Here is a 72089-nt window from a genome sequence, read left to right on the forward strand (position 1 = left end):
AACGTTATTGTTCATATTTTGGCACAATGTTTAGTATGTGAATTGACCCAGCCATATTTTCTTTGTGAATAATTCAGTGAGTAATACAGTTCAGTTGCTTTAATTTAGGCTTGTGAAGCAGTTTTAATGTTATTGTAACCTGGCCAAGAAAAAGCAAAGGCTGAGTTGACTTGATATCACTAGCTATGTTTGTGTCAGGGCTGGCAGAGCGCTGAGGCAGGAACAGGATTTCTGGACCCAAAATGCAAGACACCACGACAAGCAGGTTCAGGTGTATGATTTATTTAAACAGAAAATCTAGTCTTACGCGTGGATGATGTGCAAAACACCAAATGAGAGTGGCAAACCAAATAAAGATAAATCTAAAGCGACTGGAAGAGTCCAAAATCCAACACGTGAAGAAGTAAACAAGAAACATGCTAACACACTCGAAAATAGACGATGACATGACAAGGACTGAACAGAACAGAGGACATTAAATACTATACTATATATCGAAATCAAGAGCAGGATCGGTGATTCCCCCAGTATTGTTTCTCTCTCTACTACTTGCACACATTTAAAGAAGAAGAAAAAACACAGCATAGCTTATTGGCTGGGAACATGCAGCTAAAGACACAGGGTTCCGTTAGCTAATGGGCTGGTAGCGTGCAGCTAAAGACACAGGGTAACGTTAGCTTACTGGGTGGTAGCATGCAGCTAAATACACAGGCTAACGTTAGCTTACTGGCTGGTAGCATGCAGCTAAAGACACAGGCTGTGTCTCAAACTGCCTACTTACACACTTTAAACACTTAGTTTTAAGTATATATGTAGATAATGCAAAAAGTCAGTGCACTGAAAGTACCCGGATGACCCCCTAAAAATGGTCAAAAAGTTCAGTGTGGAACGATGGACCCTACTCGCACTAAACGGGCGCCATCTTGAGGGACCAGGGATGTCGGCAAGTTTTTAATCTGTTGAGTCCAGGCTACTTTATGCAAATAATATGCAAATGCAGTCGGCTCGTTAAAAAAACAGACAGATTCAGCAACTGTATGGCCTATTTCTTGCTTAAAATGTTTTCATAAACACGTTTCAGTAAACTATTTTCGTAAAATACGAGCTCGTATTCTGAACAAGCCGCCAGTCGGTTTTGAAATTCGGGAGCAGCCAGACCCATGTGACACGTTCGTCCAATCAGCTGCCATGTGTTGCGTTCGTCGTGTTTGTCACGCTCATCCCACTCGTCATTTCTGGTAAGTGTTTTAACATAAGTGTTCCTTTTGGGACCATACTAACCATCGAAAGTGGGCACTACGGCAGTAAGTAGTCAGTGCACATTAGCAGTGTACTGACGGAAGTATGCAGAATGAGACACAGCCACAGGGTAATGTTAGCTTAGCGGTAGCCTGCAGCTGCTCTTTTCCAAACACCATGGCCATGAGTTGGAGATGACAGAGAAACAACAGAACTGGAAAATCCACCTGCTTCCCTTCAGACACTGTGTGGCAATATTTGAACTTCCCTGTGAGGGAGTTATGGAAACAAATAAAGATAAAGCTGTGGGCTGTGATTGGACTCCATAGTGTATTCATGTGCACATCTGTAAACTAATGGTGCATTCAATTGTACCTCGTAAACTCTGAGAAACTCAAACTGTTGCTGCAAAGTACCCTTTTGCCATCTGACCTAGTGGCTCTTATTGTGACATTGCCGTCGCTGTTTGAAAATTGAATCGAATCGTGGACACCCCTAATAATGATATACTTCTCTACTTCTCTGCAGTGCTCAAACCTGTCACATTAATAAGAATTGACATCAGTATGCGTTTCCTTACCCGTTCTCCATAATCAAGCTTTGTTAAACATGTAATAAAATAGATTTAGTCCATTTGAAAGCCAAAACAGGGATATGCATTTTCACATGCATCTGGACATGGTATTAAGTATCTGCTTGCAATATAACATAACAACATGTGTCTTCTCACAACTTAAGGAAGTCCACTTTCAACATGATTCATGTTGGAAATGGAGAGAAAAAAGGAACATGACAGTGCAGGTCAAAAGCCAACACAGCACTTTCTTTCTTGTCCCTTGTGACACACAAAGTAAAATAGGTTAGAAATGAACAATTTTACCCCTGACTTTTAAGTCTTTTTGCCTTAAAATGATGACAGCGGCCCCAGAAAAAGAAATTGTCAATAACGTGCACTGAATGGAGGATACATGCAGTAGAAAGCCCTGTGTTTAGTTTCAGCAATGCTGAATCTCTCGACTCCTCCTCTGACTGGTGGTAGAGGGCCACTGATAAACAAAATTGTGTTCAATAGATCAGTAAAGTCTCACTTCCCTGCTTCTGATTGTTGTTTCACAATCTCATTGGATTCTCAAACCCTTATGTGCAGATGATGTTTTTCACTGTTGGGGGTGTAGACATATGTGGGATTCTTTCTTTTCTGACTGCAGCTGTTTTACAACTTATACATCAGACGATTTTAATGTTACTTCTATTTTCTGCAATTAACCATTATTTTTACTATCACATAATCCAATAAGTCCTCCAAACCATACGCCCACATAGATTTGTTTATTCCTACCCCTCTGATACGACCCACAGGAGCGTTTTCCATCCTATCTATATACTATATCTAAGTTTAGAAAAAATATTTTTTGGTTTCATTAAAAAGGCACTATATAAATCTAAGTTATTATTATTAGGGCCCACACCGACAGTGGCGAAGGCCCTATTGGAACTGAAGGAATTATTATTTTCCCGGCTAATGAATTGCCTTTTTGAGGGGCTTATTATATTCAAAAACTCACCAAATTTGGCGGTCGCATCAAGACTGGTGAAAAGTTACGTATTTTAAGGGTTTCGGGAATAGGCGCACAAACATGGCTCGCTAGCGCCCCCTACAATATTTTAAAAATTGAGCCCCTGCAGGACGTTTAACCTAGACTCATGGAACTTGGTAGACATATCTACCATTTCAAGACGCACAGAAAACGTCATTGGAGCCATACCCTAAACCCAACAGGAAGTCTGAATTTGAATTAAAAGTTCGAAATTAGTGCGATTTTGGCCATTTCCACGTCGTACTCCAAACTCCTCCTAGAGATTTCATCCGATCAACTTTAAATTTGGTCTGTTCCATCTTAAGACATTAAAGATCAAAAGTTGTTAAAAGAAAAAAATTTCGTCATAGGGCGTGGCCGTGGCGGGGTGGCCATTTTGTGCGTTTCGCCATCGAAACAGGAAGTGGGTGTAACTCAAGTGTACATTGTCCAATTGCCTCGAAACTTTTCATGATTCATACTCTGAGGACATTTACCCGACAAAATTTACTCAACGTCATAGCGCCCCCTAGTGGCAACAGGAAGTAGGCCTAAAAGTCAAGGTGCTATACTTTAACGAACTCCTCCTAGAGATTTCATCCGATGGACTTCAAATTTGGTGTGTATCATCTCAACACCTTACAGATGAAAAGTTATTAAAAGAAAAACTTTTCGTCTAACGCTGTGGGCGTGGCGGCCATTTTGAGTGTTTAGCTTTGAACAATGAAGTTGTTGTAACTTGAGTGTACGTTGTCGTATCTGCCCGAAATTTCTCACGATTGAGAAGGTCCAGGCCTGAGGACATCTACAGGCCAAAATTGACTTTTGGTCATAGCGCCCCCCGCTGGCAACAGGAAATGCGCCTTATATGACAAACAATCTACAACGACATCAGATTTACATGAAACTTACAATGTGTGGTCTACATGTGATACTGAGCCGCCCCCCCCTATACTTTAACCACACCCACTTAATCAGGCCACGCCCCCTTTCATAACATTTGAACAGTTTAAGGTAGAGTATTGTGTGAGGTAACATTGAACTCAGCATAGAGTTCCCTTTTCATTGGTCATGGTTTTGCCCACCCCCTATGCGTTAGCCACGCCCCCATTCATAACATTTTAACCGTTTAAGGTAGAGTCTTGTGTGAGGTATCATTGAACTCAGCTGATAGTTCCTGCTTTATTGGTGATAGTTTGGCCCGCCCCCTATGCTTAAGCCACAGCCCTTTTCATAACTGGTGACCCGTTTAAGGTAGAGTCTTGTGTGAGGTATCATTGAACAGCAGGGAGTTCCCTTTTTATTGGTGACGATTTGCAGTGTCTGAGTGCCGCGCAAATGCACGGTCGCAAGGAGCGGCGTCCGCCAGTAACCCTGATGCGGGCAGAGGAGCGAGGGCCCGTCCAACGCTGCTTGCAGCTTTAATTATTATTATTATTATTATTATTATTATTATAATACAACAAACTCTTGCTAAAGCTTTGGCTCGTGACACAGTGACAGTGATACCTGGTTTATCTCACAGTACATCCAAAGGAGGCTAGGTTACCGTTAGCAACACTTATAATGCACCGATGCATTGGTAACGTATTCTCTTATTGTAAATGAATGATTTTTTGGTATACAAATACTAATACAATTCTTTTTTTATTGTACTCAAGTAGAATTTTCACATCTGGAAACTTTTACTCCACTACATTTCCTAAATAAAATGTTTTTGTACGTTGGAGTGAAAGATTCTTCCTCAGAAAAAAAAAAAATTAACATTCTGTTTTGTTTAAATTTGATGTTTAAACAGTGTGGAAACCCTGATTATTATGCTTTACTATAAGGAAACCAAAAGAAAGTTCATAATTACAGTACTTTTTTAACTATTACTTCTAATAATTAAGTACGTTTAATATCAGAAAATGATACTTACGTACTTCTCCGGGAACCATCACCTTATCGTGGTGGAGAGGTTTGTGTGTCCCTATGAACCTGAGGGCTGTGTTGTCTGGAGCTTTGTGCTCCTGGTAGGGTCTCCCAAGGCAAAGTGGTCTCAGGTGAGGGGCCAGACAAAGAATGGTTCAAAAATCCTATGAAAAATCGAGGAAGGGATGAAGTGACCCTGCCCGGAGGAAGCCCGGGGCCCCCGTCTGGAGCCAGGCCCAGATGGAGGGCTCGTCAGCGAGCGTCTGGTGGCCGGGTTTGCCACGGAGCCCGGTCGGGCACAGCCCGAAAAAGCTACGTGGCGGACATCCCTCCATCCCATGGGCCCACCACCTGTGGGAGGAACCGCTGGGGTCGGGTGCGCTGCCACATGGGTGGTGGGGGGGGAAAACTCTGACTGTTGTTTGTGCATATGCACCAAACAAGAGTTCAGAGTATTCGGCCTTCTTGGAGACCTTGAGTGGAGTCCTGCATGGGGCTCCAGTCGGGGACTCCATAGTTCTGCTGGGGGGGGACTTCAACGCGCACGTGGGTAATGATGGAGACACATGGAGAGCGTGATTGGGAGGAACGGCCTCCCTGATCTAAACCAGAGTGGTTGTTTGTTGTTGGACTTCTGTGCTAGTCATGGATTGTCTATAACGAACACCATGTTCGAACATAGGGATGCTCATAAGTGTACTTGGTACCAGAGCACCCTAGGCCAAAGGTCAATGATCGATTTTATAATCGTTTCATCTGATCTGAGGCCATATGTTTTGGACACTCGGGTGAAGAGAGGGGCGGAGCTGTCAACCGATCACCATCTGGTGGTGAGTTGGGTCAGGGGTGGGGGAAGACTCTGGACAGACCTGGTAAGCCCAAGCGGGTAGTGCGGGTAAATTGGGAACGTCTGGAGGAGGCCCCTGTCCGACAGACTTTCAACTCACACCTCCGGCGGAGCTTTTCGTGCATCCCTGTGGAGGCTGGGGGGCATTGAACCTGAGTGGACAATGTTCAAAGTTTCCATTGCTGAAGCTGCGGTGAGGAGCTGTGGTCTTAGGGTCTTAGGTGCCTCAAGGGGCGGTAACCCACGAACACCGTGGTGGACACCGGTGGTCAGGGAAGCCGTCCGACTGAAGAAGGAGTCTTTCCGGGATATGTTATCCCAGGCGACTCCGGAGGCAGTTGCAAGGTACCGAAGGGCCCGAAGGGCTGCAGCCTCTGCCGTGAAAGAGGCAAAGCAGCGTGTGTGGGAGAAGTTCGGAGAAGACATGGAGAAGGACTTTCGGTCGGCACCAAGGTACTTCTGGAAAACCGTTCACCACCTCAGGAGGGGAAGCGGGGAACCATCCAAGCTGTGTACAGTAAGGATGGGGACGCTGTTGACCTCAACTGAGGAGGTAATAGGGGCGGTGGAAGGAGCACTTTGAGGAACTCCTAAATCCGACTAATACGCCCTCTATGGTAGAGGCAGAGCTGGAGGATGAGGGGGGGATTGGCATCAATTTCCCTGGTGGAGGTTGCTGAGGTAGTTAAACAACTCCACAGTGGCAAAGCCCCAGGAATTGATGAGATCCGTCCAGAAATGCTTAAAGCTCTGGGTGTGGAGGGGTTGTCTTGGTTGACACGCCTCTTCAACATTGCGTGGAAGTCTGGGACGGTGCCTAAGGAGTGGCAGACCGGGGTGGTGGTTCCCCCTTTTTAAAAGGGGGACCAGAGGGTGTGTGCCAATTACAGGGTATCACACTTCTCAGCCTCCCGGTAAAGTCTACTCCAAGGTGCTGGAAAGGAGGGTTCGGTCGATAGTCGAATCTCAGGTTGAAGAGGAACAATGCGGATTCCGTCCTGGTCGTGGAACAACGGACCAGATCTTTACTCTCGCAAGGATCCTGGAGGGAGCCTGGGAGTATGCCCAACCAGTCTACATGTGTTTTGTGGATCTGGAGAAGGCGTATGACCGGGTGCCCGGGAGATACTGTGGGAGGTGCTGCGGGAGTACAGGGTGAGGGTCCCTTCTCAGGGCCATCCAATCTCTGTACGACCAAAGCGAGAGCTGTGTCGGGTTCTCGGCAGTAAGTCGGACTCGTTTCAGGTGAGAGTTGGCCTCCGCCAGGGCTGCGCTTTGTCACCAATCCTGTTTGTAGTATTTATGGGACAGGATATCGAGGCGTAGTCGGGGTGGAGAGGGGTTGCAGTTCGGTGGGCTGGGGATCTCATCGCTGCTTTTTGCAGATGATGTGGTCCTGATGGCATCATCGGCCTGTGACCTTCAGCACTCACTGGATCGGTTCGCAGCCGAGTGTGAAGCGGCTGGGATGAGGATCAGCACCTCTAAATCGGAGGCCATGGTTCTCAGCAGGAAACCGATGGAGTGCCTTCTCCAGGTAGGGAATGAGTCCTTACCCCAAGTGAAGGAGTTCAAGTACCTTGGGGTCTTGTTCGCGAGTGAGGGGACAATGGAGCGGGAGATTGGTCGGAGAATCGGCACAGCAGGTGCGGTATTACATTCAATTTATCGCACCGTTGTGACGAAAAGAGAGCTGAGCCAGAAGGCAAAGCTCTCAATCTACCGGTCAGTTTTGTTCCTACCCTCACCTATGGTCATGAAGGCTGGGTCATGACCGAAAGAACAAGATCCAGGGTACAAGCGGCCGAAATGGGTTTCCTCAGGAGGGTAGCTGGCGTCTCCCTTAGAGATAGGGTGAGAAGCTCAGTTATCCGTGAGGAGCTCGGAGTAGAGCCGCTGCTCCTTTGCGTCGAAAGGAGCCAGTTGAGGTGGTTCGGGCATCTGGTAAGGATGCCCCCTGGGCGCCTCCCTAGGGAGGTGTTCCAGGCACGTCCAGCTGGGAGGAGGCCTCGGGGGAGACCCAGGACTAGGTGGAGGGATTATATCTCTAACCTGGCCTGGGAACGCCTCGGGATCCCCCAGTCGGAGCTGGTTAATGTGGCCCGGGAAAGGGAAGTTTGGGGTCCCCTGCTGGAGCTGCTACCCCCGCGACCCGACCCCGGATAAGCGGATGAAGATGGATGGATGGATGGATGGATACTTACGTACTGTATCAGATACTTTAAGACTTTTACTCAAGTAATATTCTAAAAGGTGACTTCTAAGACGTAACTTCTACCAAAGTCATTTTCTGGTACGATACTTGTACTTTACGCTAACTCTAAAAGATCTTTATGACAGTAGGTGTGGTCAAAACACTACCGCTTTTATCCAAAGCAGAGGCTAGAATCAACACAAACTAAAAGTTACATATAGCCACTTAAAAAAAAAATAAAGAAAATTGGTTCCAAATGTTGTGCTCGGGCCCTAATAAGATTTCATCCAACAGTCCAAAACCCAGATATTCAATTTACACTGATACAAAATAGAGAAAAGCAACAAATCCTCATATACTGTAGAAGAAGCTGGAACTGGAAAATATATGGTATATTTTCTTTATGAATTAATTAAACGGTTATTAAAAAAAAAAAGTCAGAGGTGCTTCTCTTGTTTCCAGAGTATTTAGTGTAACTGTGTTCACTTCAAAATGAGGTTTAAATGAAATGGGTTTACACTATCAGTTTAGCTGTTTAAAGAATAAGTCTGCTGATAAGTCTAGATTTCACTCAACAAAACCCAGGAAAAGCTGCAGCCACAATTGGTTGTAACTAGCTCCTGCCATGTTGCCTCATTACTCTCTGCTGTTTGCTTTGTGTCAGTCCCATGCACACCCTCCTGCTGCTGAAACATCTCACTACAGGACCAAATGAGTATTAATCTGCAGCTGAAAATAGTCCCCAACAAATGCACTTTATACTTGTGGAGCAATATGTTTAACTGGGATCTATCTACATTTCTACATAGGGAGCTGCTCGTCTTCCACGGAGTCTGCCATGTTTCTAGAACAGACAAACCAAAACACTGGCTTTTTTTTAAACATTACCTGAAGGCCACCATAGGTGGTAGATGCTAGAATGTAGTCATCGAAAGTCAACACGGGCATATTCTATATCAACGTTTCATTTCGGGGATTGCTCCGGTGCCACCAGAAAGCACGTCCTTTTTTTCGGCCGGATGTCCGTTACCTTCCTCTTTCTTTGTGTTGGCGTTCTAAACTCCAGTGGATTTATGAGGACTATGGTTAACTGCTCCTCAGATCTCTGCAGGGTAAATCCAGACAGCTAGCTAGACTTTCTGTCCAATCTGAGTTTTCTGTTGCACGACTAAAACAACTTTTGAACGTACACGTTCCACCAAAACAAGTTTCTTCCCAAGGCTATTTTGCAAAGGCGCCGTGGCTCTGTCTGGCGCTTAGCACCGCCCAAGACGATTGTGATGGGTTTAAAGAAATGCCAATAAACCTGAGCAGGTTTTTTTCCCATCCAGGAATGCTGTGTGGACTAGCCTGACCCTCATCCGTAGGCACTTTGAGAGAGTAACACGGGCATACTGCGCAGGCGTTAACACACAGAACGTTATTTGAACCCAAATGCCGCAATAATCTAATCTGATACTCTAAGACGTGACTCACAAATACTGGTCATGAGATGTAACCAGTTTCGTTCGGTGACTACAGTCTAGCATCTACTCTCACGCTTGGAAAGGGAGGGGTGAGTGCATCAGCAACCTTACCGTTACATGACACTAAATCCTAATCACCGCTCAGTCCCGGCTGTTTTAGGGAATTATTGCAAAAATTAAGCTATATATTAAGTATAACTATACATCTATATGCTCAATATCATCTCTGTGGACAAGAACAGACAGTAAGTTTTTCAGACTCCATCTAATTCATGTTTTTATTGTGTAGGTGACAAGTTGCAGACAATTGGCATGAAGTAGACACAACTGTGTGGAATGATTTGTAACAAAAAACAGTCTATGGCTTACCGAGCACAACATTGATCTATTTACAAACTCAAATCAACTCACTGACAGTTTGAAAATGGGAGCAAAAAGCTTTTTTTCCTTTTATAAATATAAAAAGGGGAAAGGAAAAAAGGCCACTATGGGCCTAAAGGGGGGATAAAGTCTCTTTCACCGAGACAGCTTAACACTCAACAGAGTTATACATATCCCATTTTCTGTTATGGCACCAGTATCAAAGCATGCCCTGGACTCACTAGTTTCCATTGCGGATGCTTTATCTCAAGCAGGTTGATCAGAGCTAGTAGGCACTGAACCAACAAGTACAATAGAATAAGAACTAAACAAATAAAAAGCCTACAAATTTGAGATAGATCTTGACTGTCACATGAGGTATTGTGGATCAAAGCATTTCTGTACACTCATTTTTCCTTGTTTTTTTTTTTTTTGGAATAGTTCGGAAAATCATATTACGTAATTATATACAAAAAAAAAAACAGATCACATAGAATCTACATAAAAACAAACGAGGATGTCAATAAAACAATTTTCTATGAGAAAATTCAAACCTATAATGGCAGTATATTGACATTTATATGTATTAAAAAAAAAAACACCAAAAATGTAGCAGCAAACAACAGGAGAAAAGCATCATTTTTAATCCATTACGTTTTTGTCATCTGTTTTGCTTTAGTTTTGTTTTTAAAACACGTAGCTGGGATTCATTTTCTATAGCAGCGGAATACAAGGAGTGTTTCTCTCCTACTCTCTATCATTAATGTACAATCAGAAACCTAACGTATAGGGTTCCTACACAGTTGACATAGTTAGAAATCAATACTTTTCCCAGAATTGGATTTGGAGAAAAGCCTCCTTTTCGTACTAATCTGTCCATCGTCATATATAAAGCGTACATCAACCTGGTCATGACAAGTCTGCCCTCCTGTGTAGGAACCGTGACTTATATTCTACAGCGTTAAGACACCCCTCCCTGTTAAGCCTTCACCCTTTTTTTTGCCACTGTTGCTGCCTTTTCATCCCTCAGTATGCTTGCCAGCTTTGCTCTCCACAATTTATTTTCCCGGCAAGTCCCCAAGAAACGCAGCCCATGTCTTTTAGGTTTGTGCAAAATAATAGGCTCAACACATTTCTTTTAGCTTCATCCCCCTTCCCAGAATCCATGAGCAGTGTTTGAACTGAGGCGCGACGACAGAGGAGACGCTGTCCTGGCGATTTCGAGGCAGGAGTGGAGTTTTAGTTTGTACAGATATTTCTGGACGACAGCGCTGCTCTGCAGGCAGAAATTGATTCAACAGCAGGTGGAGCCACGGGTTAGTTCGCAAAATAGAAAAATGCAAGCTAAAAAAAAAAAGAATAAATAATACGTTTTACTATATAAAAAATAAAGTATTATTTTAACTCTAAAAATAATACTTCTTTTCTAGCTTCTGGCTCTGCACACTGAAACAATATGTCTTAGAATGGAAGAGCAGCTTTGCCTGTATGAAACATCTGTTGAACTAAAACTCAAATTTGAGACTTAGAAGGCAGCTACAGAAAGCCATTGACTCTGTGAGACTCCTGACAGTTTCAAGCAGCATTCAGTCGTGTTTTGAGAAAGTATTTCTGCCATGGTCTATTCTTTTGTCCCATTAGAGGAATCCGATCCAGATCCAACTGTCTGCAAGTGCCGCTCCAACTCTCCATCACCAAAACACTCCTGCCCAGCCCGGTTCAATTACATCTTGTTTAACAAACTTAATCACTGCGATTGTTTTTTTTTTTTTTTTAGACGACCAGCAGCGCTGACCAAAAGTGCTTTTTTTTTTTTTTTTTTCAATAAAGTTGGAATGGTTTAGGTATAACTACACAGAGAAAGGATACATAACAGACTGCGGATTGCTCTGCTTGGTCGTGCAATGATTTGATCTTATCAAATGACAGCAAGCTGAAAATGACAAAGAATCACATACTGTATGCCCAAGCCTTAACATCAACAGTACACATAACAGAGCGTCTCACTTGGTTTTAAAAAGCTTGGAAGAAAAAAGAGGTATAAGACTAATTGATAAAGAGGTCTAAAATGATATATGATAAAGTGACTAAACATAAGCAAGCAGGGATATATGAATGTTTGCACTGCAATGAGACAAACATGGGAGCTTGGACAGAAAGTCTAAAACATTAGATATAACAATAGAGAAACGAAAACAAAATAGCCTCTTCTCTAACAAAAGTCAGATTTCAGATGAAGACCTGAAGACAGACTACAGGGACCTACTGTACATGACACTTTGGGATGTTTTAGTAGGCCAGCTGAGTCCGCGGTAATTTAAAGATTCCTAGTTTAATATTTGAGGGAATTAGAAAATAATGTCTTTTGTGGCTTCAACTCCAGCCCACGCAGATCATCAGTATCTGGTGTCTTCTCTCTTGTACATTTCTGTAGTGTTCATTTCTTTTCCCAGGATGGGAGGGGACACTGGCAGGAAATGTCACTTGGGCTTCATTGCGGGATGTGGGAGCTCTGTCCCATCTTGGCAGCCAGAGCGGACAGCGGGCATGTGAGTGACATGTCGGCCATGATAGCAGCCCACCAGGATGAAGGAGGAGGAGGGGAGGCCTGAGTTTGGATGAGGAACCCCCCTCCCCAGCCCGCCCATCACCACCCTCTGTCGACAACGTTCCCTCCACCATCAGGTCATCGTGCGGCGCGGCTGGCACCCGTTTCAGATGTTGATGTCCCGGACATCTGTGGGGGTGCAGGACAGGTCCACATCCTCGTCCACGTGTTTGCTCTCTGTGGTGTTGCCATGCTGCTGCGCCTGCCGCAGGCTGGACTCCAGCAGGGACTCGATCTGCTCCTGGCACGACCGCAGGCAGTCCTGCAAGCACACAATCAACAGCCAGTCAGCACCAGCACACTGCTGACATTAAGACCCAACGCATGGCTGTTCCACATTCAAATACGGCTTTTGGAAAAAGGTGTGTGTGTGTGCATACCGGGTCACTGCGAATGACCTGCGACAGGAAGTTGGTGAGGTTCTGGGAGGACAGCGAAGCGTCCTGGCTCTTCAGGTAGAGACCTTGGACGGCCGCCACCACGCTGCCCGCCGCCACCATGGACGGAGGACTGGCAATGAAGTTGACATCTGTAGAAAACGGCACATGCACGCGTTACAACATAGAATATCTACAGCACAGTTTGACAAGGATTATTAAACTATACAGCATCTACTTTCCTTTATTTCTATGAATAGAACCATTCATTATACCCTAATCCATGTTGATTGTTGTTACATTTCAATAACAGAAACTGACTACAGAGCAGACAGATCCCTGCCTACATCTTCTCACAGAAAAGCATCTGCCCCTCTGAACCTTCAACATTTATTAACTAATAATGACAACATGGCTGCAATCATCAGAAAAACAAAAGCAGAAACTGGGTCAAAAAGAGCAAAAACCAGTAACGATTTTATCTCAACAAAAGTCCTCAGTCCTCAATTTTAAATCAGTCCTGTCTGAAAACCTGTGGCAGTTAGTTGTCATTGGCTACTGAAAAATAAATAAAAAGCTAATACAGAGGAAAAGGGGAATATTACATCAAATAATAAAAATATACAGATGAGAAAATGCAGGTCATAGCACAACATACTCAAAAAGAACGAGAAGTGAAAATGTGAGATATATTGAATTATAAAAAAATTTAGAAATAAGTTTCAGTGTATACTGCAGATAAATGTTGGCGAGTGCATTTACTGCCCACATGAAGACAGAAAAAGATGTGGTTGGTGTCCTACCTGTAGCACAGAGAGCCACGAAGGTCTGCGCGTGTTTCCTGAGGATCTGCTTGGTGGATGGGTAGATCTTCAGCTTGGACAGGAAGTGCTCGATGAAGTCGTGCGGTGTGACTGAAGCCAGATCCCATTTCAGCTTGTTGAGAACCAGCAGCTCCATTTGCTGTGGACGGACCAGACCAGAGGTATTCACTCAAACTGACCCACTTACTTACAGAGAAGATGTGCCCCTACTTTTATATCTGCTTTGACTTCCTGCAATGGTAGCACTTTATCATTGAATCAGCTCTTACATCTCTGGTAATTTAAGTTGTAGGTTTTCAGCTTTCATGGTCAAAATACTCAATTCATTTTATTAAGTTCCTATGCAATTATAATAGATAAATAACCCCTGGATCTACTTCATTTTTCTTTTATTTACCTAAAAAACCCTGTATATACACTTTATATACACAGTCACCTCAATACATTACTACATATATGTCTATTGTGTGTTCACTTAACAGATCTGTAAATCTGAATATGATTACACTGTTATTAAGTATCCCAACTGCCAGCTGTCTCCATTCTAGTGGAGGAACAGCAATGGAAACAGCTGCACATGCAGTAAATGTCACAGCAAACAAAAGAAAAGTGGGTGGCTGTTCTGCATGTTCAGTTTGCCATTGCCAACAGCCTGCCCCTCTGTCTAACGGCCACTAGGTGTCTCTGTGGATCAGGATTTTCTTGGCAGTCACCGAGACCATTCATGAAATTAGAGAGGCCTTCCAGTCACCATGGGAAAGTCACAGGCAGCCATTCAGACACTGCTGACTTTTTTTTAAATTTTTTATTTCAACCCAAAAAAAGTTACCTATGACTTTTCTATGCAATATTGATATTTCCCAACCATGGTGACACTGACAAACCAGATGAACTACAAAGCCTCTGTGTTATGGCCATGTGGTCTGCAGTGCATGCTGCTCATGTACTGTATATGTTATGCAACATCCATGTCTGCACAAGTCAATTACCAGCAGCTCTCCGGGCTGGATAGAGTTGTCCGTGTAGATACAGAGTTTCTCCGCCGTTAAGGGCACCGTTTCCTTCATCTTGGATGCTAGAAACATGCATGTAGCTCCCAGCAGCTGGAGTCTTGTTTTTCTGGTGGCCTCCACTGATAAAAATCTGTCCAAATAGTTCATAGCCAACGGAAAAACCTCCTCCTCACATTTCTGTTCCTCGCAGACCTGTGAGGTGAGAAAAGCACTTAGAAGATGCTGGAAGGAAATTGCCCCATTCACATTCATTGTTAAGTCCGTGCCCCCACTAGCTCTTATTTTGTGCACAGCTTAACATTCAACATGCAATAGATCCACAATCATCCGTAAATAAATTAAAAAAGGAATTAAACATTGTGTGCATAGAATTCACTCGAGTTTAAAGTTTAAATATCCTGTTTAACACGCTATTTAATGCAAACTCAATTTACATCCAAATTGAAAGCATCATAAGTCAAACTTTAATAAAGTAGGCCCGAGTAAGACTTTTGAAGTATGGCCTACTGAAAACAGTCAGGAATTAGTGTGCAGTTAGTTCTGACTGAGACACAAAGGTGGCGTCGATGCAAGTTTCACGCCGCAATTTCAACTTCGTCATCTTTTCATAAAATATTTATAAATATTTAAAAATTATCAGCGTGGGTACAATTGTCATGTAAATGATCCTCATCGAATGCCTGATCTGATGAGAGTAAAATGGGTCGAATGGTGACACGCATGAATTTAAAATAAATTTATTTCGAAGACTGGTCTTATTCACGTGCAGGCGACACTTCCCCTCGGCTCTCCCATGCACACTTTCAGAAATTAATACAAAATATAAAACCACAAAGAATTCAATCCAAAAGTTCATGTTAATGTTAAAAAACATCCAATCTATCAAATCCGACTGTTAAAATGCATTTAATATTTTCGCACTTTTACAAAATGTCCTTTTTTCTTAGCGAGCTCACAGACAGCAGGGACTCATGTGAAGCTAAACTAACTTGTCCATCTCATAGCAGTCCAACGAGCTGTCGCAGTCTATATGTCCCCGTCGTATGATATAGAAGCATTTCTGGCACATTTAACCCAGTTACTGTCATTGTTGCTGATGCTATAGATTTTTAATGATATTAAAATCCTTCTCATTTAGGCTACGACAACAAAGATGGCGTAATATGCGACTGGCACGGGCCAGACTGCATACGTGTACATTGCTGTTATTTTGGAATATTTTCCCCATGTGATAACATTTCATAACCTTCTGGAAAATGTACGCTAAGACATATTCAATAAAAATGTATTCATGGAGGAAACTGAGTGCAGTATGTGGCTATATCTCCTCTTATAGCCTAAGGACCACCCAGCACTCACGAGGACAGACTTTTCAGAGCGTTTATGTAACATGCAAAGTGAATTAACAGACTTAACACTAATTCATCATGTTTTAGCGTAGGCTATGGTGTATATATATATATATATATATATATATATATATATATATATATATATATATATATATATATATATAAAAAACAGATAAGCTAGCGACATGCTAACGTTACTAACAAGTCAGCAGCGGAACTCAGACACCGTTAAGTTGAAAGTTGAAGTGAAGTAAAACCCACCTCTAACATCCAGGTGGCAACTATTTTCCTCATTTTGGGTACAATTTCTTTCTGGACACACTTAAAGTAGTTTGGCGATGGTAGGTAGTTTTCCTCTGCCTTCAGCATGGTGTGCAGAACTCGGTCGTTGAGCAGGTTGACGTCCTGGTAGGCTCTCCGGATGGAGTCCACCTCGCAGCACAGCAGCTGGTCCCCCATAGTAGGCTCACGTTAACGTTACTTCTGTACTTGTGGTATTAATATTATTATCAGCGTCGATATAATTTTTTGTAGCCTATCACCCTGTGAAAATATCACTGTATTAGGCTACTGAAGGAACAGGCCACAGCAGACAGAAGGCTATAGTCCGGTAATTTTAAATCACTTTCTTCTTGCTGCTGCTGCGTGCTGTTGCTCCTCCGGTGTGCGCGAGCCCTCTGAAGCACAGTACGCTTCTCCCTTCGAGACAAAAACCCCTGCCTCGCGCTCACCAAACACGCACACGTACGGGCATACACACTCACAAAGTTTATCGGCAAGCGCGCGCCGAAGAGGAGGTGGTGGGGTTGGTGCGCGCGATGACGTCAGCTGTTGTTAGGAGAGGGGGGGGGCGGCGATCAAAGAGACGAGCAGTCTGCTAGGGAGCGCGCGAGGAAGGGATTCTATTATATACATATATATATAAGGAAAGGGAGAGAGGGAGGAACCCGCCTCTTCCCCCTACTCCTATAGCCTTGTAGCTTCTGAGAAGGAGGTGGGAGGTCCGAGGCTGAGTCTGGGGGACGTCTGTCCCCGGTGGAGGAGAGCTGAACGGGGAGGTTGGCAGCTTGGCGTCGGTAGGGGGCGATAACGGCTTACGCCCCCCTTCTTCCTCTGTCTCTCCCCGAGACTCAATGAAAGCAGAAGCTCTCTCAACAAACTGCGGTGAACATGAGGCGAGCACATGGGACAATAGTGCAGTCTGAAGCACACAGTAGCTTACTGCTTTATTTATCTCCATTAATTTCTATGCCAAATAGCCTAACACAGGTGATATAGGCTATCAGGAAATACTAGGCCTACCTAGCTCTGTCAAGAAATCATGGTTAACATCTTATTGGCTACTAAACCCATTTCTACATGTAGGCTAAATATCTGTAATGTCATACATTATTAATTGAGTTAGATTATGAAAAGTAAAAAATAACAACATAAACCTCACCATGTGGCTTCTTTTAGACTGAATCAAATGGGAGTCTGAAATCTAAATTGTGCTTGAGGACTGGTGAGTCAACATCTGTAAATGGGAACCCCAGTGTGTGTGTGTGTGTGTGTGTGTGTGTGTGTGTGTGTGTGTGTGTGTGTGTGTGTGTGTGAGACAGAGAGAGAGAGAGAGAGAGAGAGAGAGAAAGGAACTGAGTTGAATATCACCTTAGTTTGCTTTAATAATCTCAGTAAAAATGACTAGTTCATATTAATCAAAAACACAAGAAAGCTGTTTAGAATGAAGTAAGAATGGAGTGCAAATAATACAGTTTAAAGACTTTCTCTAACACAGACTCGCATGCACGCACACACACATACTCTCTCTCTCACACACACACACACACACACACACACACACACACACACAAACGGGAGGAGACTGGAGTTACACCAATAGGAGGAATTGCTGTTACTAGGCAGATGTCGGCGTAACTTATAATGTGGGGAAAAGTTCATTGCACTGGAAAAGTTGACATTGTTATTGATAACCCTATCAAAGTCCTTTCAGGTAGTATAGTCTTTCACATAATCAAAATGGGCATAATCTATTGACAGCACTGCTGTCTCTATATAATCCGTGCTGCTTTATTAAGACTGAAGAGAGGACTGCATGAGCCATATTCTGACATTTACAACTTGATACAAAGTATATCAATCAGGCCCTGTAGCTATGTATTTAGTTGCTCAAGTTAAAACCAGTATTTAGTGTTAAGTGTACATTTTAATCTACTTTCAATATGAATTGGAGCTTTTCACATTCCTGGAATTCCTCTCTATTGACTTGACTACCGTAATGCCTGAAGAGGGTTACGCCTCTGTGTTGAGCCTGGAGTCACATCAGCACACTTCATTACTTTGTTGTGGTTGTGAGGGATCAAAAATACAATATGATTCTGTTTTACAAAATATGTATTTACCATGCCTTGACATCTGTAACTGAGTAAACTGTTTACCTTCACTTTCACTTTATGTTTGGAGAACCTCTTAACATTTGTGTTATGGTTCACTTAAATATTTCCAATGCATACATTTCTTACAATGTATTTTTGTTATGTGATTTTCTCTTTACAACTGAATCTCCCATCAATATGATTAAAATAAAACAGTTGTATAAAATATCTAATCAGTCTGGCTTTTTCAACCATAAGCCCTTTGGATTGTCTAATAACCTTTTATAAATAGTTTATCACTTAAGTATTTTATTTATAGCGTGTGCATGTCATAACAAGCCACTAGGGAAACTTATATTTTTATTTTTTATTTTTTTATTTAGTTGTTCTAACACTTTGCAAATGACAAGGTGTTAAAACAAAATGTAAATCCTGCGGACACAGAGAGTTGGAAAAGCAAACAGTAATTCTGATCCACTTCATACATTACTTTTCTAAATGCCCTACTCTGTCTTCCTTGTCCCTCTTATGCACAGACAGATACTGTAGAGGCGTCCTATGGAGAAACAAAGGGAGCTGGAGCATGTGACTTTTGCAGTGAGGCTCTTCTAGCAGCTTTATGGTAACAGGGGAAGGAAGCGTTTAAAGGGACAGCGAGAGCTGAAGTGAAACCAGCAGGGCACGGACTGGTTCAGACTACTGATTGGATACCACAGAGCCCACGCCTGGAAAAGAAATGATATGTCAACTCTGTGATTCACTACACCAAGGCCATTCCTTTTGGCCCTGGTTTTCATTCACTTAGAATTTTCATTGCTTCCTAAACACATCCAAACTGATTTCAACCACGTGTTGAATTTACTTGACTTCACAGGTTAAGCCTGATACTTGAATATAATGTTATCCTAACCCTTTTTTTTCTTAATTCAGGCTCTTGATAAGAAAAATAGATATCAGTACTTGTAGTGCAGGTGGTTGGAGAAATATGATTACGTTCGATACATGCTCCAAGTAAAGAAAGGATAGAAGAATGAAAGTCTACAGTCATGCCAGCAGCAATATGAGGCTGTACTTATGCACAGCGGCCCTTTAGCAGTCACCTTAGTTTAGCTTACATGTGCTAAACACAAAATAAGTGTGTGGGAAATCGTATGTGTTCATAAACCATTAGAACATTTAAAATTGTACATACATGTACCATTGGACCATCACAGTTATTCCAATTCATCATGTGGGGGACATGGATATCTGTACAATGTTATCCAGGCAATATCTGCAAAGATATTTCTGTCTGGACCAAAGTGGTGGACGGACCAACTGACAGACTAACATTGCAACAATTTCAGAGGTTGCATCCTGGTCTTAAACCAAGATAAGGATTTTTTCTGCATTTAAACTTTCAATATCTCAACTGAACAGCTCCTAACCATCAGAAAAGGGCTGTGACATGCACACATTTTATATCTCGTTACACACATTGTATACAAGCTAATACTTAAGTTAATGGTTGATTTAAGAGTTAATACCTTACTTAGTTTCTCTTTGACTGTACAGCGATAGGCTTTCAGTCGGGGCACTGGCTTAGGTCTGTGGACTAGTAAAGCACACGTTTCACATTAATTAATTTTCTAGCTCTTTGCTTGTTAGTTTGTTTTTTGTGACTTGAATGAGAATGTCAAATTGTCCCGTGTGTGTGTGTGTGTGTGTGTGTGTGTGTGTGTGTGTGTGTGTATGAAAAAAACATTGTTGTCATCATCACATTTTCTCAGTCAGCCATTCATTCACTCCATTTCCCAGGACTGCCTTTCATTCATTCTGTGGTGTGGTTGGTATGTGTGTGTGCTCACTCATCTCCCCCTCCTCAGACCCTCCCTGATGGTATTTGTAACCCCCCCCCCCACACACACACACACATATTGACTCATTCATGTAAATGTGCCGTGAGATAAGAGCCATCAGACTGTATATGCATGCCTGGCATACCTGCATGTGCCAACAACCAGGGTTCCCTTGGCTATTTTATCTTCCTAATTCTGTTGCCTTGTTTTTTTTTTTGTGTATGTGTGCGCACAGAAAAATAACTTTGCTAGCTTTCATTTTTTGACATAAGGATATATTCTAGAATATTCCAGGCTATTCTTCAACTAACCCCAAGCTTCAAAACCTAAAACCAAAGCTGTGTGTGTGTGTGTGTGTGTGTGTGTGTGTGTGTGTGTGTGTGTTTGCAGGAAGTTGAAGTGGTGACATTTGTCTTCACCCTCATTCTTATATCCAGCTTTGAAGTCCTGATGCCTCTTCATATTCTAAATATGACCTCCAACAACAACACACATACACACACACACACACACACACACACACACACACACACACACACACACACACACACACACACACACACACACACACATATCTGTGTGAGGGCTTCCCTTCCTCCAGAAGGACTGAGTGAAAGAGAGAAGGCAGAGAAAGAGGGTTCTTGTGAATGAAGCTCCTTTCTCTGCTGAGGGCAGCTCCACAATGACCCTGTAAAAGATGGATAGGGAGATTGTCTTGTGAAGTGATCCGCGAACACAGATAGGCGGGGGTCAATCCAGGAGTGTGTGTGTGTGTGTGTGTGTGTGTGTGTGTGTGTGTGTGTGTGTTCTGCACCACAACTGACCTAACAGCACCTCTGGTCTAGCTAGATGGGTGGGTGCTGTAGGGCCAAGGGCAAGGATAAGAGGAAAAGAAACCCGACACAATGGGTCAGTAGTTTGGGAGGGAGTAGGGTGGGGTGGCTTGGAATGCATGCATCCCATATCACACGCAATTTTAGTCTACAGGGGTGCTGCTTTGATAAGTATCAGTGAATGAAACTTACTAGCTAGGCTTTGACCAGCTAACAGTTGACATACAGTTTACTCAGGGGTTCCACACAGGCTGAGTATGGCTCCAATATGGGCCTCAATGAGGCTTTCAACACACACTTTCATCTTCATCTGACATTTCCATCCGCCATTTCTATCTGTATCAGTATAACACAATATATAAATTAATCCAACCTGTAGCAAATGTGTGTTGCATTTGCATGTTACGCTGTTCACCCTAGGCCTCAGGTAGGTTTTTTCTCTTTTGGCCACACAAGAAGTGATGTGTTTTGTGTTCCTGTGGATTAAATGAAATGAACAGGATAGTTACCATGAGCAGTCGTAGCCATCATGGCTGAGTAGGATACAGGACACAGAAAATACAAGGCCTCACTGTGCACATGAAAGTGCATGCCTTTCTGATCATCACAGGCCCTTAAAGTTAACAATGGGTAGGGCCCGTTACAACATTTAGCTCATTTGAATGTGACCACATGCTTGAACACATGCTCACTGCATTGCACAAATGTAAATTCATGCAAGGGTTTTGGGTAAAATGAAACATGCAAACCCACACTGTCTGACTTTGTTGATCTTTGAAGGGGAGTTTGTACTGTAATGTTAAAAAATAACATCAGATGATAGCATGGGTGGATATCATGATTAGTTGTTGTCGTTCGCCAACAACTTTTTTTCCCATGAGGAGACGAGACGGCACCGCCATCATTAAACACTAACTCACGATGTCAACATGTGATATTGCTGACGTCCTGTCCCTGGCACAAAATGGTCTCAGTCCGACCCCTACTAATTGGAAAAGGAGCTAAAAGGGGAAAACAAGACCAGAAAGTAACATTCTGACCACATATGGTTTGCTGACAGGGCACTGGGTAGACACTACATTGCAAGAAACCATCTCCTGTACTTACAAAAACAGCTCCAAACATGCCCAGCCTGTGGAGTCAAGGAGTGTCTTCACCTGGGAAATCACTGCTTTGTGTTGGACCCTGTCCATGTTATTTGCATAGTATTTACATAGATTTAGCATTATGCCTTCAAGGTTTGTAAAGTATTTCTATAACCATTTAGACAGATCTTCATCAAATCACCTGGAGCACTTCACAACAACATGGGAAACCCCCAAACTCATACTCTATTTATGATCATTTAACTATTTTGTGTAACTTGGTATCATGGAAAATATGGTCAGTCACTTTTTTGTCAGCGCAGTAGAATTGTTGATGTCTTGTTTGGTTTTTCACCACACGCTAAATATACACACAAAACCTTTGAGGGGACTAATGTTAACATGTATGTTGTTGAACCATCCCTTTACTGATAAGCAGTGCACTGCCTGGCCTTATCAAGCAGTTGGCCCAGAAAATAGTAAATTTGTTTGCTGGGTAATGCTTCCTTTTTCCTCTAACTGTACCCAGATCTGCAGATTTGGAGCTGATAATGAGTCACTGCAGCGACGGCCCTGGGCTGAAGGTGTGCTCTGTAAATATCACATACAGGCTTCCATTTCACTTCAGGTATGTGAGTAACATATTTATATATCAAGTATTTATTTTGTAATATAAAGTATTTATAAAGATAGAAGATAGATAAGATATTAAAAAAAAGTAACCATCGCTGATTTTACATCAAGGAGGATCTGATCTGGACTCAGCACACAGAGCCATTGTGAAAGGAAAAAGATGGAGGACCTCAGTAAGAAGTTGTTGGATTGATAAATGAAGACAAACCAATGACCATCACTTTGTCAGTGAACTGATGAAAAGTGAACGTACACTACATTTGGTGTCTGCAGAAGTTGGCTTCCGATTCGGCAGTTAAGGGGAAACTTAAAGTCACTGTATGTAACTTTTTAATGTTTCTGAAACAGTGTAATTTTTCATCTGGTGATCATAAATGACCTGTAACAGCAAACGAGACTAACAGTGAAAAGAACGCTAGTTTTATATAGTTTTTATTAATGCCTTTGGCTGGGTTTGATTTTTCCTGCGAAGTCACAGAATGATTTACAGCAGGTAGACGGCATAAGTACAGTAACACATTCTGATGATTCTGAACACCAGAAAAACCTGTATTATTGTATCCAGCCAGGTAAAAGGAAGCAGGAGATGTCTTTATATATGCCTAATTGTATTTTAATTTTATTTTAGAAGTTATCTGCTGTAGTTATGGCTGATACTGGGGCAGGGCCATCACAGAAAAGAAGGAAATTAAATGAAGAACAACTAAAAGCTAAAAGAGAAAGTGAAAGACAACGGGCAAAACCCGAGTCACACTCAGTCGGGCTTTCAACAGATGGAGACAGTTACGGGATTGTAAATGATTCAAAACCGAGCCCGAATTGGCCCTCAGGTATGTAATATGTCTATTTCATTCATAAAACAACTTTAGATTGCGCAATGTGGTTGTACGTCAGTAGACAACATTAAATTACGTCCTCCTTCCATTTAGCGCAGAGGTTTTATTCCTTTTAGTCCGTGTTTGTGTTGGCCTACTATTTTCTTTTCCCTTGTCCCCCTGGTTTTTGTCTTTTTTTTAACGCAATTCGGCGATGAAGTCACGTTGGGGAGACGTGGAGGAGACTAGCCTCAGCCTAGTACTAGAACTATGGCGACTGACTGGGATGAGCCGTGGCAAGAACCACTAATAACATGTATGATGGCCCGCAGCCATATAATTACGAACCTGTCAGATGTGAGAGGGCGAATGAGGAATTGTCCGAGGAGAATGAGTGGAGAGGTGGTTAAGTGTCCTGGGAGTTGCTATCATTTAGCAACGCAGCAACGAGCGCTGGAGCTAGTCTACAAACGGCAGTGCATACAATAATGACACATATTTTTTTTACTGTCAGTGAATAGCACCGAGTGAAAGTCAACGTTTTCTTTATATCTCGTGACAGTGATCATGTCGTTAGTTTATTCCGACCTCCGTGCCGTCTATGGCTGTGCACACGCACCTCTCTGCCTGCCCTGCGCCGAGACAAAGAAGCACTAAGATCGGTGCCGCCCACAGCAAGCGAGATCTGGCTGAAGCTTCATGCTAATGTTAAATACAAGCTGCGCGTTAGCTAGCCCCATACCGTGTTCCCCTCCACTACAGTCATGATCAGTCTGACATTAGAAAAGCACATTTCGTGATTCATGAATATGAACCAAAACAACATTGTCCTGAAGTAAATGTCCAAAAGCTTGTCATATATAGCTAGATAGCGCCATGGCTAGTGTTTGGATCACTGGTGATCATCAAGCGGCTTACACAACTGTGTGTGTGTGTGTGTGTGTGTGTGTGTGTGTGTGTGCGTGTGTGTGTGTGTGTGTGTGTGTGTGTGTGTTGACAGATGCCTCACCGCAGGAGACCGCGGACAGTGTCGGTGCTACGGCTATCTGGCTGTCTGCCTATCTATTATCTATCTCTCTTTTTATATATATATATATATATATATATATATAAACCAAAAACAACCACCAGATGGTAAAAAGACATTTACAATAACTTCAAATGCATTACGAGGCTGTAGTTTACCAGCTTCATTGAACGCACCGTCTATTTTGTTTTTCCGACGGCAGCTACAGATTGTTACATACCTCTACAGTGAAACACAGTCAAACTTTACACCGTTTAGCGTTAGCTGTCAGCATTTTAACCGTTTTTAATCCAGCTACTAGCTAGCGGTAGGCTAACGCTAGCTGCTGTCGAGTATAGTATTAACTAGCGTCACGTGCAGCGGTGTTTGTGTTGCCGGTATCGTCTGTTTCAAAGCATCAGAGAGAAGCGCAGACATATCAGTGGCACCAGATTTCGGTAGCCAGGGTTGGCAGGAAGCAGATTTTTACAAGTAAATGTTCCAATTAATGATCCAGGCAGCACATTCTCGTCTCCCTCTTTCATTTTACAGTCGAGTGGTGGCTAGAACGACTCCGGGTCAAACGTCAATATGGAATGGATTAATCTGCGTTATTTTTTTTAACGCGTTATTTTTTCTCAGATTACTTAATTATTTAATCGAAATTAACGCGTTATTTTGACAGCACTAATATATATATATAGTATATATATGCATATATATATATCTATCTGTCTATCTATCTGTATCTATATATCTAGGCTATCTATATATATATATCTATGTATTTATCTATAATCTGTGCTATCTACTGCTGAACACTCTCTTACTCGTCTCTTGTTACTCTCTCTCTTGGGCTTTGGTCTGTTGTCTCCCCAACGTGACGTAATGCAATGCATTGTGGGGGAAAGGAGAATCATTGCAAACCACTGTAAAATAGTTCATATACCTACTTTTTCTTATTATATTCCGTTTTGTGATACCCAACAACATCAAATACAATATACAGCAGTTTAAATGTTTATTACCAACAAGCAAATTGCGCAAATGCGTTGGAAAATGAACCCTGCAACACAGACTTTAAGCTGCACAATTTCCCCATCTCTGCTTTGTCAATGCTGCTGATGCCCTGCACCTGTATCACTGCCCGCTGTTAGCCCCACCACCACTCCAGCATCCATCTGCAGGCTCCGGCCAGGGGGAAGCTACTTATCATCACTCCCCAATATCTCATGTAAACCCCTGAGTGATGAGGTCGGCGTCTGGCCACCAAACACAATGTTCTGCTGTTATAATAAACATTTCAAACATGAGTTGTCTGACTGAAATATATATAATGGTGATTCATTGAGAAAGCAACATGACATTTGGTTGACTTCCAGCTACCACACACAGTAGCCTACTCTGAATGCTCAGTGTTCAGCACAGGAGATGTCGGCAGAGGAACTGTGGGAGTGTTTCGATGAGAAAGAAAAATGTTCTTGTTTATTGTTTAAATGTGGAGCAGTTTGGTGAGCTTTGGATACTTGTGGTTTAGTGGAGGTGGAAGGAAAAGAGGTTTTTTTTACTTTTTAATTTGACATTCCCTTAAACATCCTTATTACCTGGTTCACCATATCACAGCTTCTCTGCTACGTTGTTTGGTTGATAGTTAACTTTTCATTTCCTGGGAAAACAGCATATGTGGAAAAGTGAAATTCTTATTCGGTATTTGCTTTCTTCCATACATCATTCCATTTTCTGCCACTTATCCAAAGTCAGAACATCCTTTATCCCAGGCACATCCTGCAGTTCTCTGGGCTGTCCCGAGGTTTTCCCAGCCCACGTAGCATTCATGGGGCCAGTGCAAAGCCAGCACAAATGCAGTTTTTAAGCAGTTTTACTCTTTTTTTCCTTGCATCTGCGCCTGTTTATTTCCTGAATCCAAATGAACGTGTTTGCGCCGACGTGGGAGGAGAGGCACAGCGGAGGCTTTTTTTGCTGATTAGGCAGTGCAGTGCAATTTTGTTACGAAATTGCACTTCCCTACAAGCTGCTCAGACCACCTCTTATTGCAAACACAGGACAAATCTGTTGGATGAGGCACATACACACAGACCTCTCCAAAATCACAAAATGTATGTTCAATTCAGTCTCTTTCAGTTTGCTTAAAATGTATAGTGCCATTTGGATTTGTGCAGCAAAATACATTCTTATGTGGTTGAGGGTCTGCAGAATTATAAATACTGATATAATGTCCAATGATGAGTTTCCCACCATTTCTAGGCAGAGCTGTATAGTAACGAAGTAGAACTACTTCACTACTCTACTTAAGTACTAAAAGGCTGTATCAGTACTCTACTGGAGTATTATTTTTTTCTCCTACTTCCACTTTCACTTGAGTACATATTTTCGATGAGTTTAATACTTTTACTCCGATAGATTTTTTATGTGCTGCATCGTTACTCGTTACTGTTGTGAATTCCTCACGCCACGGAGACTGTGTAGGTTAGTGTGTGTACGTTAGTTACGTACGCTAATTACGTAAGAAATCCCCGAGATCGCGTTGTGTTTCTTTTCATTACGGTTACCCGTTCAGAAGTCAGAGACGATGTAAGTTTGTACTCTTTCTATTTAGCTATTGTTGCAGCAGATTAAGCTATTCCTGAGTTGTTTGAGTCTGCAGTGAGTCCTGAATGTTAACCGTTTGACCCTGTGAAGTGAAGCTGCTAGTTTATCTGTACTTTGCTAACTTGCTAACTTTCCTGTTCATCACACATGTTACTAGCTAGTGTGTGATAACTTTTTGGGGGGCTTTAATCGTTACTGTGCTGGAGAGGATGTTTATTTTACTTGCACAGTGTGATAATTGTACATTTTATTTCAGTATTTGTTCATATTTGTTATTTTTAATATAATTAATATTTGTTAATTCCTTTGGCTACAGCCTTGGCTAAACATTTGACATAATATAAACAATATGATATTCAAACTTTTGACTGCTTTCTTGAATAACTAAATAACACAATACTTGTACTTTTACTTTCAGTACTTGAGTAGTACATTTTAAAATAAACTACTTGCAATACTATACAAGTACAAAAAATGTTGAATACTTTAGTACTTCTACTTAAGTGTTGTGTTTAAAGAGCACTTCTACTTCTACTCAAGTCACTTTTTTGATAGAGCACTTGTACTTTTACTCAAGTATGGGTCTCTAGTACTTTATACACCTCTGTTTCTAGGAGACATGGTTGGTTAATGGTAGAGCAACACAATCGGACCTCTCTAAAATCCAGCTTGGTGAATTTTCAGCCCAAACCTGACCCAGAGTCACCACAAACCTTCAGAGACTCCTTTCAGCCACTTGTGTCCCAGTGTCTCTTTCTTTCGGTACCCAGAGTTCACCAATGACAAAAAACTACTTGACAAGTTTCAAACTGGTTCAAAATGTTCTGTACACCCTTACTACAGCAACTTTTACGTTTTCCCTGTATTGTCAAGTTTGTTGCACCTTTCAAAAGTTGTTTTAGGACAGATAGTCTAGCTAGCTGTCTGGAGTTTCTGCAGATATCTGAGGAGCAGTTAACCATAGTTCTCATGAATCCACCAGAGTTTAAAATTCCAACACAAAGAAAGAGGAAGGTGAAGGTCATCCGGCTAAAAATGAGTGAAATCTGGCGGAATTTCTGGCGGCACCGGAGCAATCCCAGAAATGAAACATCGTCATTATAGACTGTTAAAGGCCCCCAGTATGCAGAAATATTCAAACACACCATTTCAGAATAGGCAACAAGAACACATTTATACTGCATGAGGAAAAGTGCATGGGATTAGCATGAAGTGGACGTGTCTGTAAAGGGGAGACTCGTGGGTACCCATAGAACCCATTTTCGTTTACATATCTTGAGGTCATGTAATAACTAATGCCAGTTTTTCCCTCGCCCAAATGTACTCTAACTTTGGAGCATTATTTTCGTCCACACACATTTATTTATTTACAATACATTATTCATTCACAAAGAAAATTGGTGTTCTTAAAGGTTGGATTTTTCCTAATTTTTTCAATTAAGGCATTAAGAAAAATTTCCACAAGATGATTTTTTTATTCCTCTTTTTAGTCAACTTTAGCAGGGGTTCCAATACTAATGACCAGCGCTGTAGGTAGGTCTAGACCACACTCTATCATTTAAAAAGAGACCCAAAAATACCCCTCAACAGCAAGCATTTGGTGTGACAGTAGCGAGGAAACACTTTCTTTAAACAGGCAGTAAACCTCGGACAGACCCTGGCTCTTGGTGGGCGGCCATCTGCAGCTGCCATATGATACCAACATCTTCACACTATCTTTAAAAGCGGAGCCCGCTACAGTTTCTGATAGACAGTAGAGTCGAGTTTTAACAGTAATTATTTTCTTTATTTGTAAATTTTTTGTGCAGCTTAAATGCCACACAATCCCTGAATTTTAATGTGACTTTAAAAACGGATTGTTGTTTTTTTTCTCAAAATCCAACATTGTTTACTATCAATGCATAATGATTGTAGGGTGCTTTTGTAGGTGTTGCTCCAGATTCAGATTTTACTTAGGAAGTGTAATACGTTACTTTTTTCTTATTACTTATTACTCCTTAAAAAAGTAAAACTAGTACATTACTTAGTATCAAAAGTAATTAGTTATGTTACTCGTTATATTGCTATATTACAATCGCTGCCCCTCCCTACCCCCCAAAAAACAAAAAACAAAATGCACAACCTGTAGAGCCAGCTCCTTTAGAACTCATTCCACTTTATTAGAACAATAATGAAAATGTACTACTCAAGTACTGAAAGTAAAAGTACAAGTATTGTGTTATTTAGTTATTCAAGAAAGCAGTCAAAAGTTTGAATATCATATTGTTTATATTATGTCAAATGTTTAGCCAAGGCTGTAGTCAAAGGAATTAACAAATATTAATTATATTAAAAATAACAAATATTAACAAATACTGAAATAAAATATACAATTATCACACTGTGCAAGTAAAATAAACATCCTCTCCAGCACAGTAACAATTAAAGCCCCCAAAAAAGTTATCACACACTAGCTAGTAACATGTGTGATGAACAGGAAAGTTAGCAAGCTAGCAAAGTACAGAACTAAACTAGCATCTTCACTTCACAGGGTCAAACAGTTAACATTCAGGACTCACTGCAGACTCAAACAACTCAGGAATAGCTTAATCTGCTGCAACAATAGCTAAATAGAAAGAGTACAAACTTACATCATCTCTGACTTCTGAACGGGCAACCATAATGAAAAGAAACACGACGCGATCTCTGGGATTTCTTACGTAAATTACATAATTAGCGTACGTAACTAACGTACACACACTAATCTACACAGTCTCCGTGGCGTGAGGAATTCACAACAGTAACGAGTAACGGTGCAGCACATAAAAAAATCAGGAGTAAAAGTATTAAACTCATCGAAAATATGTACTCAAGTAAAAGTGGAAGTAGGAGAAAAAAATAATACTCCAGTAGAGTACAGATACAGCCTTTTAGTACTTAAGTAGAGTAGTGAAGTAGTTCTACTTCGTTACTATACAGCTCTGGTTACTGTATGTTACGAAAACTATTGCACATTCACATATTAGGTTTTTGGTTGAGTTTCACATAGGCTTACATTATGAAAAGGACCTGGTGATGCAGATTCCCGTAACCATAGTAACTCGCTGTCTCAGCGTGTGCAAGAGAGGAGAGGGACACTGCTCTGCTCACAGTGACATGCTGGATGGATCAAAGCCTTTATATAATGACAATACCGCCATCCTTCATTTAGCTTTTTGGCTAGAAGTCGACGTGACGTGACCTGCCCAGACCTTCTGCACGCTAAGTTACGACAAGCGTAGACATCACATCATCATATAAGAAAACCTACCTGGGACAAAAAACAATTTACATTCTGGTAACGTAGCGTTCCTTGGATTAGTAGCTGTAATATAGTTACTGTTTTGGAAATTGTAATCCCTTACACTACTCGTTACTGTGGAAAGTAATAATATTACAGTAATATATTACTTATTATACAACAAGTAGATCCGACCAGACAATCTGATTGGTCAACTAGACATTTAGAATGCGCTCAAATCAGCATGACAGCACACCCAGAGCCATTTGAGCACACCTGGCGCATCACTTAAAATATCACTCCGCCATTTCTCTGTCAACATTACGGAGTTGAATTAAAAAACTGTTTAAAAACATTACTATTCATGTAAGTGTCACGTTTCTTTGTTTAGTTGGTTCATGTTTTCTGTTTGGTTTTCCCATTTCCTGTTTTATTTTGAAGTCTGTCTTTCCTCCCTAGTCTTGTCTGGTTTTACTTCCTGTCTTTTGGTTTTCCCGCCCTTGTGATTGTCTCATGTGTTCCACCTGTTGTATCACCTGTCCTTTGTTAGTCCTCGTTACCTGGTGTGTTTAGTCCCTGTGCTTTCTGTGTCTGTTGTTTGTGGATTGTCATTGTCATTTTTCGTCGGCAGTCGGCAGAGGTCGGTTTCAGGAAGGAGGTTTAACAAACGCTGAGTGTAACCCTGATATCTGAGTTGATTTACCCTGAGATAGGAAACTCTGAGTTTTCGGTTCCAGAACAGCTGATATGAGTTGGTTCAAGCGCGTGCACCACCACAATAAAAAGGCAGCATGAATGGAGCCACGATACTACGATTCACCATGGCAACAACCACAAACAAACGGGTCGGCGGAAATACTCATGCGCACATACAGCGAGTTTGAACATGTATTTCGTTAAAAAAGCAATCAGCAGCTGCTGCAAAAGAGAGAATTTGCGTGGGAGAAAATTGCTGCTAGAGTAAATGCGCATATTCCAAATATAGTGTATAAATATATTTAATCGTAAGTATAATATTACTGTTGAAATGGTATTGAACCTATAATCTTTCATTTAGGTGCAATACTGCAGGCGAAAAAGTCCTAGGCCTACTAATCCTATTCTGAGGCTGCAGCACCAACAGAATTATAATTCATAATCTTTTATTTCAAAGGGTTTACATCATTTACCTGCAATACTGTGGAACTCCTTTTTAATATTGGTTTGTGTCCAGGGAACACTACAAAAACTTTAAAACATGTTTCAGAGTGAGTCACTCTTCTGACGGCGCTTTGCTATACAGTGGCTTTACTAATATGCGCCGCATCACCAATGTTGTAAAGAAAACTGCCGTTTGCAAAAAAATTTAATGCGACACAAATAATCTACTGGGATGTAGAGCATGTCCACGATGGGTGACATTAGTGATATGAGGACGGATAAGGTTATGTAAGCTACATGACTGATAGACTGGGAAGAAAAACAATACCGCTCAAATAGGTAGTTATATGGAAATTAAAATGCGTCGGGGCCTCAATATCATCTCAACACCCTGTGAAGTAATACAGCTTCTTCATCAACGGGATCATTGACAAAGGAAATGCCATGTTTTGAGAAAAACGTTTTATAGTCTTATTAGTTTTATAGTAACATGGTTAATAAACCAATCCTGTTTTTTTATTCATGCAGATACAGTAACAAACTGCACTAAAATGCACCTGATACAGACCGAATGAATGAATGAGGAAATGAAAGAGGGCTGTGTCAGCAGGCTGGGTTGGTGTCAGAGGGAGGAGACTGAGAGAAACTCGATGTTTCTTGAAGAAAACCTGCTCCCGACCAGGTTAGGTTACCATAGTAACTGACTCTGAGGTTAAGTTACCTTTCTTTCTGAAACAGAAAACCCAGAGTTTCCCTCATCTCAGGGTTAACAAACTCAGAGTTTTCACTAAACCTGCTTTCTGAAACGGACCCCTGTTCTGTTTGCTGCTGTGTTTTTTGTGCTCCTGGATTTGTACCCGTTTCTTCCGTGTTCCTGTGTTTCTGGATTTACTAACCTGTCCTGCTTACAAGTTTGTAAGTCTCCTTGTGTTTTCATTAAATTACTATTATTTCAAACTGCTGCACTCTCCTCACCTTCCTGCATTTGGGTCCAAGCCTGCACCCTGACAGTAAGTATTGCAGGAACCACAGCGGAACACACAAAAGCTCTCCAACTAGTAATTAAAGTGATTCATCGGATTAAACAACTTATTTGTTACAATGCTCTGAAGTTAACTTTAACTGGATATGTTTGGATCAGCTGTACCGGTGACGGCGCTATCTTGAAAATAGCTGCTAAATGTGATTTTCTCAGACGTGCAGGAGCTATATCTGTCGATGGGGGGAAAAAAACAAAATTCAGCAGATATCTTAGTTACAACAAGATTGAGCTAGCAAAGCTGTTTTGTGTTTATATGTGCAGCAGTTATTCAGTTTGGGAAGTCCCACGATCTCTAGAAAGCTAACGTTAGCTTAAGTTGACTGACAGGGAGGGACTATAAATCGTCTCTGTTGCGTTTTTTTGAAATTTCAGAGCGAATTGCTCCACAATATGAATACAGTTTGATTATTTTTTTTATTTAGTTGGTAACCGTTGGTTTATAATCACAATACTACTACTAATATATATTGCTTAAGTAATGCGTTACTGCCCAACACTGAATATTACAGCCAGGAATTTATTTTCATTTACTCCTAACTAGTGCTTTCAATCGATACATTTTTTTTTTTTTTATCACAATTAACCGCAAATTTAAAATACTAGAATTTACTTGTAAATGTGCAGTGTTGAAATAAATGCATGACAAACTGGTTTAAGGAAACAAATTCCAGTGCACTCCGCCAGCACGGCTTGTTTACCCTGCCTCAGCACTAGCATCTTTGCTAACATCAGCAAAAATGTGTTTCGCCCGGATATGGTACTTCAAAGTTGTCGTGCTTCGGTGGAAGGACAGTTCATCACTGCAATAAGTGCACACAACTTTAGTTTTATCAAAACTTCCATCTGGAAGCTTTTTATAACAAAACTTGCCATTCAGCAGAGCGGGCACCTTCTCCTCTGTCATCGTTTCCTTGCGTTTGCTGAGCCACACGTATCACACACAGAGTAACCTTGATAAAATGCTTACTTTGCGTTAAAAAAAATGGTGTTAATTTTTTTTAGATCAATCGCATGCGTTAATATTGACAGCCCTAATAACATTTTCTATCAGAACTTGTACTTGTGTTTATTTCACAATTCAGACAGCATAAATTTGCTTTTGTTCAAATTGAATGGTAATTTCTTTATTAAACCACAATTTTAATTTGCTCTTCATTCTGTCATGACCACTTCCAAAAGCTGCTGTAAATTCCCCCCAGAGAGTTTTGCATTAGTAAATCATTTCTAGAAAAAGCAGAAACTGTATTATTTGTCACATACAATCGTAAAGCATTAGGAGTAGTGGACAACCACATACAGCGCGCGGGGAGCAGCTCGGAATTCAGTGCCTTGCTCAGGGACACTTTGACATGAGGCTGGGGATCGAACCCAATCTTGTGGTGAGGATTGAATATTTCTAAATGCATAAATGGATTCTTTGTTCTCACTCTCCTATATTTAATGGGATTATCAATCCTTATTCTTCTCAAAAGCACAGTCATAGATCACAAACTGAAAACGGGCCACTAATATTATTCATTAGTAGCCCCGTCACTATATTGTTTTCCATATTATTTGTAATTTATTTTTTCTATTAAAGTAACACAGTGTGATGTTATTTTATTTTTGTTTGGATTTAACAGGTCAATGAACATACCTTTTGTGATTTGCCTTGGCAAACATTTCTTCCATCATGTCCTTAAATGTTTTAATGTTGGGTCCAGGTGATCTATTTACACAACTAACAATTAGGCTTCCATGCATTTCATTCCATCATCAGTAGTAGCTGACAGGCTTTTATCCAGAGCCACACCTCCTTCTTTTTTTTCTTCCTATTCATGGAACTCAATTCATATCCATTCAACTGAAAATCCACACCCTTCTTAAAGTTGAGCCAGGTTTCAGATATAGCTATAACATGGAATGGTTTCTTGAATGGACTTGGAAAATGGAAAATTTGCATATATTGTTGAAGTGAATAATTGACAGATCTGACTGAACCTTCATGTTAAACTGTTCATCTGTATAGTAACAGCAATTGTTGTTCAGGTTGTTGAAGAAATTATTGTCAGGGTCAATATTTTGTTCGGCAAACAAATTATTTTCAGTATAAATGCAAATGATCTGTGTATTCAGAAGGTTTTCACGCAATATGCCCTTGCAAGCTGAGCTGAGTAAGTTATGTATCAGTTTCTTTACCACTGACATGCCCATGACCAATGATTTCAGCTTTATCAATACTTTGCAGTTAGTAGTCTGTTGATTGTATTTTGTTCTGTTTCCTCAGGAAGCATGCCTGTCTGGCAATGTCCCACGAGGACCCATGCTGCATTTCATTAGTGATTCAACATGTCCTCCTTCACTGCCCCTCAGCCCTTGGTATTACTTTACAGCATTGTACGTATATGGAGCCCACTCAGAGAGTAGAGGGATAGTGGGTGGGGCAGGAGCGAGGGATTAAAATGGATCGCACCCCTTGTTCACTTTCAGCACAAACTATACAGACCGTTGCCATACATAGGAATGAAATTTGTCCTCTGCATTAACCCATCCTATACACAGGAGCAGTAGGCAGCCGCAGTTAAAGGGTAACTACCGTTTTTTTTCAACCTGGACCCTACAACAACAGTCTTTGACATTGGTCCAGTATAAAGCAAGATCACTGCAGTCGGCAGCGGCGAAACAAGCTACAATGTAAGTTAATAGGGCAATTGTCCAGCTTGTATTTACCTTCACAATAATGCTTGTTTTGCCGCTGACAGGCTCAGATTATTCTAAGTGTCTGACATTATGGAAAGGATCCCTTCAGAGATAAACCTTTAAAACATCTTTGAGACCTTTCTGTTAAAGGTGCTCTAAGCGATGTTGGGTGATGGCACTTCTTGTTGATGTTTGACGTATTTTCAAACAAAAGAGGCTAGCTCGCCCCTCCCTCCTCCTCATCCCGTCCCTTCTCCCTCCCTTCGCGCTTCTTTTTAAAAAAAAATCTTTTTGTCAGTTATTGGCTGGAACAGCTGGAAGACTGTTTGATATGTTTTGTGGTGCAGGTTGGCACAGTTTGTTTTTGTTGACGTTTGTGGAGCCTGGGATGTCTACAGAGACCGCATTTTTTTTACAGTGTGTTCAGGGGACAGACAGCTCGCGGATAGTGAGGAGATGTTTGGTGTATGTGACAAAAAATGTTGTAGCCTAAAAAAGCGCGTGACATCGCTTAGAGCACATTTTTTAAACCAGAAACAGCTCTGAAATTGCTAGCGCTAAACCCACCAGACTCCATTTAAAAAAAGCAATATTTTCAGCGTCTATAGAGCAAACGTATTTTTTCCATGTAAATCGGTAAACTATGTGTTTATTTCAAACAAAACTAGAGTTGTGATGGTTGGAAAAGTGAAAAGACGACCCAAAACAGTTTTTCATAGTTTTATTTGTTTCTGTCAACTTTGAATGAAGTGTATTTTACGATGCTAAAATTACTGTTTATTTATTATAGAACTGTCTACAAGGTGACAAAGGCAGCAAAAAACAGACTGGAAGTCTGTCTGACGTTACTCTGCGGTTCAAAATCATAGAAGTTGAAAATACTGAAAATAAAAGTAAGAGCAGGGATTTATTAGCTTGGAGCAAGGACGAGGAGGAAATGTTACTAAAATGTATGTAAGTGTTAAGAAAGTAGTGGAAGTTAGAGTGAGAAAGGCAGCTGCGTTGAGTGAGGGACGTCAGTGAGTATGTAGTCGAGCCAGGAGTGCGAGCGGTGAGAGTCAGTGAGAGTAGAGAATGAGTGTGGCTGGGAGGGAAAAAAACAATGTAAAGTGAATTAAAATAAAATACTGCCACTTCCCGATTACGGTCTGGGAGCGTGAAAAAAGGAAATATTTGACATATAAGCCTACCAAACTTATGATAAGAGGCATTGTTGTTTCCAAAGTCTCCATTTGTGGCCTGCAAGACTACACACACACACACACAGGGGAGTGAGGGGGAGAGTGGTTAAAAACCCAATAACAAGCTGTTTGTGTATCTACATGTTTGCATGTGAGTGTGTCTTGGACCCCTCATGTATGAGAGGCCGTATAGGAAGTAATTCATACTTCTGTCTTACACACACTATCATAATCTTGCATATACACCACTATTGTGTGTGTGTGTGTGTGTGTGTCAGGCTGCGGGCCGTTTGGGCCAGCCGGCCAATCAGAGAGCCACATGATTGTCACAGCCATGCGGCCACTTAATTGTAAACAGTGGCCCATATAATTTCTCTCGGCCCCCTTTCAAGCATCAGTAATACAGTTCTTTGGCCAAACGATAACCAAATTTGCCAAAATCCTTCACACCTAGTAATAGTGTAATCTGATCAGTATATATACCACATATGAGTCTCTTGATATCACAGTCATGGTTACCCTCTACAGTCACGAACTTTTACATTAGTCTCTATTATTTTGTAGCAAAATTACTTATTCAGATCAGATGTTCAAAAACGTAAACGTGCATGGTTTGAAATAAAACAAATCTACCTGCATTTCTTTTATTTGAATATTTGTTTGAAAAAGTTAAAATGAAGCAATGCCTTCTGGGAATTTCAAGATAGAATCAAGTAGACCGCGTCTGCGTCTCTATATATACGGTCTGCCTCAGAGTGGTTATTGGAAGTTGAAAATTGGAAGTTGGAAGCTATGGTTGGAAGTTGGAAGCTACAGAGCTGCCAACTTTTCCCAAAACCTTGGAGTGAGATTTGGTGGGGCAAACCCAAATTTTGCTGCGTACAAATCAAATTTCTTTGGCTCATTCAGCATCATTACTGTCAGGGTTTAAATTGTGACTTGTTATGTGTGTGTGGGGTGGGGGGGGGTTCTCCCTAGGGGGGGTCCCGGGATATTTTTTTTTTTAAATAAACCATTAAATGGCACTTTCTGGAGAGTTTTGTGCAAAGAAATGGAGAAATCGAGTCTTACATGATATGTGCAGAACTGCAAACTTTGCATTGTTGTAGTATCAAAAGGTATTAGGGCATTTAGCATTTACATTAATGTTAATCAGTCATCACTTGATTACACATTGTATTACCTTGTTATGATATAAGAAGTGACCCATACAATGTGCCAAACATAATGTGCCACATGAAGAGACAGTGCAGCATATGACAGTAGCAACAGCTGAGAAGATTTAGGTCTATGGTGACCAGTTCCACCTCACACAAACTTCCTTCTCCCATTCTCTCTCTTTACTACTACTACTACAACACACACACACACACACACACACACACGCACGCACGCACGCACGCACGCACACACACACACACACACACACACACACACACACACACTAGTGGTTCTCAGTGTAGGGACCAGGGACCCAAAGTTAAATTAACATTGGTCTACCAAAGGGATCTACTAGGACCAGTGAAATTCTAAAGAATGAGAACTACTGATTTACAAACATTCTAATCCTTTAAAACCAAATAAATAGAAATAACAAAACAAATTTGGACACCATGGGCACTGGTGGCCAAAGACCAAACCTCATTAGATTAGGCAGTGAGGGAAATTCATTCTTCAATCAAGGTCTTTCCCCACCACAAGGTCCAGCAGAAAATAGACTGAAAAATGCCAAGAGCAAGACAAAAGACACAGCATAGCTCGTTTTGTGCATGTGTTATAGCACAGCCTTTCTCAAACTTTTTATGTGCCAAGGCCCAGTAATGTTTGGCATAGGTTTTGTTTCCAGATTTTGTGAGGAGACATAATTTTGAGCATTCAACACTGGATTTTTTTGTACCTATTTCTACCCTTTTCTACATCAATTGATGCTGTAAACAATTGAAAATATAGAAAAATAAGGCCCTCAGGCATTCTGTATTACTTTCAACTATTCTCTAGTCTAGTAGATCAACTTTTTCTAATTTAACGTCATCTCTGCTGAGTCAACAATTTACTCTTCCCTCCTCTTTTGCTTCTTTTGTTGGGGAAGTACATCTCTTTAAATGTGCATGTGGCACTTATTCATGTGAATCATACATTAATTCATTTTAATTCATTTATAAACCCCTGGACTTCAATAGCTCAGAAAAATATAGCTATAGAAAAATATAGCTCAAAATATAACTCCTCCCATCTGTGTTCTCCAAAATTTGGAGAGTTGTAATATAGTCTGCTGTGCATGTTATTGCTCTTCTGATATGGTAGTATCTCATTCATACCGTCTGACAGACACAGACGCCCATTTGGGTCTCTGACAAAGTATAGAGAAGTGGCTGTACGCTGCTCTTCATCGGAGGTAGAGCACGGATGCAACGCGTCACTGCCCACAGCAGAGCGAGTCCACTAAAATTAGCTGAAGTTGCTACACTTACCAGCCGCGTTGCTCACCTCTATTTTTACAGAGCGAGTGGATACAAAGTGACGGACGGGTCTGTAATAGGCTACTCAAAGCATACTTGAAGCCAGGGAAATGCGCCTGGGATGGCTCGTGAAGAAATGTTATCACATTTGCGACATTTCAAAAATTCCACAGACAGGCAGCGCTCTTGAACCCCCTCACTGTCTCTGAAAGCATAACTAGTCGATCACGAGTGGCTCAATAGGTAGATCTATAGATAAACTCATCTTTCAAGCATTTGACCCACCGGCTTGCGATATTTTTTTCCCACTATGGCCACGCCAAGACCCGCCCATTCACACACTACTATTGGCTAGGCGTCCATGCTTCGCAGGCGGGGCAGAGGCGGACGCCGCTGGAGCCGGAGGTCTTCATAATCTTCTTCATACTGCTTGCTTGAAGAAAAAGTGGTCAGCTCTGTTTATATACAGTATTTGCGGACGTAGTTGAAGCCCGAGCGGTACGCAAGGGCGGGAAAGAAAATCTTCACGACTGCGCATGTGCGAAAGGATAAACCCATAGCGTGGCTTAGAGGGCGAAGCCTATACGAAATAGAAGCGGTATTTGACGGTCAAAATCCTGCCAAAGTCATTATAATAGTTTGGCTGAAGTGGCGCTGTAATGACAGAGAGAGGCTAACTGAAGCTGTGGGTCTTCTAAATAATATATTTTAGGAAAATTGGTGAGCTATTGTCAACGATGTCTCGACAATTAAATCAAGTCCAACAGAGCTCTGATTCGGAGATGCAGAGATTATTCAGTGGTGGAACTGCAAATCTAGTCAAGTCTTACCAGACGAGACAGCATTTTGGTGGATCGTCGTCGAAATACAGGAAGAGGTAAGTTGATTAAAAAATAGCCAAGGACCCTTTTTTATTAATGTCATCCTATCTGTAGTGTGCCCCAAATTCATGTTAGCGTGGTTGTGACGTTAGCGCTGCTAGCTAGTTGCTACCCACATACAACACGGGCTAGCCATTTTCCATTGAAAACTCTGCAATATCTCCACTAGCTAGTGCTAGTTAATATGATCAAGCAAGTTTGAGCAAGCTGTGTGAAATAATTTCAGAAATCAGGTTTCAGAATTAAATCTGCTGTTACATGAGAGAGACGACACAGTATCTGTCAAGCCCTTTGATTAACCACAGTATATGATATTTTACTGTACATTTGACTTTGACTAGGAGAAAAAGTCTAGCAGCAGCAGTTATGGAAGCATATTGGTAGTTATAGTACGCATTGCTGCGCTCCTGTTATTCAATTGGGCCTCATTCACCAACCGTTCTTACGAAGAAATGTGTTCTTAAACCCCACTTACGCACTTTTTACGAAGATTCTGACATTCACTAATGTTTTCTTATCTTGGATTTGTTCTTAGCTAAGAACCAAATCTATAAACACTCAAGAGCACTCTTACACACATTTGAGTGATGACAATTTGCTCCAAATAATTGGTTACTGCATTTTATTTAATTCTACAGTTGTTTACAATGATAGTATTGTAATGTGTTCATTTGTTGAAAAAAAAAATCATAGTAAAGAAACACTAACACTGCAATTTACATAAGCAATTAAACTGATTAAATCCTGCGTCACTATTTATAGGGCCAAAATGGAGTGGTGTTTACTTCGTTACATTTTGCAGCAATTATCTATGTTTTCTAGTCCAAAACATTTCTACAACGTTCCGTTACATTTTTTTTTATCAGTTTTTCCCCCTGCCAAAACGACTTCTTGACCGTCGCACGTTTGTGTCACCAATAAAGTTTGGTTGCCATAGATATGGGGCACTGCCGAGCCTTCATCGGCTTCGAAGCCGGCTCCGGTGCTCCAGAGCCTGGGCGCAGCGCCGCTGACCCTCGGTAATACAGTAAAAGTGAAAATGAAAATGTTTGTTTTTTATTATTCCCGTTTTTAAATCATAGTTGCCTCTCCACAGCGTTGTTTACTCCTCCGCCAGGCAGCGTAAGACGCCTTCATATCTTATTTATTTGGCTGGACCTCTTCACATCTCCACCCCATTGTCGCTGCTTCACACACTTTATTTGCTTACTTGCATGGTTAAAGAAAATTAAGTTTCATAGCACCTACAATTATTACACTGTAATTACACTCGGTCCAGTAGACCCGAACACCTCATATGTAATAGTTATGTGTAGGGGGGGTGTACTGTGTGCAGTCATTGAAAATAAGTTCTTTTTTATATTCTTCACAGAAAATGTGCCAAGGCCAGTGAGTTTGAGTTAGAAGAAATAATAAATAGTAGAGATGCACCGATTACAACTTTCTAGGCCGATTCCAATTTCCGATTTTCTTTGAGTTAGGCCAGCCGATACCAATTTTAACCGATTCCGATTTCATTTTTTCTAACCACTTTACAGCACACATAAATATTTATTTTCTATCTTTTCTTTAATAGAAAATGTTACATTTTGCATAGAACATAGAACATTTTTTAAATAGATAATCGATCGCTATAAAATACAACTATATAAATTACTCCTGGTGTGGGAAATTAACACATCTAAAGTGCAATGTTATGGAAGAACCATTTCCTTCTTTTCACATCCAATATCCAACTAAACAAATGTGATATATTTAGCAAACTAAACTTCTGTATGTATGACAACAGGGAAAACAGGTAATTGCAATAAAATAATATAAAAATAACAAATAAAATAAATATAGCCTTAATGCAGTATAAAGATATTTCTCAAAACACACACAGGCCTGTTTGAACGTCAATAGTAACTTTACCTGAAAACAGAGTGTAGTTCCTTTTTTAGCAAGTTTGCTTTATGTGTCATTGTGCATAAATGTGAACACTACCGTTGCTGTCAACAGGCTTATCTGCTAACGTTAGTTACCGATGGTTACCTCGGAACAATCCAGCAAATAGACAGTGGGCTACCCTAGAGTGCCGTTACCTGAAAGAGATGATTTAACGTCACCGCTCATTTTACACACAGTTTAACAACAAAACTAAACTCTTTAAAGATTATTATGTTTTTAATGTTGGTTTTAAGCGGTAAGCACCCCCACTAACCTGGAAAGCGTTTTAAACAGTAACGTTAATACAGCGTGTTGGAGGAATACAGCGTCTCTTTTCTTTTTTTGTTGTTGTTGTTTGTCTCCTACAGCGGCCAGCGGGGCGTCAGAGGCAGAGGGACCACACAGTGTTTGCTAACTTAGCTTCTTGTCTCATCTGGGGTCTGATAAACTCATCAAAGTCAGTGTGCCCAACGCTATTTTCCAATAAACTGTAGCTGTCATATTTCATGGACCCGCATGAGTGCGGTTTTCATGTTCCAGTTTTTCAGCCTCAGAGGGGAGAGAGAGCAGCTGACTGTTTGAGCCATGTATAATTACGACTTTATGACATTTCATAAACAGCTGATTGAGCGGCAGTGTGCCACTGCTACATACATACAGCGAAAACCCTGCATGTGCACGTGTGATGTTGCTGTTGCGCGATGTACATCATGCGGCGCCCGAGTGCCTTTGACCGGCATAAAATCGGCATATGTCAGTCTGACCGTCAGGTCGCCGGTCATGGCCGATGACGTGAAAATCGGCCAATTCCGGTCACCGGCCGGTCAATCGGTGCATCTCTAATAAATAGCATAATTTTTCTTTTAGCAAACATTGAAAACTGGGGTTAAGAAAAAGGGTTAAGAATAATTAAAGATTTCAACATATATTTTTAAAAGCCAGTGTACAACCTTACAAACACTAAAGGCTTGCATGTATCATATAAAATAACTTGAAGAACATCACGTTTTAGATAGTTGTCAATGACAAGGCCTTTTTGCATAATCCAAAACACTGAACTGTCTTGTAAGTCATCCCTTTCATGTGCTGTGTGATAATTTATCCAATTTGAAAACATATTTGTATCTTCTCGTGATACATTTTTACAGATTCAGGGAGGGGATGAAGACCCTTGGTGTTCTTGATGCAATAAGAATGCACCCAGATGCTTTCAGACTGCTGTTTTGTCACGAGCCATCCCCACTCACAGCTGATGTAGTAGAGCTCTTTGAAATTCGACTGTCAGCAGTGGGCAGCAACAAAAGAAGGGCAGAGGAATGTGTGGTTGCATTTTAGAGGGACTACCTGCTGGATATTGAGGGTAAGTATTATTGCTAGTTATGGAATAAAAATCTTTTCATATGCCCTTCTGTCTGACTTTGTCTTTCCCTCCTTTTTAAAAGTTTTCTACATGCTAGGTTTAATTTCTTTTTTGGTGTTCTTTGGTGTATTTCTTTTTCAGTGCAAGAGGGACCCTTGCAACTTGGGGCTATCCTGGCCATGGCGACGGGAGCAAATACAATTCCACCCCTGGGCTTCTCCCCACTACCTTCAGTGGATTTTCTCCATGAGCTGCCCCTCAGACAAGGCCATCATTTACCCACCGCAAACACATGCCTTAACTGCCTGCGGTTGCCAGTCCTGAAAAAATTTGAGGATTTCAAGGAAACTATGGATTTTGCATTAAAAAACACTCAGGGATTTGGTCAGGAATGACTTCTGAGAACTCCTGAACATACATTATTAAAATCTGTTGCCTGTTGAACTTGACTAAATTGATGAGGTATCGTTGTCAATAACTCACCATTTCCTAATACATTATTAATGTATTGTTTAAACAATTGAAAATGGAATAATCATTTGACTAAAAAGGAAATCATTTTGTAATTTTATTTTATTGTTCAACATTGTGAAGCAGAAATTGTCACTGGCCTTTTATTAACCTGTATTAATTGCCTTGACACTTATGAACTTGCTCACTGATGGAGTTCACCAGGCCCAAAAATAATTGAATGCCATGGTTACCGTCATCGGCTATTGGGCCTACAGTTTCTAGAATTAATTTCGTAACTATTTCATTGAAAATAAAGTCATTTTCTGGAACAATAACATTGTTTGAAGTATCAAAATGTACTGGGGGGGGGGTCTTCATTCATTTCAGCGTTGTCACTCCCAACTAAAATGTTCTGCATTGCCTCTGCACTGCTGCGCACAACCCGGAGCACGAGTCCGTGTAAAATGATAGAAATGAAGGTCCCATTGGGTCCCGTCAGGTCCCATCGGGTTCGGACACAGATCTTCAGCTCTACGCCAAAGCTTCCCTGATTGTCATCCTCTTCAAACTGCTGGTTATTCGAGAGCAGGAAAGAGATGTCTGAGTACAACCATTGAGCTCAGAACTTTCCAAAATGACACTGTCATGTCCCAAATTGTCAGTTTCCCTCACAATTCTCTGAACACATCGCAGTGTATCAGTGAAAAAGATAGCAATGTTTTCCTCATTACCATTTACTTCCACAAACAAAAACTGACCTTGAAAAAGAAACTAAATAAGATAAGAATACATTTTACAAGGTTGTTTTTGTCCTTAAAGTTTCTGCTGCTTGATTTAAATGTTCCTTGTTCCTCTGAGTTGGTGCTAGCTGTACTTTCAAAGCAGCAAGCCCACCGGATAATGATACTGTAATTTAAAATGGCCCCTTTAGCCAATGAGGAAGTGAGAATTTAAACTGTCTTCCTGATTGATCAAACCAACTTCCTTTTCAACTATACTCTCTCACACACACTTCTATACTCTCTCACACACAACTATACAATCACTCACACACAACTATACTTTCTCACATACCCAACTCTATGCTCTCACACACTACTATATTCTCACATACACTACTATACTCTCTCACATACACTACTATACTCTCTCACATACAATGCTATACTCTCACACACACACTACTATACTCTCTCATACACGACTATACCCGCTCATACATACATGTAAAAGGATTATAATAGTGTGTGTGTATGAGTATAGTGGTGTATATGCAAGATTATGATAGTGTGTGTAAGACAGAAGTATGAATTATTTCCTATACAGCCTCTCATACTCATGTGCTCATGTTTTCACTACTATTACTACACATACTCCTGTGTGTGTGTGTGTGTGTGTGTGTGTGTGTGTGTGTGTGTGTGTGTGTGTGTGTGTGTGTGTGTGTGTGTGAGAGCAATTACAGGTAAATGCATGGCGAGCAGTCTGGTAGCCATTATGATGTCACTATTTTGTGAATGGCTGTCTGCTGAAAGAGAAACACACCAATGTGAGCTTCAGAGAGCATGACAGGACAGGATTATTTATATACTGAAGCGTCTATTGAAGCATGGTGGAGCCTCTGTCTTCTCATCTGTGCAACACGTTTCTTGTGCAGCAAGCATTCTATTACCAAGTAAAATATCCAAATGTCAGTTTGAGGCTAACTATATTTCTGTAAATTAAGCTAACAAACGTAACATTGGGCATGTTGTTAGCTTAGTGTCAGATCACACAGTCTTCCCATTCTCCGTGCTGATTCCTCATGTCTGTGTCCATTTTTGTCTTCCTAAAAGCTCAGTTTTCTGGGTCGGTAGCTTTTAAACATAAGTTATGGGTTCTTTACATTGTTGGTAGTGAATATCACCACACAGCAGCTTTTTTGCATTTTTCTGTTGTTTGCTAGCAGACAGAATAGAAGAGGAGGAAACCTTCACGCTACACAAGTCAATGGAGCGCGGAGAGTTGTTTCCCTGCGGGACTTAAATATGCCTGTATTATCAAGACAAAGCAAATTATTTATATGACATTTTTCAGTGGTCATTGCTTTATTGAGGGCATCCTCTGAACTTGAATGCTTCAGTTTTGTGAAGCAGCCATTAAACAGGAAAATAAGGGAGGATAATGATCTTGGCTAAAACTCCCTGACAACAAGGCAGAGATGGACTCGAGTTTGAGACTCAGACGCAGAACTCGTGAACAATCTTTATTTTATGGAAATGTCTGATGAGCAGAATGTTATTCCCCTCCCAGTGTAACCTACCTACGTTACATGTCATTTAGCTGACACTTTTATCCAAAGCGAATTACAATTGCTATATACATCAGAGGTTGCACGCCTCTGGTTAAGCGTCTTGCTTGATGTATCACAGTGGGATTTGAACCCAGGTCTCCCACACCAAAAGCATGTGTCATATCCACTGCACCATCACCACCTATGTAACATGTAACGTATCTGCTGCTTGTGGCCACACATGACAGAGGACAACAAACATGTCAACAGCACCAGAAGCTGCTGTGCCTTCATCAGAAGCTTTGCTTCAAAAACTTAAGACAACAAGGCCCAAACAACAGAATCGCTGAATGCTAAATATGTGGTATCAAGATAAAGGATTCTGGCTCAACCACGTCTCGTTTTATCAGGCACCTGAAACACACCCTGATAGCTTAGCTAACATGTTTCGCATGTCGGTCAGCTAACGTTAGCTTGCTTCTTGCTTTAGCTACGACCTTTGGAGGTAAACTCCGACTGTCACTCGCTAAATGTTAGGAAAAGGTGAGCGTTCGTTTGTTTGTTTGCCAAACTTTTTGGGGGATTTAACATTACGTTAAATATTATGTTAACATCCTGCTGGCTGCCACCACGTTAATTATTACCGTCGGCTGCAATCCAGGTACGGGTTTATTGTTGATCATGTGACGTTACAGTTTAATTTAGTTAACGTTACACTGGGTTTGAGAGTCTGGGGGATGTGTTGACTTATGCCGCGTTCCAGACACAATTTTTAGCCCGTAAGTTACGACTTCAAGTTACGACTTACAACTTGGTAGCGTTCCAGGCGAAGTCACAACAAATCTTAGCTAGCGGCTACCTAACGTTGACATTAGCTACCGCTAGCTGATACTATCGATTTCTAGTCGGTGACATATTTTGGGCTTCATTTAATAAACATAACTTGTAGTAGTACACAATCGTATGTGTATTGTTTTGATTACAATGTGCGGAATTACTTTACGTTGCCTATTTATGTCTATTTATTTCTATTTCTCACCGTTAATCACCAGCATCTGTACAGCATCAACAGGGGTCGCCATTGTTGTTTATGTGTGTGTGACGTCAAAAACTGTAACTGGGAGTACAACGATCTGGTACGGGTTCACGGGTAGTAAGTTACGGGTTTGACTGCCGTTCCAGGGCACTTTCACGGGTAGAAGGTTGTGAAAACATGGGTTACGGGTTGCCTGGAACGCAGCATTACAGTAGTTTATAGGCTGTCATTAGTTGTAGACATTGCATGGCTGTGCTCTGTAGGTGGAAAATAGGTTAGTTATTAATGTTAGCAATATTTTCCTGGGTACCTAAATATTTGGACTGTACTGTATGTTCATGTTGCAAGGCAAAATACTTGAAAAGTAAAGCATTCCTGGTGTTTTTGTCATATTGCAATAGCCTGTTTACACTGATTAAATACCAAACAACTAATCAAAGCTGATACTGTACGCCAATAGATAAATGAGTCAGAATAACATATTACATGCTTTAAATTCCTTATAGCTATGCAGTGTTCTGAGCAGCCTGGATGGAACGCAGCAGATGATACAACATTCATTAGAACCACGAGAGACTTGAGACTTGACTTGGACTCGAGCTCAGAGACTGAGCATCTCTGCAACAAGGTGATGAGACTCTTAGGGCCTGTTCTGACCTGGTATTAAAATCTGATCTGAGTGATCTGATCCCAAGTGGACAGCTTTCCCAAGTTTTATCACCTGTCTGTAGAATGTGTCTCCAAATGCATCCTCAGTGACCACTTATGATCGGATCTCACTTCCCTGCTCTATATGCAAATAAACACGTACATCATTTCTGTTTGCATATAGAATGTCAGTTGTTACTTTTACATAAATCTAGTGAAATATGAAAAAGTGATGCCCACAGTCTATGTGCCGACCATAGACTGTAGCCTGTACAAAAGGGTCTTGACATAGGAGATCTACTGACAGGTGGCGGGACCTGTGCAGGAGAGATAGACGTGTTTAAAAGTCTCGGTGTGGTCAGCTCTCAGTATGTTTGTAGCTTTTAACTGAGGTGGTTTGAAGTTTAATTTTATTATTTCTGCTTTATTTTACGTTTCATGTTTGCTTATAGGAGTCTTGTTAAGTTACTGCTGATGAAGTCCCAACATTTCCTGATTTTGCCATTTCAAAATAAAAGCATTAAAATACCCAAATAATGTAGGATTTTTATTGTGAAGAACTTTAGGAAATTAAACCTTTTCACAGCAGCTGCTTTGACCATCCATTTCACCGTCAACTCCAGATAGTGCTTTGTAGCTCTGGTAATGCCAAACTAATAAATAACAAAAGATAACATAAGACAACTGTGCTGCAGAGAGACGGGGATATGGGAGCAGGCAGCATGCAGGAACAAAAAACACAGACACACTACTAACATCCAAACGCACGATTCACTTTCTGTGACATGAGAAATACTTTAAATGAGTAGGCAAGCCTACGTATTTCTGCTCACAGTTGAGTAGGCGGTCTTTAATGTGGACATAGGAAACATTCCTGTTCTCACTGCAATTTGAATGTGGACACATGCTGCTCAAACCACCTCCAAATGCGTTTTTTGCGATACCGTCTCAGTGCTTCCTGAGAGTGTTTTCACCTGTTCTCAGAGCTGTCCACTTGTGATCTGATCACTCAAGACGGATGTTAATGCCAGGTGAAAAGGGTCTTAAATACATTTCCAGGATAAAGCCTGACATCCGGCGTGTCCCTCGCCGTCCTTTCTCTGTATATGTAGTTGTTCTCAAACTCGCGCTATAGGAAACAACATTAAACTTTTAGCTAGCAAGCTACACGCTGAAAATGACAAGTTTCGAAGAAAATGTGGATGGTGCAACAAGGCAGATCAGCTTGGTTTTTTCAGGGAATGATTGTAAAGATTTACAAAGAATATGTTTACAGCATTTCCTCTCTAACTGGGACGTTTTGGGACCGATCAGTGGCGGTGATACAGTGGTAAAAGTGTGTGTGTGTGTGTGTGTGTGTGTGTGTGGGGGTGTGTGTGTGTGTGTGTGTATGTGTGTGTCCCAGGATGACCTTCTAAGAGCGACCCTTCTTATTGATCCCAGCAGCTGCTCCCTCATCCACTAAACATGCTCTGCTGCTTAATTCCTCACCAGAATCATGGTAATATGGGCTATTGATTGTTGAGCAGAATTATCAGTCTACACACAAGGACATCCAGCGTCTGACAAATAAAAAAAGGATTGTGAATTGATTTGTCCTGTATTCTCAGCCTTATGTTATATATAGTAACATAATCCCTACAGTCGCGTTGTGTCTCATAGTGTCTTTTGTGGGACAGAAATATGCAATGGCCAATTTGACCATAAATGATTGTGAATTTGCAATGACCATCAAAATATGAGTTAAGCGTGATTTATGATCCGGTGGAGGTTCAATGCAGAGCTTTCTCCGTAACCTACGTAAGTGGCCTGAAGTTTATACTTGTGCGTTGGTGTGTGAGTCGATCTCTTTAAGAGAATAGCAGTGCCGGCGTGTGTGTGTGGGGGGTGTGGTGGCAGAGCAAGTGAGAGAGTGACGGCAATTAGCTTCGGAGCGAGTAGTGACTCTAGAGTCATAGTGAGTGAAACGGTTGGAGTTGTTTTCAAGCACACATTCATCCAAGAAGAGGGCAACAAATATGTTCTGTAGCTCCACATGATTGTAATTTTCTCATCTCTCTCTTTCTGTTTGTCTAAATGTCTATCTCCCTTTCTCTCCACCTTCTCCACCCACACTGGTTTCTTCATCACCACATCAAGAGCAGGGAAAATGCAGAAAGCATGCTGAGAAAGAGCCCCCCCCTCTCTACACACTCTTTTGCATATTTGTTGAGTTTGCTGCATGTAGGTGCTCTGTTGAGTGTATGTTGCATGATTTCTGATATCCGGATATGGCTGTATGCTTCTTTGCGGAGAGTGGAGCAGATTTGTTTAGGGATATTTGGACAACCTCATAGTATCTCCAGCATGAACAATAGACACGTAAATGTAGTTTTGAATCTCTTTAGACAGTATGGCCCCGTTCTCACCTGGCAGTAACATCGGTCCTGAGTGATCCCATCACAAGCGGTCACTTAAGACGCATGTGGAGACACATTCTACTGCCAGGTGTGAACACACGTACTTAGAGCTGTTCACTTGTGATTGGATCACTCAGGACGGATGTTAAAAGCAGGTCAGGACAGGGCCTCACTGTTAGCTGTGTGATTGATGTTGTCATGATTGTTCACATCTTACTTATGGGTAATAAGAAAAAAAGTAAACCTGTGTGATCAGTTCAGTAATTAACTGGTCAAACAAAGGTTTATGAACTATTTGTTTTTTGAATATGTTTTGTTTATCAGTGAATATACAGATGTAGCAGAGTGTAGCCTATGATGTGCTTTGCCAATTAAATCTGGTTGGTTTGTCAAATAAATGTAATGGTTCAGCAGATAAAATACCTGATTGCTGTTACCCCGAGCCGAAATGTAGAATGTAAAAACAACTTAACCTTAAAACCATACTATAATCCATACAGAAAGTATTATACATCTCAACCTTGTGCACACAGCATGTCTCCTATTAACTCCTGTTAAATCATATTAAACTAAGGCTATCCAAAGTTAATTATTGTTCCTTTAAGTTTGTTATAGATCAGTGTTTGTTTTTTAAAGTGTTTTAATGTGTGTTTTTTGGAATCCTAACAAACTGTTGCACTCATTAAGATCTCATCTGAACATACAGTATTTCTGTCATTCAAACAACTCTGAGTTGTAGTTTAAAACTTTTATTATACCAGCCAACTTAATGAAATGTTAGGTTTTATTCGGGCTAGAGTCCATAAATACAGTTAATGGGTATGGGCATGGAGACAACGAACAGGAACAGGCTCAGTTAGCACCGGTTAGCAGTTAGCTTCTGTTAGCAATTATCACCAGTTAACTCCATTTTAAAGATCAGCTCAAGCGGAGATGGAGCGGCTGAACAACCAGGCTGTATGCTTTCTGCTGTATGCAGACTCTGATAAATGATGTTTGAGGCGCTTTCACAGCAGTGTGGCTGCGGTGTTTCTACGGACAACATCTGTGTCCCAACAGGTAACGGTACGGACAACATCTGTGTCCCAACAGTTAACGTTACGGACAACATCTGTGTCCCAACAGGTAACGGTACGGACAACATCTGTGTCCCAACAGGTAACGGTACGTCAGCGCAGACAGATGTGATGTTGGGAATTAACGTTTAGGCTTGCTACACGTAAATATTAGCGTTACATTTTATCAGTGGTGGAAAGTAGCTATACCGTACTTAAATACAATTGTAAGGTAGCCTACTTTTAATTATTTCCATTTTCTCCGACTTTATACTTCTATTCCACTACAAATCAGATTCAAGTTTACTGTTATACTTCACTATTTATTTTATAACTTTAGTAACTTTGCAGATTCAGATTATTAATACAAAATATTATGAATAAATAAATTATGATGTATAAATTTAATAAAGACGAGATTTTGTTGACCCCAGTGGTGAAATTCACAAGCTACCTGCAGCGGTTATTTTGGTGAAAGTAACTCAAAAGTAATATAAAAGAGGTGTAAAGCATTACAATTCAGAGACCGTAATATTGTAATATATCTAATTACTCTCAAATGACAGTAACATTTTGGAAGTAACTTGGCCAACACTGCTCGTTACTGTAAGTACAATAAAACCTTCATGAATAAAAAGCCGATACTTTATTAATACTTACCTGTCCTACAGGTATAAATATGTGGAAAGTGACAATTCAATCTGCTCCGTCTGCATGGGGTTTGTCTCTCATTGCCGCGCTGTTACACAACAGATATGAAAATGTAAATATTAAAGTCAAGTACACAGTACCTCAAAACTGTCTTAATATACATAAATACATTTTCATGTGCTGCTGTACATCTATTGAACACAAATGCATTTATGCTGCCTTGATGTTTTATATTTGTTTCTTGAATATTGCATTCAAGTTTGTTTAAAAGTAATTATATCCAGAAACGTTAATTAAAAGCTGAGAGAAATAAATCTTTGTGAACTTTTTTGTGTACATACTGTAATGTTTTAACTCATCTATTAGACAGCTCCACTGTGGCATATCTACTGAGTAAATACAATCTTTTAGTCTAACTTTTGCTATGATGATGATGATGATGATGGTGTTGAGCTGATACTTGCTGACACTCGCTGACACTTCCAGCATATTATTGATTCAGCCTGCAGAGTTTATACCTCACTTCGACATCTCTCTCCCAACCACTGATGACAAACACTCTGAAATGAACAATTGAGGGGAATTAGCTGAAGCCTTGTGCAATATGGCAGTTTTCGAGTGGCATATGTGTGGGCTAATGAGTATGCAGGTCAGGTGGCTAAACAGAGGTCAGTCCTGGACTGTCAGTCTGATGTCCATCTCCTCATTCACCTGCTAATAGGATCACAAGCAGGAGGGTCACAGCCTGGTCAACCAGCGGGGCGTAGGGTAATGCAGAACGCGCGCCAACCTCACCCATCTGCCCCAGATGGACCGCAGAACCCATCCCTGAGGGATTAGGAATATGACTCACTGCTATGTGTGTGGACGGATGGATTGTCTGTAATTACCCGATTATCCGATGGACCATCTCCAGTAAGTTTTCCATTGTTCGCTCTCGACTTTCAAGATGACACATCTATGTGGATTATCCCCCCCTCACACCCAATTATCCAGTGTCCTGGGAGGTGCAATGGCTGTAAACTAGTCAACCATAGCGGAAGCCCTGAGTTCTCTCTTTTCTTGAATAGAGCTGAAGTTGCACTGTAATATTAAATCAAATAAGTTCATTTCCAAGTTCAAGTCCAATTTTCCTCTACTTTTTTTCATAGTTTTTACTATTATAACCCCTGGTTGCCAAGCAACATACAGATGCAGTGGAGAGCATGCTATCAGGCTAGCCTAGTAGCTCTGTGGCAACATGGACCCAATGAAGTTCAACCCCATGGGCTCTCTAGTATACCTAAAATTAGGTTAGTTATTATCATGTTTCAGTTACATTATAACCAGGGCTTCCTACTTTTTTAGAAAACATCAGAGTAAGAAGGAAAGGAAGTTGTAAAGCAAATTTCTGGGGGGCCCCATTCGGAGTTGCCAACACACGCTGAAGACATTTATTTTTATTCTTGAAGTTAAGAAACATGACTATTTAAAGCCAAGGGTTAATCCTTTAATGAACATATAAATAAATCAGTTTTTGCCACCAGAGGGATCATTGATTTGGTGGCCAAAAAACCGAAACTGCCTGCGAGCTTCTCCTGTACTGTACGTTAATTTATCTACTGTGCGAAGGTAGTCGCGTGGTTATGACACAATCGTTAGCCTATTTTTACAAAAACGCCTGCTATGGAGCCATAACGTGAGGTACAAGGTAATGGAGCCTTTTATACATTGTCGTGTTTCTTTAGAAATAAACAATGGACAAATAGAGGATTTAAACACCAGAATGAATGGCAGTCAATGGAATGCTAACGGGAGGTGATGGCTTGTTAGCATCAAAATGGCGCCATAGGAGCTACGCGTTGCGAGGAGAAGCTTACCCCCTTGGACGCCATGGGTTAGCTTAATGACAACTGTTTACTGACCCAAAACCCCGGGAAGCCCTTACATTGCATTATGGGTACTGTAGTCTCTACCGCTACATGTACTGGACCATATTCCTCCATTGATGAATGTAAATTTGTATGTTGTCCACATAATTATAGTAATTTATTTTGTTTTCCATAATCTGAGCCAGTGGAATCATGCAGATGTTAAACAGAAGAGGCTGCAGAATGGAGCCTTGGGCAACTCCATATGTCATATTTGTCCATTCAGATGAGTAATTACGTTATGTAGTCCCTGTTCTTTAAGTAGAATTCAAACCAGTTTAGTACTGTGCCAGAAAATCTAAACCAGTTTTCCAATCGGTCTAGTAATATGTTGTGGTTGACTGTGTCAAATGCAACACTAAGATCAAGTAATACTAAGTGGATGTCATTGAAGACTTTAACAAGAGCTGTCTCAGTGCTGTGGTGTGGTTGAAAATCAGATTGGAAGAAATCAAAACAAATGTTTACTGACAACAAAAAGCAGCTGTTAATAAAATGATTTTCAATGATTTTACTCACGTAAAATGGAAGGTTTGGTATTGGCCAATAATTGCTCATAAATGGTGGCTCTAGATTGTATTTTTAATGGCGCTTTTCCATTACATGGTACCTGCTCGATTCGCCTCGACTCTACTCGCCTTTTTTGGTTTTCCATTACTCAAAACCTGGTACCTGCTAACAGGTACTTTTTTTAGTACGACCTCAGTCAAGGTTCCAAGCGAGATGAGCCGATACAAAAAGGTGATGTGAAAGCGACAGACAGGGGTGTCCTGAACAAACCCGCCATTTTTAAATAGTTTAGCCAGCTGTGTTTTTTTTGCTGCCTCCATCTTAATTTGAAACAAAATGTGTCTTCTGGCTGTGGCAACAACAACACACCTGCGACGTTCTGTGTGTGTGTTGCGTTAGGCCGTGGCAGTTTACTGCGGCGCCACTATATAAGACGACCAGCCACGCTGAGGCGGTACTAAAATCTGCAATGGAAAACGGACGCACAGTGCGTCGAATCGAGGCGAGTAGAGTCGAGGCGAGTCGAGCAGGTACCATGTAATGGAAAAACGCCATAAGAGTGGCTTGGTGACTGCACAGCGTGTTAGCTGACATGCAGCAGGCCTGTGAATTGGCGGATATTTCTACCAAATGTAGATCATATGTAAACAAATATAAAAAAAATGCTTTTATCATCTATTTCTTTATTTAACAGAGTGAAAAATAGGAGGTGTGGCATTAAGGCGTATGAAGAGGGTAATTTATGTGAGAGTTGGCAGCTCTGATTGTAACCAAATCTTCCCATTTTAGAAAATGTAAAGGATCCAAACAGTTGTGTGTTTAATTGTCTAATCATTTCAGCTGGACATGTAGGTTGTTATATTCTTAGCTAGTTTACTTTATAATAAAACATGAGATTTTATAAACTACATTTGTTTTGTGTGCAAAAATCTTAATGTGGAAAGTAGCTAGTAACTAAAGCTGTCAGATCAATGTAGTGGAGTAAAAAGTACAATATTTTCTCTGAAATGTAGCAGAGTAGAAGTAGAAAGTGGCATGAAAAGAAAAGACTCAAGTGAACTACAAGTACCTCAAATTTGTACTTATGTACAGTACTTGAGTAAATGTACTTAGATACATTCCACCACTGGTATCTACCATCGGCAACTATTATGCTCATTTTCCCAGCTGTTAGCCAGCGATATCATTTTGTTACAGTGTAGCCCAGTTACTTGCTAAGGTAATTGTTATTCATATTGTTTTTGTCCAGCTACACTATGACAAAAACAACATTGCTGGCAATTAACAAAATAGCTAAAGAAAAGTGAGCATAATAAGCATAACATAATATCAACATGCAAGCTAGTTAAAGTTACATCGTTAACTTAGCTTACCATAGATTGTTGGTGTAACTTGTTTATCCGTTTTGGATGGAGATAAAAGGCCGTAAGGCCGGGGATGAGGCAACAGCAACCACAGGTATTTCTCAAAGGAAGCGACAGAACACAACAGGTTTCATGGTTGCTCAAACATAAATCCCTATAGGCTCTCTATGTTTCTTTAGCTGGCATTTCTGTGGGTTTTTTTCCCTTTCATTGAATGACAGCGTTGCGTATTTCTGACCCTGGCATCCTGGCAGACTAATTGGCGCAGAGATACTGAAATTGTGATGCGGTCACAGCTGTGTGTTGTGAGTATTTTAGAATCAAGGACTGAAACTATCAGTTTTTTATTAAATGAGAGATAAGAACAGGACAGGACAGGAAGAGAAGAGGAAAGAGCATCTGAGGTGTTATTTTAGGTAAATCATCATCACGATGAGCAACATGAACAAGCATTATTTCCACTGGGTCAGACCTGCAAAGCTCTGAGCGAAGTTGAAGGAATAGATTTCTCTGACGTTTTAAATAAATTAGCCACATTATCTACTTTTCACCACAGCAGAAGGGAAATGTGAGTTTGTGAGTCATTTAAATCTCATTGTTCAGTTATTTTTATCTTTGCATTGATGCCTCAGTTCACTGTGTACATGTTTCAAATCTCATATCACTATCAGTCAGACAATGGCCACAGGAAACACTGTCTATGTTGTTTAGAGGCAACTCCTATAATAATGGTCACATATTGTAATGAAACAATATACAGTAGAATAGGCTATTTATGCCAAAGCCAACAGTTATTCACTATTGAAACGGACATTGGTGTCCTGTACAGCTACATAATTTTGTCAATTACGTAAAAGTCTGAAATAAAATTTTGAATATTCATCTTTACCATTATTTATTGGGGTGCTATTTGTGAAGCAAGCAGAGGTGGGATGTTTTTTGATCATGTACAACAAAACAAAACATGCAAAAATGAAATCCCCCTTCCAATACCACCATGGATATAATGCCACTCAGCCAGCCTTACCAAGACATTTATTTATGTACTTCAATATCCAATGGAAAATAATCTCGAAATAGCACAACATGGTGTCAACATAATACACAGAGCTTTCAAGCCAGAGAGCGGAGTTCACTTCACGCCAAAAAACAAAAGACTTTCTCCCAGGAAATGTTTGTTCGTTCCTCCGAACAAACATCCGATCTTTTTCCTAAACTTAACGAGTCGTTTTGGTGTCTAAACTTAACTGTCATCGCCGCATGGTGCTCACTTTTTATTGCTAAACATCACTACCACGGCCCCTGAAAGGACCGTCATCTGGCAGTGCCTGTAGCCGGCTCACAGTCACCTCATGGTGGCTAAACAACTGCTGCTGGTAGCCGGCGTCCTGGAGCTCTGTAGCAGCTAAATACAGTGGGGAAAAAAAGTATTTAGTCAGCCACCTATTGTGAAAGTTCTCCCACTTAAAAAGATGAGAGAGGCCTGTAATTTTTATCATAGGTACATTTCAACTATGAGAGACAAAATGAGGAAAAAAAATCCAGAAAATCACATTGTAGGATTTTTAATGAATTTATTTGCAAATTCCTCGGGAAAATAAGTATTTGGTCACCTACAAACAAGCAAGATTTCTGGCTCTCACAGACCTGTAAATTCTTCTTTAAGCGACTCCTCTGTCCTCCACTCGTTACCTGTATTAATGGCACCTGTTTGAACTTGTTATCAGTATAAAAGACACCTGTCCACAACCTCAAACAGTCACACTCCAAACTCCACTATGGCCAAGACCAAAGAGCTGTCAAAGGACACCAGAAACAAAATTGTAGACCTGCACCAGGCTGGGAAGACTGAATCTGCAATAGGTAAGCAGTTTGGTGTGAAGAAATCAACAGTGGGAGAAATTATAAGAAAATGGAAGACATACAAGACCACTAATAATCTCATTCGATCCGGGGCTCCATGCAAGATCTCACCCCGTGGGGTCAAAATGATCACAAGAACGGTGAGCAAAAATCCCAGAACCACACGGGGGGACCTAGTGAATGACCTGCAGAGAGCTGGGACCAAAGTAACAAAGGCTACCATCAGTAACACACTACGCCGCCAGGGACGCAAATCCTGCAGTGCCAGACGTGTCCCCCTGCTTAAGCCAGTACATGTCCAGGCCCGTCTGGAGTTTGCTAGAGACCATTTGGATGATCCAGAAGAGGATTGGGAGAATGTCATATGGTCAGATGAAACCAAAATAGAACTTCAACGAAGGAGTGGCTTTGTAAGAAGGATTTCAAGGTCCTGGAGTGGCCTAGCCAGTCTACAGATCTCAACCCCATAGAAAAGGAGGGAGTTGAAAGTCCATGTTGCCCAGCGACAGCCCCAAAACATCACTGCTCTAGAGGAGATCTGCATGGAGGAATGGGCCAAAATACCAGCAACAGTGTGTGAAAACCTTGTGAAGACTTACAGGAAACGTTTGACCTCTGTCATTGCCAACAAATGGTATATAACAAAGTATTGAGATGAACTTTTGTTATTGACCAAATACTTATTTTCCACCATAATTTGCAAATAAATTCATTAAAAATCCTACAATGGGATTTTCTGGATTTTTTTTCTCATTTTGTCTCTCATAGTTGAAGTGTACTTATGATGAAAATTACAGGCCTCTCTCATCTTTTTAAGTGGGAGAACTTGCACAATTGGTGGCTGACTAAATACTTTTTTGCCCCACTGTACAACCAGCAACTGCTGCTCAGATTTTATCGTTCTATCGCACTATAGACCGTTCAGGTTACAGTGCTTTACTTAGCCTAGTTTAAAATACTTCTATTTAGGTATATAATTAATATATTATTATATATTGGGGAAGGGTACATTTTGCCCCCCACTGAAGATACAATTAATTGAGCAGAGGCAGGGATATGTAGACCAGGAAGGGGGAATCCCACGCATCTCCCCCGGCAAATCGCACCCTGCATGTTTATATTTTAAGTGCTTATGCTTAATATTTTTTGGTAATATCAGTCTAAATAAATCATGAAAAGAGATGAATCATTTAAATGTGTTATTTATAAGTGATAAGTTTTACAGTGTCATCTGTCATTTCTTTCTAATGGTTGCACATAAAGGTATCTTGCTACAGCTATAAATACGAGAAGCATCACCATATGGAAGCAGATAGATATATACAGGCTGGTTAGAGTGTCAGCTAGAAGACAATGGCTCCCTGCTGGCCGCAGGACACACACAATGATACAGTGTGCTCACACACTTTAATCAGCACAAACACAAGCAGGAATCCAGCAGATCACATTAATACCTCACCCAGATTAAAGACGGAATCAAAGGACACACAGGGCACAGATTATTTAATTAGCAGTATCAGAGGATGAAATAAGTGAGGCTGGATAATCTGGCTCTCGGTGATGTCATTATTAAAGTAAACCCCCCGACGGTCGGTCAAGCCTGGAACCACAGATGCTGGATGTATTGATTATCACACATCTATCAATTCAACACACACACACACACACACACACACACACACACACACACACACACACACACACACACACACACACACATACACAACTTTATTTATTTAACTAGGAGAAGTGCCTTACTGAGATGAAAAAAATCCTGGCCACATATAATATACAACATAGAGGTTACAAAAACATACAGCAAACTGATGAAATGAATAATCAAGTGTCAAACAGATATGATCAGAAAGATTATAAGAAGTGGATAAAATGAAAGCAGTCAAGACAGCATTTCAAGGAATGTAGAATCAGATATGTAATTACAATTCTTCAAAGAGATACATAACATAGATAATAACATCATAAAAAATGATCGCTGATGATGACAATCTTCAGCCCTGGATACAGAAGCAGATACAAATTCCAGCATTTCCTACCATTCTTCAGCTTCAGGTTAACAATGTATGCCTTATTTTACTGGATAATTGAATGCAGTAAACAGCCTTAATGGGAATCAGTGGTGGGATGTAACTAAGTACATTTACTCAAGTACTGTACTTAAGTACACATTTGAGGTACTTGTACTTCACTTGAGTCTTTTTTTCATGCCACTTTCTACTTCTACTCCGCTACATTTCAAAGAGAAATATTGTACTTTTTACTCCACTACATTCATCTGACAGCTTTAGTTACTAGTTACTTTACACATTAAGATTTCTGCAGACAAAACACATGTAGTTTATAAAATCTGATGTTTTATTATAAATGAAACTAGCGAACAATATAACAGCCTACAACTCCAGCTGAAATGATTAGACCATTAAACACACAACTGTTTGGATCCTTTACGTCCTGGGAGGATTTTTCTTTACTTTTAATACTTTAAGTATATTTTCCTGATGATACTTATATATGTACTTTAACTTAAGTAACATTTTCAATGCAGAATTTTTACTGTAACCGAGTATTTTTACAGTGTTGTATTAGTACTGTTACTTAACGCTCAGACACCTAAGGTAATATTTACAGTTCATTGTCCGTCTGGTTTTATTTTCTAAAAAAGCTTGTAAAACATCAACCCTGTTGTCTACAGTCAATTTATGAACATCATTTTTTTCAGGAAAAACTGGGCTATTAGAATATTCGTGCTCCTGCCATTGTCTTCTAGCTGACACTCTAACCAGCCTGTATATATCTATTTGCTTCCATATGGTGATGCTTCTCGTATTTATAGCTGTAGCAAGATACCTTTATGTGCAACCATTAGAAAGAAATGACAGATGACACTGTAAAACTTATCACTTATAAATAATACATTTAAATGATTCATCTCTCAAAAAGGTTTTATGACCTTAAAGACAAATAAATAAATAAAACGGAACATGAATCTCACAGATGTGTATTGATATCACACACATATCAATAAAAGCTAAGCAAATCTCCTGTCTAAATCAGTTCCCATATGTATGAGAAGTCACACTGTGAAGAAATAAACATAACTTATACAGTTGACAAAATATATAATTTTTTTCAAAAAAAGTCCAGATGCTTTTGCCCTCATGACATTCACTTATGCCAATAATCAAAATAATAATGTGATATTTATTGAAATCACACACACAACTGTTCAAAAACAGTTCTCCTATATATTTGGAGTCATAGCAGTGCAAAAATAAACATAATGAACATTATAACTCATGTAAAAGGACAAACTATTTACATTTCTTCAAAAAAGGCCCAAATGTGTGCCACATCTCAAAACATTCTTCTCTGTAGAACGGTAATAGACTGGAGTGACCTATCTTGCCACTCTATAGCCTTTGTTCTCGCTCGGATTTGCTAGAGTGATCCATCTTTCCACTCCATAAACTCTTTGTATGACGGACCTGCCTTCCCATTGGTTGAAAGATGTCAACACAATCTCGCAAAGCATCATGGGATATTCAAAATGGCAGCTAGCATCGAACTAGTGGCAAAAATGACGGAAAATTGATAAATTATGGACATCAAGTGGATAAATCTTGGATATAAGTGTTTGGATTTATTGCTGAACAACTCCGAAAAGAGGCACAACTTCCAGGCTGGATAGAAAACCTTCTGTAAAGGCTACAAAGACACCAAAGACACCCCCGTGATGGCTAACTTCTTAGCTCTTAGCAGGAAAAATCGGTAAGTGGCTAAATTAAACTGTTATCAAATTATCTAAATATTAATCAGAGGTGCCGTTTCGTACGGTACCGTATCGTGGACGATCCCTTAGGGCTCTTAAGGATCTAAATACTTCTTCCACCACTGATTTTTTTCTGTGGTAGACAGAACCAGGGGACACGTCTATGATGCACAAAAATGAGGTGGAGCTTGTGTATCTGGTTGGTTTGGCGTGCGGAGCGGAGCATTAGCATGAGCAGGAGCTACCTACAGACTCTGTGTACAGATACTCTACATACAGATACTCTATGTACAGATACTCTACGTACAGATACTCTACGTACAGATGCTCTACGTACAGATACTCTACTTACGTCTACGTACAGATACTCTACGTACAGCTAATCTACATACAGATACTCTATGTACAGATACTCTACGTACAGATGCTCTATGTACAGATACTCTACGTACATATTCTCTACATACAGAGACACTATATACAGCTCCTCTACATACAGATACTCTATGTACAGATACTCTACGTACATATTCTCTACATACAGATACACTATATACAGCTCCTCTACATACAGATACTCTATGTACAGATACTCTACGTACAGATTCTCTACGTACAGATTATCTACATACAGATACTCTACGTACAGATACTCTACATACAGATACTCTATGTACAGATACTCTACGTACAGATTCTCTACATACAGATATTCTGCATACAGATACTCTATATAAAGATACTCTACATACAGATATTCTATGTACATATACTCTACGTACAGATTCTCTACATACAGATACTCTATATACAGATACTCTACATAAAGATACTCTACATACAGATACTCTACATAAAGATACTCTATATACAGATACTATACATACAGATACTCTATATACAGATACTCTACATACAGATACTCTATAAACACCAACAGAATATCTGAGAAAAAGGACATCCCAGTACTGTTTGACTGACAACAGAAATGAGCCCTAATGAGCACTAATGATTAAAACAAGACTAGAAGTGGTAATTACAGGATAATTGCATACTAAATTTCCATTTATTTCCATTTGTTTGTTTTTTTTGTCCATTGATATAAAGAGATCATAATGAGTAATTTGGATTTCATAGACTTTGGGAATTTCTGACAGCAATAGCTTCGAGAAAAGAACTGTGGGAAATGACTGCAAAGCCACCATTGCTGGCAGTTACACTGAAATAAAATGCAACACTAATACAGCCGCTTGAATAATTATGCTGTTTGTGTTTCACTAAATTCAACAAACACTACAAATATGTAGCACAACAAAATAGCTAATTAATTTTGTATCTGGTGTGACTACAAGGCTAGCAGTGGAACACTAATAATAATAATAATAATAAGTTTATTTGATATAGCACCTTTTACAGACAAAGTCACAAAGTGCTTCACATGATAAACATTGTTAAAATGCAGTAAAATTTAAACAAGCAAGCAAAAAAATAAATAAAATACCAATGGAAATAAAAGATTAAAGACTAAACCCAAAGTTACAAACATGAGACAAAAGCAAGTTTAAACAAGTGAGTCTTCAGCTGCTTTTTAAAAGCATCAACAGAGACTGCAGAATGTAAGACAATAGGAAGGGCGTTCCACAGAGTCGGAGTCACCACTTCAAAGGAACGGTCACCTCAACACATTCTCACTTCCATCACGTAAAATATCAACGCTTAGTCAGGTTCCTTTGGCGTCGTTATTGACGGTAAAAGTCTCCTTTAGCGTCATATCTAAACATGCTTTATCTAAACGTGCTGGGTCAGGACTATTGGCGTCACTTTTGATGCAGTTAGGTTAAGGAAAAGATGGTGGGTGAGCTTACAAAAGGTAAGTTTACAAGAGACGCGGGACAAGAACGGTACAGTTGGGTTTAGGAAACAAAGAACGCAACAGTTGGGTTTAGGAAAAGATGGTGGGTGGGGTTATAAAATGCACGTTTCTGTGACATGCGGGACACAAACCCCAGTATCCTGGGTGAAAGTCCTGTGTTGTTTGACCCATCCACCACCCCAACCATCCACCCTACGCGGAATTTCGGGCTTTCATACTACTTTCTACCGTTGTTGCTCTTAATACTACGTCATCATACAGCGCCGCTGAGCTGATGCTCTGCTCTGCCCAGTGCGTTCCATTCACATGCTGAGGGGTGCTTATTGTGTGGTATCTGACACTGACAGCCAATGAAAATGTGTCTGTATTTAACAAGTTGGGAGTGAGAACGGGTGGGTCACCTTTAGTTTTTAAGCGACTGTGTGGGACCACCAGTAATCCCTGGTCAGCAGACCTGAGTGACCTGTTGGTAATGTAAGGATGGAGCAGGTCAGAGATATAAACAGGTGCCTGACCATAAAAGGCTTTATATGTCAGAAAAAGAACTTTAAATTGCATCCTGAACTTGATACACTGTAACGAGAATAAAATGGGAGTGATGTGCGACGTCCTGCTGGACCTGGTTAACAGCCTTGCAGCAGCGTTCTGGATCAGTTGTAGACCGTCCTGGGACCACTTGCTGAGGCAGGTGAAAAGGGAGTTGCAGTAATCAAGCCGGGATGATATAAAACCATGAATGATCATCTCAAGTTCAGGTTGCGAAACAACAGCTCTAAGTTTGGCAATGTTTCTCAATTGAAAGAAACATGTGAGGGTCAGCGATGTTGATCAAAATACATATTATGATCAAATATAACACTAAGATTTCTGAGTTTAGACTGCACAGCTAAAGAAAGGGACCCCAAATGCTGAAGCAAATATTGCTCATATTAATTTTGACCTATTATGCTAATAGATGTATTTTATCATGTAATCTCAAGCTTATAATGTCTTAAAATCTTGGGATTTCAGACACTGTTTTCTCATGATCAAGTTTTCTTGAATAATTGTCTTCAGCGGTACAAAAAAGTGAAGTACATAAATACATATCACTTTTCCTCAGGTAAAATGTCCAAAAACCATGTGCGTATATACAAATTCTCACAAGTGACATGCTGTGACAAGGCTTCCCTTGAGACAAAAGCAGAAACAATAAAGAAAGCAGATTCACACTTAAGATTAGTTTTTGTTATGCTACGAAAATACGATAATTTGTAATCAGTTGAAATAAAAACCTGGTATCGCAAGATAACATGACAATTAATTTGTGATCTGGGGCTGCTCCCAGCTTCTGTACTCACCATCAACGTTAGAGACAAATCTATAAAAAAAATAAATAAAAAAAAACATTCTCAGATTACAACTTAATCAGCAGCCAGAAGAATATTACATAATACCTGAGCCAATCGTATGTCCAGTTCGGTCATCGGATGTAGGCCTACAATTGTGCTGGTATATTTTGGCCCATATGGTGAAGTGCAGAAGCCAGGAAACAGGATTAACCCAGCGCTCAGAATAATACAAGGCTAATAAAGCCATTAGTCCATGATCATGGTTTTAGCTAAGTGAGAGACAAAGAGGTAAGAAAACTAATTCGAGCCAGGCCAGCCTTACCACTGTTCATAACCAAATGTTTGGGCTGGGATGGTGGCCCTCGCCTAGTCGCCTATTTAGCTGTCCTGCAGTAAATACCAGGCATGGGAGTGTTAAGCCCCAGCATTGCTTCTACAACATGCACAGATGGCCTGAGTTCATCTATTTAGCTGCAGACATTACAAACACTATCAGGCCCTCTACAAATACAACATATGTGTCTGTGTGGGTTGGAGTCAATATGCTACATAATAAATAGTATAAAGTTAAAGAGGAAACACATCTGTGCACATGGTCATTGTTTTTAAACCAGTGGTATCTGAGCAACTAGATGGAAGAGCCAGATCTCATAGGAAATTAAATAAATGTGACGAAATGAACAATGAAAAAGTATACACCAGCATCACCAAAACCAGTGGAATGTCACCAAGTACACGCACACAAGTACTTTTCTTTACATACAATTTAGAGGTACTGTACTTGAGTACTTCTTCCGTTTTTTTCATCAGTGTGTGGAAATGTACATTTTACTAGTCCACACAACATTCCTGGATGTGAGAAAAACGTGCTCTGCTTTATTGGCATTTCTTTAAACCAATCACAATCGTCTTGGGCGGTGCAAAGCGCCGGACGGAACTACGGTGCCTCTGCAGAATAATCTCAGGAAGGAACTTGTTTTGGTGGAACGTGTACATTCAAAAGTTGTTTTAGTCGTGCAACAGAAAACTCAGATTGGACAGATAGTCTAGCTAGCTGTCTGGATTTACCCTGCAGAGATCTGAAGAGCAGTTAACCATAGTCCTCATAAATCGACCGGAGTTTAGAAAACTAGTACAGTGCCTGTTCAGAATGGGCCTATTACTTGGCCTCCAGTGTTGCAGCGTGCAGCTTTCTCCATATCATCCAAATAACTTCACACTCTGCATTTCCTTGATCCTGAGCAATCACATGCCATGACAAAGTTGCATCCTCTAGCAATAGTATACGTGTCATTTGCCAACAGCTAGCTATTTGGGAGCAGGCTATCTCCTGGAATAAAAACATTCTTTCCAAAAGTTACATTGCTGATGCTTGTAATGTTTGAGTTTGCTACAATATAACATCTCCGGTCTCTCTTCATCTGTTTTTCAGTGCACTGTAGCGAGCGACGGAGAGCGAGGGTACCCAGCATGCCATTTTGTGGTGTAACTGGGTCCCTGCCATGAATGTATACACCCAATACACTACACCAGTGGTTCTCAAACTTTTTACACCACGTACCATTTCAGAATAAAAAACAGAGTAGCCTACCCTATTCAGCTACAGAAGGCAGGTTTATTCCTAAAAACAATATTTATTGTCGATAGCCACAGCCACACTGCACCGTCATGCCACACTGCACCGTCATGCCACACTGCACCGTCATGCTCCAACTGAAGCCAAATTTGAGGTAACTCGGGTCATATGTCCTTACTGTTTTGCATCATTTGCTGCTAGCAGGTGCTGTGGAGACTTCACCGCCGCTGCTTAAGTGGCGACTAACCCTAACCCTAACCCTCGTCCACTATAGTTTCAGCAGGGCTGCTCGAAATCTTCTCCTCATCCACACTTCTCTTACTAATACTAATACTAATATTACATTTAAACACTTATTTTAAATTACTTTTAATTGATCATATTTTAAGTATTATTATTGGAAATGTTGTAGTATTTCTATAGCATTGTTTTTAAATTAATTAATTTCATTTTGTTTGTTAAATATATCAGAGATTCTATCCGCGTACCACTAGAGGCAGCTCGTGTACCAGCAGTGGTACATGTACCACAGTTTGAAAACCAGTGCACTACACAATAGAACCCTGTGTGACTGTTTTCTTAATCCCATCCCGTCCACCCCCGCTGGATTTCTGGCCATTACCACTCCCACAGTGTGTGGGTTGTACTTCCCGCCTGCACGCAAACACTGTGACCATGCATCCACGCCTGGCCCGGCACAACAGCGCTCATCAGTACTCTGCCTTCTGTCTGATGGATTCCATACAGAGGAGATTAGCATGGTCCTTGGTGTAAGGATGACACGCACAATCATGAAGCGTTTTCACTTTTCATCAATATATGATTTTTATATTTTCACGTTAATGAAAATTAACGTGAAAACACTCCGTGGTGTCTAGAGAGAAGAGGGGTGATTACCTTGATAGAATTAAAATTATACTTTAACTTAAAGTTAAAGTTAAAAGTTAAAGATCTTTGGTAGATTCTGTGTTTGCTGAATTACAGGAGATGCTTGGACAGATACAGAAAAGATGGTGACTAAAATTTTATCTGTACATTTGGTTGGTAATTAGAGCCGCATCAGATTTTTTTAAACGAGTATTGCTACAGACACCAGCTCAGTGCAGGACTGTGCAGCCAGCGAGCGGTTCATGACCTGCTTTAACCTTCTTCTCAAATTCATTTGTTGACTCCGTCCTTCTGGTTAGTGCTAGCTAAAGCTTGGGACCCACAGTTTATGTTTTGACTGTGCGACCCCACACATCAAAAATAAAACTGCAGAGCCCAGAAGCCCTACCACCTCGCTGCACAGAGTGCTGTTCTCTTGGTTATTCAAAGCGTATTAATATTTAACATGTAGCATGTCCATATTGCACTACAGTGCATGTCCTTGGGTCTCCAGCAAATGAACAGTTCTGGAGATATGTGAATGATACACACACACACACACACACACACACACACACACACACACACACACATACACACACACACACACACACACACACACACACACAAAGTAGTTAAAATGAGCACGCTATCAACCACTTACAACATTAAAGTCCAGCTTACATGTTACATCAGTATAATAATCCAGTAATATAATATCTAATTGTATACAACAGTTAGTTCCGACCAAGTCCTTTGATTGGACAAGAGACATTGCCACTACATGTATCACTCCGCTGTTCAGTAAGGGTTCTAATTACATTAAGGGTCATTAGCCTATCCACCTTAGATTGTGACTGACTTTGCACCGCAAAGATGAACATCTTTCCACAAATAACATTTGAGTTGAATTATGAATGGTCTTCAGAAGAGTATGAAGTGCAAACTGTCAGGTGTGTTCATATGACTAACGTGGGCCGCCAGGTCCAGCACTCTGTGGTTCCAAAATGAAGCTAAGGCTAACTATAGGCTTTAGGCTGAGAAGGTGATTGGCTGCAATCTGCCGTCTCTCCAGGACCTGTACGCCTCCAGGATGCTGAGGCGGGCAGGAAAGATTGTAGCCGATCCCTCTCAACCCGGACACAAACTGTTTAAAACTGTGTATGTATGTATATATATATATATATATATATATATATATATATATATATATATATACATATATATATATTTATATTATTTCATAGTTATGTTTAATTTGTTTATTTATGTATGCACCAATCATCAAGGCATTTTTTTCTGATTCTGATTATAATGTAAACATGGACACTCAGTGGGTTAATAACAGCGAGCTGAATACAGTCTGGAGAACAGGAAACCATGGAGCAATGAACTGTCTGATCAGCTGTTACCTCTTATTTCACTGGCTGCACTAACCCCTCAGTCATAGTAGCTACTATACAACTTTTGTTGTTGTTTCTAACTTGTAGCACTTTGAGATCTTTTGATGAAAAGGGCATTGTAAATAAAATGTATTATTATTACAAGAGACAGCGAAAAAGTGGCAGGCTGCCATTCATTTTCAATGGGAGTGGCCGTTTGCCAGCGACAAGCGATGAGCTTGCCACGAGCAAGGCAGGGCCAAAATAGATAAGAAATCTATTTTATGCAAATGCTGAGCGATGCAGCAAAGCGACTGCCAATTGGAGTGAAGGCAGCGTGAGGGCAGCGTGACGTATGTACGTTGGTTGCTCGATTCAAGATGGCGGAAACGCTTCAGGACATCGTATTTCTATATATATATCTGTCTTGTTCTTGACTCTTGACAATACCTCTGAAGTGACTTGTAAGACCTCTTGCAGATACTAGGCAATAGCATGCTACTATTGATACAGAAGCGTCACCGTGTCAAACGTTCACAGAAACAAATCGATCAAACTTTAGTTCCGCAAAGCTGTGAGAAAATGGAGGAAAAACTTATTTTAGTGCTGTCCACGTTCCCGGTCCTGTACAATCTAACCTTAATCTAACGTATATCTATGGGTCTATCCACAAAGTGAACAGAGGGGACGTGTTTGAAGGTAGCACCAGAAAATATCTGTTTACTTTTGCCAAGCAACCAGGTGTAGGCTAGGCACGCAGGAACGCCCATCAAGCAAGTGCGTGTCGCTGTCTTTTGTAGCTAATGTGACTATAGGGTAAGACTCAAAACATACAGATAATAAAGTAACTACCCTAACGTGTAGACCTAGCTGACACAAAGTAGCAAGCTAGTGTGCAGGAAAATGTGTATGTGTTGCTTGGCAACAGTCCCAGTCCAGTTATGGAACTATTTGTGTTGGCGGAGTCAAATAAATGGTTAAATATACAAATAAATCACAATCTGCTGTGGCTTATTACCAAATGTGGTGGACTCGAGTCGCACAACTTGACTCGAGTCTGACTCGAGTATGACTCAAGTCACCAATTTGAGGACTTGAGACTTGCTTGACTTACATTGATAAATGATTCAACTTGACTTTGACTTGGTATTCAAGACTTGAGACTTGACTTTGACTTGAGACAGATAACTTGAAAGGACTTGACTTTCGTCAATGTTATACATATTTTTTTTAAGGTATTGAGAAGTTATGTTTTGTTTTTGGAACATTTTTGTGCTATACGTGCCACCCTCCCTAGTTGTTAGGCAACCTTCCAGAGTGTGGCAGACCAGCAGAGGCAAAAGTAGGAGGCAGCCATCATGGAAGGGATTATGCCCCAAAATAGGGAAATTCGGATTTAAGGAGTTTGTAGTCGATGCTCGTTGAAAAAAAAGACCAGCGGTGTTTAAAAATTGCAACTCCAGAATTACAGACACAAGAACCACAACATCCAACTTCATCCTTCAGTTCAAGCAACACAAACAAAGGTACGTGAATGTGTCTTATAGCTAACATTAACGGTAATTTTTTGTATGACTTGACTTGTGACTTGCTTGATTTATAGCAGGGACTTGACTTGCTTGATTCTCACCACAGTGACTTGAGACTTGCTTGCGACTTAAAGGTTAAGACTTGAGACTTGCTTGTGACTTGCACGTGTGACTTACTCCCACCTCTGCTTATTACTGTTAACTAATAAATGGTAAAATATTACACTCAAGGTTGTGCTGTTGTGATGATACTACGAACACTACAGATGGATCACAGCCGTGATGATATGCAGTACAACAGCACAACCTCAAGTTTGATATTGCTTAAATCTATCACTGACATTGGCCATTCAGCTGCAATTTTTTTTTTTTTTTTTTATTGTTGATACTTTAAGTACATTTTGCTGATAATACTTTAATACTGTTTCCCCTGTTTCCAGTTGTCATGCTAAGCAAACTGCCTGCTGGCTGTAGCCTGATAGTATCAATCTCAACATCTCACTCTCTGCAGCAAAGTAATAAGGGTATTTCCCAAAATGTAGAACTGTTGTCAAAGCCTTCCCTTCTTCACAGCTAACCAGCAAAACATACTGTATTTTATCTTATTCTAGCACAATTTTAATACCGTGCTCCTAGATTACTATATTTCTTCCCAGCTGACTGCTGATGTTTTGGAGATTATGTTTAAACTGGAATTTTCAACTCTGACAGAAAATATGGCCATCACTTTATATAGGATATGATTCAACCTAGAGTCATTAGCCATGATAATTCATGCATGACTACAATGAAATTAACAAAGAAACCTTTAGGCAGTGTTTTTGAAAAGCATTACCTCCTTCTGCACCTGATCAAACAATGACACATCAGCGCATCAGACTGAGCAGCAGCAGTCTATGAATATAGTGATTGTTCCATTGTTAGTTTGATGAAAGGAAGAGGCCAGCACCAGCAAGTCATTGTTCTTCAAGAAACATAGAATACATAACGTTTGCTATGATGCAGCTATATGCTTCAGATCTGCTGTGCCATAGTAGTGTGGCCCCTGATTTACATTATCTTGGATCTAGCCTGAGTGCAGCTGCTGTTGGGTTATGTAATATGATGCTCCATATGTTTCACATGAATAATTACACTATACAAAAGGAGGAGGGAAGAGGGAGTGTTAGGGTAAGGAGAAAGGGGAGGACGAAGGAGGACGAAGAACAATGATGAGGAGGATGAGCACTCTGGACATGTTTGGGGAGATGAAGATGAGAAAGAGGGTAATGGAATAGAAAGAATACTATCATTAGTTCCCATTCCTTCAGTTTATATCAACAAGTGGGATCAGCCTTGCAGCTTGTGTCTCCTCATCTCCATCCCCACTGTTCTCCAATCGATCCAAATTGATTGTGATAGCTGCAGGCTTTGACCTACTTTGAAGAACAATAGCCCCCCACGGCTGCTTGGGACATTCTGATGGTTTGATTTGGAGGTCACCCAGGCTTGGACAGCGTAGAGCTGGCTAGGAAAAGACGGGGTGCAGTCTAACCCCCTTCATCCTTTCAGAAGCACGCTACCATCCTCTTTGACCCCAAGTGACAAAGACTCTCAAGGGTCAAAACAAGCAGCTCCCAGGATGGTCCAGACACTGTGGTGCTCTATCAGCTGCCTCCTCACCTCTATCCCTGAACAGTGACACAGCCACACAGCTTGGGATGTCTTCAGCCATCCTGTATGGCATGGGTTGTCAAACTCATTTTCACTAAAGGCTGTTTTATGCTTCTGCGTCAACTCCACGCCGTAGCTACGCCGTTGCTCCTATAGCGTCGTGCCCCCTTCAGAGTTCTGTGTCGGGGTTGCTTTGCATCGCGGTGCATTTCACCGCCATAACACTAGGGGGTGTCGCCTGTGTCTGTGTCGCTAACCACCGAAAAGGTACTCAGAATGGCAAACCCCATAGACTGTCGTGCTAAAATATTAATCTTATTTTTTTGGCCTTTTCTTGCTTAGATTTTGTAAAAGGTATCGAGAAATGGACACAGTAAAATCCATTGACCTAGTTATTGTAACCAGAAAATAAGTCTGAGGTTATTTGCGAGGTGTCTGCCAGGCAGTTTATGTTATGTTAGCAAGCAAACTTTAGCACAACTGCCCACAAAGTACTGCTTGCTGGCGAAGTGCTAATTTCAAAACGTTACTGACATATAGACATTTTACAAATGGATATCCTCGTCATTGTAACCAAAATATTTCTGAGTTTATTTGCAAAGCTTATGTCAGTGAACTAGCATGTTGCTACTCCCCACAGTAGGGTGCTTGAAACACTGACTATCAACACACAGTACGAGTTGACCAATCACAGTCCCTGCGGTCTGCGTCGTCTCGATGCAAGGTTAAATTTTTTTGGAGGTGCACGTCGAGCTACGGCGGAGGGCTCGGAGGGGGGTTTGCGGCGACGCAGAGGGATCTGTGGGGGTATGCCGATTTGACGCAGAAGCATAAATCAGCCTTAAGGGCCACCTTGGAAAACGAAAATCACATTAAGGGCCAGACATGTATAGTTTATTAACCATGATTTTATATTTTTAAGATACATTTTTTATTGGTTTTATATTTTTAAACATACAGAATGGACAACACAACTGAACAAGAACAACAACCCTCTCCCACCCCCCACCCTCTGCGGTCTCGAGGAAAAAAACAAC

The 72089-nt window shown here is 40.7% G+C and overlaps 1 protein-coding gene, 1 long non-coding RNA gene and 1 other non-coding gene across 3 annotated transcripts; 2 read left to right on the plus strand and 1 right to left on the minus strand.

The window, feature by feature from the left end:
• Positions 1 to 11618: 11618 nt before the first annotated feature.
• ccnd1 (cyclin D1) lies at positions 11619 to 16743 on the minus strand. The gene is made up of 5 exons (XM_078262834.1): positions 16033 to 16743; positions 14396 to 14611; positions 13386 to 13545; positions 12586 to 12734; positions 11619 to 12467 (listed from the first exon to the last, which is right to left on the minus strand). Exons 1-5 carry the CDS (start codon positions 16228 to 16230, stop codon positions 12312 to 12314), a joined length of 879 nt encoding a protein of 292 aa, XP_078118960.1. The 5' UTR covers positions 16231 to 16743; the 3' UTR covers positions 11619 to 12311.
• A 6534-nt stretch (positions 16744 to 23277) lies between these two features.
• On the plus strand, positions 23278 to 43713 carry LOC144521962 (uncharacterized). The gene is made up of 3 exons (XR_013502373.1): positions 23278 to 23365; positions 42685 to 42896; positions 43038 to 43713. It is a non-coding gene; the product is annotated as an uncharacterized LOC144521962 (long non-coding RNA).
• Positions 43714 to 66326: 22613 nt separating this feature from the next.
• Positions 66327 to 66432, plus strand: LOC144523423 (U6 spliceosomal RNA). Its single transcript, XR_013502506.1, has one exon. It is a non-coding gene; the product is annotated as a U6 spliceosomal RNA (small nuclear RNA).
• Positions 66433 to 72089: the final 5657 nt, after the last annotated feature.

The sequence above is a fragment of the Sander vitreus genome, chromosome 1, assembly GCF_031162955.1.
Source record: "Sander vitreus isolate 19-12246 chromosome 1, sanVit1, whole genome shotgun sequence".
NCBI lineage: Eukaryota > Metazoa > Chordata > Actinopteri > Perciformes > Percidae > Sander > Sander vitreus.

What these genes read in the sequence shown, in the direction of transcription:
- ccnd1 (XM_078262834.1), bottom strand. Translation starts at nt 16,230, where the DNA reads ATGGGGGACCAGCTGCTGTGCTGCGAGGTGGACTCCATCCGGAGAGCC. An exon ending in TTGCCACCTGGATGTTAGAG is followed by an intron (nt 14,612 to 16,032) that starts GTGGGTTTTACT and finishes CTCACCTCACAG; the next exon opens with GTCTGCGAGGAACAGAAATG. An exon ending in CGTGGCTCTCTGTGCTACAG is followed by an intron (nt 12,735 to 13,385) that starts GTAGGACACCAA and finishes CGTTTTCTACAG; the next exon opens with ATGTCAACTTCATTGCCAGT.